The sequence below is a fragment of the Abramis brama genome, assembly GCF_963993115.1.
Source record: "Abramis brama genome assembly, chromosome: 15".
In the NCBI taxonomy this organism is placed as follows: Eukaryota; Metazoa; Chordata; class Actinopteri; order Cypriniformes; family Leuciscidae; genus Abramis; species Abramis brama.
Window position 1 is genome coordinate 34,277,848 of NC_139977.1, and position 72,089 is coordinate 34,349,936.

The window sequence follows — 72,089 nt, forward strand, 5'->3', positions numbered from 1 at the left end:
ACAAAACGGTTGTATGACATGGTTCATGTTAGTTTATCATAGTATGATGATCAATAATTACAATATATTTGATCTTCTTGCTGTTCTTGTTGTCATCCTCTTAAACCTGAAAGAAAAATCAGATTTAGTAGATCTGCAGTCAGTATTAGGGTCTTGATGCCGCAGATTCCTCTTCCTTCACACGTTGGACTCCAGTTGCCCCAGTTTGTGCTGTCACCCTCCAGCACAAAACCTCCACTGCAGGTGAACTTGGAAAAAATTCAGATGTGACAATATTATGATAAAATACGTTATTGCACTGTCGGATTGAATGCCAGTGACATGATCACATGCAGCAATCACAATCAGGAACAGCGAGTGTGATATTAACTAAACTATTGATGGGGGAAAACTGAGTCCTTAAATAGCTAAATAAAACCAAAATGGGTAAGAGATGGTGTAAGAGGTTTACACTGGGTAAGAGATGTTATATCTTATAGCATCACACACTTACTTGATGTTGTTTGCGGCCGTATCATCTCCGTCTCCTTGGGAAGATTCAACTCTCAGCTGGAAAGCTGTCAAGTATCCAGAAGGACACCATTTGACATCTGTCCACAACAGATAACAGGCAACCTTTTGTGTTTTCTTCAGCTGGGGTGAGTGGACAGATGTCAAATGGTGTCATTCTGGATACTTGACAGTTCCCTTTCGAGGGAACTCGCGCTGCGTCGAGAATCGACACATTGGGGAACGCCTTCAGCGTGACGCGTCTGAAGCCTGTATGGAACTAGTCCAATCTTGATTGGTGTAACGTGATGACGTCACTCGTGACGTTGCATGTGACGGTGAAGCGGAAGCTATAAAAAGGAGACCGGAACATAACAGCGCTAGCTTTCTGTTCTTCAGCAAGCGTTATATGTGAAACTGTGTGTCTTATTTGGTGTTGTTTGTCGGTAAAAAGGTATTGATGGAGAAAGAGAAGCAGTTCAGACCGTGTGTGCCTCCTTGCCCACGTTATTTAAGCGAGGGTGACACACATGTGCTCTGTGTTGTTTGTCTGGGAGTGGAGCATGCACGGGCAGCGCTCGAGGGCGCTGTCTGTGCAAACTGTGATCAAATGCCCCTGAGAACGCTCCGCTCCCGGCTTGGTCTGTTCGATGAATCAGGCCAAGCCCGCGCTCCCCATGGATCAGGTCCCGCGGCTGTCGAGGCAGCGCGGCGCTTGCATTCATGGGGTTCGCAAAAGGATCTGGCTGAGAATGTTGAGACGGCCGCGGCCCTTTCTCAACATTCATCGGCCAGTTCCCACGGTCCTGCTCGCGAGGTGGAAGCCCGCCCAGCGGCTTCTTCCGCCCGCGTGGAGGACCCGATGTTTGAATTATCTGGTTCTGAGGGATCAGATAGTTTGAACATCGAGGCAGGAGAAAGTGAAACTCCATCACCACTTTCTCCTGCCTTTGAGGAGTTGCTGGAGGTTGTGACACGGGCTGTGGGTAAATTAAATCTAGAATGGCCCCCAGATAAGCAGGAAGCGACAAAAAAGAGTATGTTGGATGAGCGCTTCCTGCAAGCCCGGCCACAACCTTCACGCCGGTCTCTCCCATTTTTTCCCGATCTCCACACCGAGGTGTCGAGATCGTGGAATAAGCCCTTCTCTTCTCGTATATCAAGCCCCAATGTACATATATATTCTAGCATTGTGGGGGCGAAAGAGAAGGGCTATGGGACGATGCCACGGGTAGAAGAGAATTTTGCATCACATCTCTCGCCCGATGCTGCATCGTCCCTGAGAGCTCCGGCGCTTCCCTCCAAGCCCTGCCGTACCACCTCGGCGCTTGTTGGGAAGGCATATATGGCGGCAGGTCGGGCTGGTGCATGCCTGCACACGATGGGGCTTTTGCAGGCGTACCAGGCCGACCTCCTAAAGGAAGTGGACGAGAGCGGGGAGGTCTCCTTTGATGATATTCGGGAGATGCGTAGAGCGGTCGATTTGTCTCTCCGTGCTACCAAAGAGACGGCCCGTGCCATTGGCCGCTCTATGGCAGCTATGGTAGCCACGGAGAGGCATCTATGGCTAAATCTGTCGGGTATCGGGGAGAAGGACAGGGCTTTCCTCCTCGATGCCCCAATTTCGTCTTCTGGCCTTTTCGGCGACGCAGTCAACACTGTCGTCGAGAGGTTTCAGGAGACGAAACGACAATCGGCCGCTCTGAAACATCTTATCCCCCGCCGTCGTTCCAAGTCTCAGGGGTCTGCTGCCAGGGGGCAGTCCCTTGAGGCAGCCGCCAGCTCCTCACACCTGCAGCAGCAGAAGGAGAGTGTTGCTTCTCGTGCCCCCCCGAGGAAGGTCTGGGTCCGAGGGCAACACTCTCAGCCGAAGTCTTCCGGGCCTAGGGCAGATCTGAGGACTGTCATTCAGGCTAGGAAGGCTTCGGCGAAGAGGCCCTGACGCGTTGCGCAGGCCTCTGAGGGTGGTCTCCCCCGTGATAGAGCTACAACATCAAGCTCCTTCACGGAGCCCTCAGGAAATCGATTTGTGCTTCCCGCCGCTACGTGCGCTTCGGGACACATCGGTTTTCAGCGAACGCAAATCGCAGTGTCCGCCCGAAAACGATGCGGCTCTGTCGGTTGCGTTCCCTCTCACGAGGCCTGCAATAAAATTATGTCGGTTAGTTCCTGCCAAACCAATGCTTCAGGTCACCGATATTTCAATTACAACACCCGAGGTCAGTCCCGAGAGACTGATCCCCCTAGTAGATTATTTAGACACCTGGAAGGGTCTTCAAAATATATCTCAGTGGGTCCTGCGTACAGTGGAAAAGGGGTACAGAATTCAGTTCGAGTATCGTCCACCAAGATTCAGTGGGGTGGTTCACACACTGGTCAGCCCAGAGCAGGGTCAGGTTATGGAGCAAGAGGTTCAGTCCCTCTTAGCAAAGGAGGCCATAGAGGAGGTTCCTCTTCAGGAAAGGGAAGCCGGGTTCTACAGTCGGTACTTTATAGTTCCCAAAAAGGATGGGGGGTTACGGCCCATAATAGATCTAAGGGTATTGAACCGGTCTCTGAGGAGATACAGGTTCAAGATGTTGACTATACCTCTTATCGTGAGTCAGATCAGGTCCGAGGACTGGTTTGTCACAATAGATCTGAAAGATGCTTACTTCCATATTTCCATCCTTCCTCAACACAGGAAGTTCCTAAGATTCGCTTTCGGGGGAAAGGCGTATCAATACAGAGTTCTTCCTTTCGGCCTAGCACTGTCTCCTCGCACCTTCACGAAATGCATGGATGCGGCCCTTGCTCCTCTGAGACTTCAAGGCATTCGCATCCTCAATTATATCGACGACTGGCTCATTTTGGCACAGTCAGTAGAAATGGCGGTTCAACATCGAGATGTTGTTCTGAACCATTTAAGGTGCTTAGGGTTAAGACTCAATGCCAAGAAAAGTTCTTTAATTCCTCTACAGAGAACCACTTTCCTGGGGGTAGTGTGGGATTCTATCACGATGCGGGCACAGTTGTCTCCTGCTCGGATAGATACTATCTTGAACACAGTAACGAGTCTCAAGCTAGGCCAGGCCATCACTGTCAAACACTTTCAGAGGGTGTTGGGCCTTATGGCAGCAGCGTCCAACGTGATCCCTTTTGGCCTGCTGTACATGAGGGCCCTGCAGTGGTGGCTCAGGACCAGAGGGTTTTCCCCGAGGGGCAACCCTTTTCGCACGATCAAGGTAACGCGCAGATGCCTTCGTTCTTTGGTCATGTGGAAGAAACCAGGGTTCCTGTCCCTAGGTCCTGTGTTGGGGGCACCGTGTCAGAGAAAGATTCTAACCACGGATGCCTCCCTCACAGGCTGGGGTGCGGTAATGGAAGGCCGCTACACCAGAGGTATTTGGAAGGAACATCATCTTTCTTGGCACATCAATTGCTTGGAGATGATGGCAGTGTGTCTGGCCCTCAGACATTTCCTTCCGGATCTCAGAGGCCATCATGTTCTAGTACGAACAGACAATATGTCGGTGGTGTCATATATAAATCGTCAGGGGGGCCTGAGATCGCGCCCTCTGTGCAGACTGGCGCATCAGGTTCTTCTATGGGCCCAGGGGAAACTTCTTTCACTCAGGGCGATGTTTATCCCTGGGGACAGCAATGTGGGAGCAGACATCCTGTCGAGGCAGGGGCTGAGGCCCGGGGAATGGAGACTCCACCCCGAGGTGGTGGAGTTGATATGGAGGGAATTTGGTCAGGCGGAAGTGGACCTGTTCGCCTCTCAAGAGAACACCCACTGTCCACTCTGGTACTCCCTCACGCTTCCAGCTCCTCTCGGACTGGATGCCATGGTACAGACGTGGCCGAGGCTTCGTCTGTACGCATTTCCCCCGGTTGCTCTGCTCCCAGGGGTTCTAGAGAGGGTCCGGCGGTACGGGATCAGTCTGCTCCTAGTAGCCCCGTACTGGCCGGCCCGAGTGTGGTTCTCGGACATTATGGTTCTCCTAGCAGGTCGTCCGTGGCAAATTCCGATCAGGAAAGACCTTCTGTCTCAGGCCGAGGGCACGATTTTCCACCCTCAACCAGAGCTATGGAAGCTGTGGGTTTGGCCCCTGAGGGGGACCAACTCTTAAATGCCGGTCTCTCAACCGAGGTTGTCGAGACCATTTTAAACTCTAGAGCCCCCTCCACGAGGAAACTGTATATGTTGAAATGGAATGTTTTCACTTTATGGTGCAGAGAACATCAAGTGGACCCAGTTAACTGCCCGGTGGCTTCAGTGCTGGAGTTCCTTCAGAGTCGTTTCTCGGACGGACTCTCCCCGTCCACGCTTAAGGTCTATGTGGCGGCCTTAGCTGCCTTCCACACGCCTTTAGGGGTGGGCACTTTGGGGAGACACCCACTTATAGTACGTTTCCTTCGTGGAGTTAGGAGGATGAGGCCTGTCATTCAGTCTAGGGTCCCCACGTGGGACCTGACAGTGGTTCTTGAGGGATTATCTGTGGCACCCTTTGAACCTTTGGATGAGGTGTCGGAGAAATTTATGTCTGCTAAAGTAGCGTTCCTGCTCGCCATCACGTCCCTAAAAAGAGTAGGGGACCTGCAGGCTCTATCTGTCGCTCCTTCCTGCCTGGAGTTCGCTCCTGGCAGAGTAAAAGCTATTCTCCACCCTAGATCTGGTTATGTGCCTAAGGTACCGTCTAATGTGGCACGCTCCATTATTCTCCAGGCCTTTCATCCTCCACCGCATGTGTCGGATGAGCAAGCTAAATTACATCTATTATGCCCGATCCGGGCCCTGGAAATCTATGTACAAAGAACTTCGGGTTGGAGGAAGTCGGACCAACTACTTGTGTGCTTTGGGTCCCCAAGGAAGGGATCACCTGCTTCAAAACAAACTATTAGCAGATGGATAGTGGAAACAATTTCTTCAGCTTACGAGGTGCGTGGTTTGCCTTCACCTCTAGCGATAAAAGCCCACTCCACTAGAGGGGTGGCTTCCTCTAAGGCTCTGCTAGCGGGAGTTTCCCTCCAAGAGGTCTGTGATGCTGCAGGCTGGGCTTCCCCTCACACCTTTTTAAAACACTACAGTTTGGATCTGCCCTCTACACCGGGTTCACGGGTTCTCTCGTCTTGAGTATGCCAGATTAATTCATACTAGGGCGTACTCTCTCAGTGTGGCGCAGTGGGCATTTCGTTCCCCAATGTGTCGATTCTCGACGCAGCGCGAGTTCCCTCGAAAGGGAACGTCTCGGGTTACGACTGTAACCCTCGTTCCCTGAGAAGGGAACGAGACGCTGCGTCCCTCGGCCACACTTTCGCGCTCCTGAGAACGACTTGCTTCGACCAATTGAAAGCTAGCGCTGTTATGTTCCGGTCTCCTTTTTATAGCTTCCGCTTCACCGTCACATGCAACGTCACGAGTGACGTCATCACGTTACACCAATCAAGATTGGACTAGTTCCATACAGGCTTCAGACGCGTCACGCTGAAGGCGTTCCCCAATGTGTCGATTCTCGACGCAGCGTCTCGTTCCCTTCTCAGGGAACGAGGGTTACAGTCGTAACCCGAGACGTTTTCCAGCAGAGAGTTGAATCTTCCCAAGGAGACGGAGATGATACAGCCGCAAACAACATCAGGCGAGTGTGTGTGTGTGTGTGGATAAGATGTTATAACATTTAGCACCAGTGTATACTTCTTACACCATCTCTTACCCATCCTGGGTTTATTTAGCTATTTAAGGACTCAGTTTTCCTCAGTCAATAGTTTAGTTAATATCACACTCGCAGTCGTGCTGCTGTTCAAGATTGCAGTGATTAGGCCGTCGGCTGCAGGGGATCATGTGACTGACATTCAATCCAACAGCACAATTACATATTTTATTTATCAAAATATTGTCACATCTGAATTTTTTCCAGGTTCAAATGCAGTTCTACAGGTTCAACTGATTTCCTGGAAGGTGACGGCACAGACTGGGGCAAATGGGGCGACTGGAGCCAAGCCTTTTCGGGAAGAGGAATCTGTGGCATACAGACACTGGTAGAAGCGCCACAGGGAAGTGGAGACGACACCGCTCTCAATGACGTGATCATGTTCTGCTGTGATTAAGGTGACGTGATCGCAATCAAAAACTCAGACTGACACACACTGCAGATCAACTAAATCTGATTTTTCTTTCAGGTGTAAGAGGATGACAACAAGAACAGCAAGAAGATCAAATGTATTGTAATTATTGATCATATTATGATAAACGAACATGAACCATGTCATACAACCGTTTTGTAATGTAAATATGTAAAGTCAGCCGGTCATCACAAAAAAATTAAGCCTAACCAGATGATCAGGACATTTACATCCCACCTATTGGAGTTAAAATCTTATTCTCGTATGTTAGTACTTCTGAAGACTCCTGGGCCCGTATTCATAAAGATTCTAAGAATCCTCTCAGAAAACTCTTAATTTAGCTTAAAAACTTTTATGTAGGAGTCTTAGCTTAAGAGCGATTCGGGACCGATCTGAGAGCAACTCTGAGTAAGGAAAATACAAAAACTTTTATCTTAGTAAGGAGGCAGGGTTGACCCCGTTGCTATGTGTGACACAATCTTTTGAAGACTGTGATTGGTTGGTTGTCCAAGAAGGAAAAAAAAAGTGATTTTAAGTATAGGGTCTATTCTAAGCCTCCACTTTGAACTTACATGCGTAATTTTTCCTATTTGATCGTTCTCTCACACACACACACACACACACACATTATATATGTGTATATAAATCCTTTTTTTATTTACCATGCTGTTGATTTCCTATAAATCGTCTTATTAACTCACTGTCAGTCATTGTCTGCAACACATTTCTTCTCCCTCTTCGTCTTTCTGTCATTTTCTCCTGTGCTAAAGAAACTCTTAAGCCTCTTAAAAGTCCTCGTCCGTGCTCCTAACAATTTTGACCTTAAGACCTCTTTTAAGGGTTAAGATGCTTTCTGAATTACTTTTTTCTTTACTATGAGTTTTTCTGTAATTTTAAGAGTAAACGCCCACATTTCTAAAAATTTTCTTAGAATTTTGTCACTAGGAGCTACTCTTTGCATTAAGATTCTTTATGAATACGGGCCCTGAACTTCTGCTGAAACGGTTGTCAAATATCAGCAATAAAGACTTTCTAAACAGAACCTTGTAGTTTCACATTGTTTTGCACAACACTTTATCAGATCGTTCACTACATTAGTGCATGTGGCAGATGGTGACTTGTATTGCATTCAAAGTAATTGTCTTATCCGTTCATGCATTCAGGCGATAATCACGCTTTGTGTCAAAGGAGTAGTCAACTCTGGGCTTGTTGTCTTTCACTTGAGGTTTCTTTTCCTCAGCTCTAGGCTACTAGGCATCTGGGTTTAATGACATATCTTTATTCAAACATGCAATCAACTCATCAGTTTTTTATACTCCTGTTGTCTCCCACTGAAGTTAGGTTCTAATCTTCACCTTTTCATGTCCTTGAACTCCAGTAAACTCAACCAAGATGGCTGATTTCCTTTTAAGGTTCTAGAAGTAGACCCACAGTCTTTTGTGTCCTTGAACACACACACACAAACACACACACACTTCTGCTCCTCCTTCTCATGGGTATAGGCGCACACACATAAATAACAAACTATTACTGTATATCTCTGCCAATACCGTATAAGGCATTTCTTCTACATATCCATTATCATATTTACTGACATATCGCTTGAGACTTACTGGTATAAATATTATAATTAAACTTCTTTATTGCACAATGAACATTTCTTAATATTAAGCCTAAAATGTGTTTAACCTGAGCCACATCGTTTACTACATAACAATACTGATGAAATTAATTCTGTTTGGTTTGTAAACTAAATCCTGGTCAGTAAAACTGCTTTAAGAATCAACTGTGTCTTCAAATCCAGAACTGGAAGCCTTTCTGAACAATCAGTGATTCCTTTTTCGAGCCGATCAGAACTTCTTAAGACTACATTTATATTTGTATTTATGAGCTGTTTGTGAACACACAAAAATACATTGATCCAATAATATATGTTTATTTAACTGTAGCGCCTTTGAAAACTGTTTTTCTTGGTGAAATGCCTATAAAATATATTCGAATCCCGGCTTGAGGTCCTTTGCCGATCCTATTCCCTTCTCTCCATCCTGTCAGTCTCTACGGTCCTGTCTACAAAAGCATAAAAAGTCCTTTATATATATATATGTGACCCTGGATCACAAAACCAGTCATTTTTTTCACCAGTTCATTTTTTTCCCCACTATATTTGTGGCAATAGCCAACAATACATTGTATGGGTCAAAATTATCAATTTTTCTTTTATGCCAAAAATCATTAAGATATTAAGTAAAGATCATGTTCCATGAAGATATTTTGTAAATTTCCTACCGTAAATAAATAAAACATTTATTCTTGTGAGTGAATGCAGCACAATCGCCAACATAAATGAACAACTTTAAAGGTGATTTTCTCAATGTTTAGATTTTTTTGCACCTCAGATTCCAGGACAAATCTCCTGGAATGTATCTCGGACAAATATGGTCCTATCCTAACAAACCATACATCAATGGAAAGCTTATTTATTCAGCTTTCAGATGCATAAATCTCAATTTCCAAAAAATTGACCCATGTGACTGGTTTTGTGGTCCCGGGTCACATATTTATATGCGTGTGTGTGTGTGTGTATGTATTAAGAATGCATTGCAACACAGAGAATATTAGACCAACTTTAAAACACATGTCAGGCAGTTTCTTACAGGTTTACTTGCATTCACATTTCCCCAACTACATAACAGCGATTGCAAGGAAACCACTGATAAAGGAAACGATCAGTTAGAAGATCATTCTGTCATCATTCATTCACTGACATGTCGTTTCAAACCCATGTCTTTTTCTTTCAGAGAACACAGGCAGTGTTTAAGTGTCATAAATGTATTTTCACACAATTCAACTTCTGAAGTCATAAGGTTAGGAAGAAATAAATACACACAGAACATCCTCGGTTAGCAAAAGAATCAGTGTTTATCCATATTATTGTTCCAGCCAGTGATCAAGACAAAACTAAATGATTGTGCAAGTCATTGACCTGAACATAAACAGTTTAAACACTGATCGGGTTGAAAGCTGCTCATCGCCAGTAAAAGCATTTGCTTTCAAGCAAGTTACAGCTTTGCTTGATAGTTCAATTACTTTTAAACTTTCATGAGGTTTTAGATACTGTGAGGCAGAAATTGAACCTTTAAGTGAATATGATCCATGAAGCATCTGTGTGTGTAGCACAATGACATTATTTGATTTCTGATTCAGAACTGCTTCTTGATATTCGCTGCAGGAGTGTGTTTACAATCTGTCCCATCATCCTCTGCTCCGGCCTTCCTCTCGTTCATGTCGTCCACGAGTGTTTTCAGTCTGTCCAGGTGATGAAGAGCTCTGAGAAAACAGACAAAAGAACAACAATGAACAGCAACAGACGAGAGCAACGCTGCTTCACTGAGATCACATGACTCTCCTGACCTCTGTAACGACTCGTCGCTTCCCATGGCCGTTTCTTCTGTTTCCTCCTGAGGATCCTTATGAAAAATACAATCACAAAACAAAAAGAAATTTAAAAAAATGAGTAAGAGACTGTGAAGGAATAATGCAGGAAAATTCTAAGGTTGCATATATATATAAACTTCACATGTCATGATTGGCTGGTCACATGACTTATGAGAACCAATCGTCTTTGTCCTTCGTCAACAACACCAAAGGTTAGCTTTGTGTGAGGACATTTAATGTAAGACTTAATGCATGACATACTTTAATTATAGTTTTATGGCACTTTTTTGAGTGTAGCGGTATAAAACACACTTATGTTGAAAAGAGTAGCGTGAACATTCTGCATAACATCTAATTTTGTGTTTCACAGAAGGAAAAATAAACCAGAAATTAAACTTGAGGTTCTAATGCTTGCAGTTTCATCTCTGAACTTGCATTGGAGCACTTCAATACAATCGATTCTAGAGTTTTCCCACATTGTAAAAAGGGAACTGTTGAATTTTTTTTTCAATTCATGACAACATGATGCTATTCAGATTTTGTTTTATGAATTTTAATTTGTTCGTTCACTAAATACAAAATGAAACATTCAGCCAATACATTTCCAATAAAGGCAACTACAGATTTTTTGTCCAGTTCGTAACACAATCTTTTATTTTGGCAGCCGTATATACATTATACTTTTATATGACACTTAAATTCACAACGAAAACAAAATTTATCATGGAATAATTTCAGAATAACTGTCATTCTTACAGACGGCACCTTTAAACATCACAACAAATAATGACAAAGCAAGAGCAAAAAGTTAAATGAGGTGATGCTTCTTGTCCTGGTTTACTGTACCGGCTCCGGTGTCTCTCTCCCCAGTGTTCGGGCTTCACTGGACGCGTGTGATTGGCTGGTGTTGTGTTGGACGGCCTGTAGGCGGAACAGCATGTGTTTGAGCGCCTCCACTGGACCAGGGTGTTTTCTGCTGCTGTATCCTGATGAACACGAGCCTGCAGACTAACACACACTATCAGTACAGATGTACACTAAACAGCATTGAGTTTCAATCATAATGCCGTCACATACTGTACCTTGCTCCTCTGAAGCTCTTCAGGCGGTTGCGGTTCATCAGCGCCACCCACTGGTACTGGAGATTTACTACAGATCATGGGACACGCTTTACATTTATGCATTTAGCAGATGCTTTATTTTTAGTCATGCATTCACTGGGAATCGAACCCATGATGACCAACATTGTTGAATTACAGGAACACATTTTTATTTTGGGTTAAAAAAAATCAAAGATAGCTGTTTGAAATGGCATTATATATATATATATATATGAAGAGTTCAGATGCAAAAGCCTCTAAGTGCCATCTTAAATTTTCTTCTAGAATGATCATTTTTATCAAGCTCGTATAATTAAGTTCAATAATTTCACTTAAATGACAATTAATAGGTAATCTTCATTGCCATTTAAGTGAAATTACTGAACTTAAATATACGAGCTTGATAAAAATGATCATTCTAGAAGAAAATTTAAGATGGAACTTAGAGGCTTTTGCATCTGAACTCTTCATATATACACTGTATATATGTGTAGGTGTGAAGAAATATGTGAAACAGAATGCAGTACGTAATAATAATAAACATTTCAAACAATACTATGTTGTTATTGTTGTCACATGACCTCTTTACGTTACATGAAAAATAAGTTTAAACAGTGTACTGTATATTTCATACTATTTTCTTGAAAACCTGTTGTAGTATGCCATACTGAACACACCCTATGATTGATAGGTGTCATTTTCCCCTTTCATTTGAACATGATCTTAGTCAAAGTGTTTTGCTATTAAATGAATAATGCGATTAAACGTGAGAAATCCCTCACAAGGCCACGGGTGGATTGTCCCAGGATCGATCAGCGTCCAGCGTCTCCGTCTCTCCTGAAGTGTTGTGTTCCTTCAGCGGCTCACAGAGACCAAGAGAAGGAGCGCTTAACATCAGAGACACAATCTGATCATCTACACAGAGACAAACACAAGAGGAGAAGTGTTTAACATCAGAGACACAATCTGATCATCTACACAGAGACAAACACAAGAGGAGAAGTGTTTAACATCAGACACACAATCTGATCATCTACACAGAGACAAACACAAGAGGAGAAGTGTTCAGAGACACAATCTGATCATCTACACAGAGAACACAACAGACCAGTCACGGTTTCATCTGGAATGACATGTTATCATTCACTAAAACTAAAAATCATAACAAATATTATTGAAAAACGTAGGCCTACACTTATTTCATCTAGTTACCAAGGCAACATTTCATTTAGTAAGTACTAAAATTACTTGCATTAAACTGAAATAAAATAATAAAAAACAAAATAGAAATAGCTAATAAAAATTACAAAAACAATTCAAGGAAATATAAAGACTAATTAAAAATATTAATAAATACCATATTAGTATCAGTGTTATTTTAGTTTTTATTTGAGTTTTATTAATATTTTGAGCTAGTTTTTTACATTTTACTTTACCGGTAGTTTAATTTTTAGTAATTTCATTATATGCTTTTTAATATTGCTATTTAAATTGACTTTATTTCTATTTTATTTTTTCCCCAGTTAATAATTTTAGTACTTCAACTTATTTCAGTTTATTGCCAAGGCAAAATTTCTAATGTACAAATATTTAGTTTTATTTCAGCTTTATTTCAATTAACAGAAATGTTATTAATAGTTTTAGTTAATTATTAGCTGATTAATATAGTAAAATAACACTGCATGAAGGTGAGTTTTGCACATGAAATATCCCAGTAGTGATATTCTAGTATCATTGAGATAGTATTACAGTTTTTATTAATGTTTTGACTAATTTAATTTTTTTTTTTTTTTTTTTCACTTTCATTTTAATTAAAGTTTATTTTAATATTTAATACTTAAATTTCTTTTTTAATATGTCTATATTGTTTATGTTTTTTTAATTCATTTTTATTTTAGTTGTACTTATTTTAAATGAAAATGAGTGACAGATGCTGCTTTGGCAACTACCTGAAATACAATAAGTTGTTTTTAATAAATTGTTTTCTGATTTCAGTTGTGGTTTGAGTTACCATACGGGTGTCCTTTAGTGCTGGCCTGCGTGTCGCGACTGGACTCTTCCAGTTCTCTGACCCATGAAGGAACAGCGAGAGGTCGATCGCTCTGCTGCCCGTCTGACGGTTCCTCACACTGTCTGAGCCACAGCGGATACTTCAGGTCAGGAACGCTGGTCATCCCAGAAAAATCCATCTCAGATTTCTGGCTGGTCATCCAGCGCGGGAGACACGTGGATCTGGGCGTGTCCAGTGGATGCGTCCGATTGGCTAGCAGGACATTAGGGGGAGGAGCCTGACGATGTGATCGCAAGCCGCCCATCAGTAAATCGTCCACAGGGATAGATTCCCTCTTCGCTGGCGGAGCGGGTCGGCGTGAGGAGCGTTTCTGAGACCGGGAGCTGAAGCTCATTCCTGACGGAAAGCTGGATCCTGACCGGGAGAGGAGGGCGGATGTGCGGGTCACGGGGAGAGAGCCGTCGTTTGGGAGAGCCAAGAGGTCGTCGGTTGTCACACTGAGCCGGTCCGAGTCTCTCTTCCGGACGGGAATGTTCAGGAAGTTCAACTCTCCATCCGTCAAACTCGTCTTCAGTACTGCACATGTCAATCAAAGCAAAGTAAAACACAAGACGTTACGCAAGTAATAAAACAATTAAAATACACTTTTGCTAATAAAAAATAAATAAATAATTAAACCTAACAAATTAGAAATGCTGACAATAAAATTTGTTTAAGTTAAAGTCAAAAATGTACTAAAACTAAAATTTAAATAAAGATTAATAAAAACTAAATAAAAATAAAAATGAATATAATTTTTATATATATATATATATATATATATATATATATATATATATATAAAACTTAAACTAAATGAATTAGAAATGTTGTCTTTCTAAACCACTAAAATAAAGTAGGTTTTTAATACTAAAATTACTAAAATTAACTCAAATTAACAACTAAAATTTAAATAAAAATGTAGAAAAAAATGTTAAAACCAAATAAACAATAAAAAAATAAAAAAAGACAAAAACACAACAAAATTACTAAAACCTAAACTTAAACCTAAAATTACAATAAAAATGGAAAATATAAAAATAAAAAACTACATCAAAATGTTAATAAATAATAATAATATAGTATTAATAATAAATAGTACATTAATGATGAAATACAATTTTGTCACATCTGTCTGTGATGATTGAGCTTATGTTGCATATAAATTATTCATTAAAATATGAATTAGCTTGTGATGTGATGAAATGCTTCTCCTTCACCATCTCTGTTCCTGGGATGAGGTTTTGCGGGTGGTTTGGGCAGCTCCAGCGTCCCGGTTGACGTCCCAGAGTCCCGCAGACTCCTGTGGAAGTCACAGATGTACGCGTCGAGCGCCTCTGAGGCAGAAGTGTAGTGTTTGTCCTTGTATCTGATGGTGGCGACGGGCTCTGGATGGATCGAGCTGCGCAGGCGTCCGGATGCGGCCAGCAGTGACGACACACTCGACTCAGGGGACGCCATCATCACACACTCCACTCATAGCACTCTGCGAAAACACATCAAACATCTGTATTAGAAAACAAACATTCAGTTATGCATTTTATAATTCAGGGCTCTCGCACCTTTTGACCAATGAATGCATGATGTATACAAGTTGCATGACATTTTTAACTACGAAAACACAGTGTAAATATAATGTTAAAAAATAATAGTAGTAAAAATAAGATCAGTCTAAATAAATACATTTATTTAACTGCATTAAAAAGTTAATTAAAATAAATGTAAAAATAATATATAAATAAACATAATTAGTGCCGTCAAATCAATAAATCACACCTAACATAAAAGTTTGTAAATGTGTGTGTGTGTGTATATATATATATATATATATACAAATACATACATATACATACACACACACACAAACATATTTCCATCTAACAGAATAGTACTATAGTAAGTAGAAAAAAACAAGACTTGTTTGACAGGAGTTTCAGGTTTCTTTTTCTTTTTCTTTTGGTTTCTGTTGGATCATTTCTGCTGGAAATAAAACTCATGCGGTTTATTGCTATATTAATACTTAATTACTACATTAATTAGTTAGTTTGACGATCATTGAGTTTGATAAATAAAGACAATCTGATTTTAGAGTCGACTGAGAATGTTTGGAATCCGTTTAAACCGGTTTAAACTTTCACTTTCCTGAATCAGAAAACAGAAACAGAAACTCACCAGACGAATCCACTGCAGATCACGAACAGAAAACGAAAGCAAGAATTAATTGAAGAAAAACTGATCAGAAGAAAACGTCTGAACATGCAACAGAAAACTGAAATCACTCGGACAACCGCCAGCGGCACTGCGCATGCGCACTAGATCACGTGACCTTCCTTTGGAGGTTCTTTGCGCGCTAGCTACTCCACTCAGGCGAGTTCTGAGCGAGCTGCGCATGCGTATTGGGTCATATGACCTTTCCTCGATATGCTCTATCCTCATTAGCTGCTCCACTCGAATAGGATTGATAGGATAGCGATGATAATGGGAAAAGTTGTTGATTTATGTCACACACAGTTCTCCGCATGAATCGGGTTAATATGGAGGTCAATCGAATCACAGGGAGTAATATGTTATAAAAATGCCTGACTCACGAGTGGGCGGCGGTTCTTTCATTTCTCGCTAGAAATATAATAAGGAGGAAGTAATGCAAACTTTAATAAAAGTTTCACGAAATGGGCGACCCGGAAGTTGCCGCTAATTGGTTTAAAATTCACTGGTTCTAAATAGTTTTACTGTTTTAATACACCATAGTCAGTTAACGTATATTATTGAAGTGTTTATTAATGCGGCCGGGTGATACCTGATACATTTCTCAGCGCTGTCAGATTAGACATCATAAAGATTACACGTATTTTTGTAGAGATTTAGCGTTTTCTTTTATATGTTGTATAATAACATTTTCAAGCAATATTCTTAAATCATCATACTTTACAGATTAAATATCTCTAATAAGACAAAAAAAAAAAAGTCGTCGTGACTCGTGAGGATCTGTGTATTGAGCCAGCGAGCGCCCCCTGCAGGAACACAGAGCCGTGTCTCTTTAGAAACTGCGGTTTTCCTCTCAGTGTGTGTGTTCTTGACACATGTAAACACGCTCAGCTCTGTCTCTCTGTCCTTCTCTCCGAACCGAACCGAACCGAGCTGAGCTGATCATGCGGCTCCGGGCCTGCTGTGTTTACAGCACTGGAGTGATCTGTATTCTGCTGTTAATCGCCGGGATCGCGATGGTTTTGTCGCAAGTCTTTCAGAAGCTCTTAAACAACAGAATAAAGGAGGTCAGTGAGTATGTGTGTGTGTGTGTGTTTGTGTGTTGTTCATATGTTTATATCACGTGCATGCTGTTTTTCTTATAGATACTGTGACAAAAAATAAATATAGTATATAATATATGTTTTCTATTAATCAAACAATATGATATATTATGTAATATACATATTATATGAACTAAACATTATTATTATTTTATTATATTATATAAATCAATCATTATTATTATTATTATTATTAGTATTATTAGTAGTATGATTTTCTCCTCACATAATATTATGACAATATATTATAATACTATATATTATATTTTATTACAGTATATAGTACAGTTTATAGTATATTTATAATATTATTATATTATATAAATATTGTAATATAATATGTATTATATTTATAATATACTATGATTATCGTGGAAATATTGAAAAATTGTGATTGTAGTTTTCTCCACATATATTATGAAAACATCTTAAAGTATAATATATAATAAAATAATTTATTATATTATTATATCATAATGTATTGTATAATAATACTATATAATATAAATCAAACATAATATTATGTAATATATATTATAATATAATATATTTTGTTATGTTAGTATTATTAGTATTAGTATTATGATTTTCTCCTCAGTCCTCACATAATATTATGAAAATATGTTATAATATATAATAATTTTATTATATTATAATATCATAGTGTATTGTATAATAATATTATATTATATGAATCAAACATAATATTATGTAATATATATATTATTATTATGTAGTAGTAGTATGATTTTCTCCTCGCATTATAATATTATATCCTAAATTATACTTATTATTATACAATTATACAATTATTTTTTCTAGCATTATTACTATGAAATTTCATTCCATAATATCATGGTATTGAATTAATATCATATGCCATTTGCTGAAGGAGAGAAATGACATAATACCATGTTCAGAATTTTTTTTTATTTACACAACATTTTATAAATGTGCACTTTGAAAGTTTGAGTTGTATATGATATATAAATATATATGATATTATGAAGTTGTCTGTTGGAATTAAGAATTTCATGTGTTTCTCTTCCTTAATGATTCGAGGAACCATGAGTAACTTTGGTTTTGAATAAATTTCTACCCACAATTCAATTTCCCTTACAGCAAATCATTCTGGAAAATGGAACGGAAGCGTTTTCGGTGTGGCAGAACCCGCCGCCGCCGGTTTACATGCAGTTTTACTTCTTTAACCTGACCAATCCAGCAGAGGTTCTGAACGGAGACAAACCCTCGGTCATAGAGATCGGCCCGTACACGTACCGGTGAGCCATAACACATTCTGCCAGTCAAAAGATTATGATTAATTATAATTTTATTAATGCTATTGAAGTCTCTTCTGCTCACCAAGGCTGCGGATGGATGATTGACTGATTGATTGATTGATTGATTGATTGATTGATTGATTGATTGATTTGACAGAACTCTCTTCTGCTCACCAAAGCTGCATTTATTTGATCAAAAATACAGTAAAATGTGAAATATTATTCCAATGTAAAATATGTGAATATATAGTAAAGTGTAATTTATTCCTGTGATCAAAGCTGAATGTTCAGCATCATTACTCCAGTCTTCAGTGTCACATGATCCTTCAGAAATCACATATGATGATTTGATGCTGTGTTTTTTCTTCTTCTTCTTCTTTTTTATTGCTGTGTTTCCAGCTTTTTCTTACACAAGTTTGGTGACACATCAAAAAAGTTCCTAAAAAACGTTAAACGGCCAGCGCCCACATGTCAACAGCTTCAGATCTTATCTGAATCACATGATCTGTTGTTGAAAAGTAGCTCAGCTCCACCACACTGTTGTTTTCATAAGTCAATAAGAGCCAGATCTGAAAACTTGAATTTCCTCTTTCAGGGAGTATCGGCCGAAAGAGGATGTGAAATTTATGGATAACGGAACCAGAGTTGAAGCTGTCAATCCAAAAACGTACGTGTTCGAGCCTGACATGTCACGCGGCTCCGAGGACGACCTCGTCCGGACTGTCAACATCCCCGCTGTGGTGAGATTGTGAACTCTGACATATTAAAACCACAAAAATTAGAGTTTGACGTGTGAATCTCATGACACATTTCAGCCCAAAGTCAAAATAACAGTAATAAATTATATTTTGCATAAAGAAATGACGTCCGAGATGAGCTAATTCTCTGTGTGTGTTTGTGTGTGTGTGTGTGTGTGTGTGTGTGTGTGTGTGTGTGTGTGTGTTTTTGACCTCAGACCGTGATGGAGACATTCAAAGACAGCTTAGTCAGACGAATCATCTTTGACCTGATGATCTCCAATGGCGTGGGTGTGTTCGAGACGTTCAGGGTCGGCGCCCTGCTGTGGGGTTACGAAGACCCGTTTCTCAAAGAGCTCAAAAAGGTTAAGCCTGATCTGGAAGACCACTTCGGACTTTTCTACAAGGTTAGTGGTGTTTGCAGTGTTGTGACCACAGGCTGTAAACAAAATATGACAAGTAGAGTGCGTGACGTCACCCGTATTGTTTCTGAAGAGCATTTTTGAAGCACAAAGTGGGCGTCGCCATCTTAGCCGCGCGTCACTCCCGGATAACCGCAGAAATGTGCAGAGGCGTATTAGCTGAGGTGACGTGATGCTAACAGACAGCAGACAAATGGCTAGCAGTGACATCAGCGGCAATCCACCTGTCAATCAAGTGGCCACGCCCTTAATTATGCAGAACTTCAAGGGTTAATATAATTTAAACGGATGAGTTAAAAAACAAATTCACCCCCCTCACAGTTTTCATGAAGGGCAAAATTATCTATATAGACTAAAACCACTTTTTGCACCAGGCTGTAAACATGTTTTTTTCTGCTGTGAAGTTGGGCATTTTAACATGGGGGTTTATGGGATTGAGTCTCTTCTGCAGCCGGTCTCTAGTGGCCAGTCCATGAACTGCAGTTTAAGTCGCTTCAGTGTTGATTCGAGAGAGAGACCGGAAGGTTGTCGCTTGGTTGTGGCTAGTGCTTGTTGAAAACTCTAATACTAATGCTAAAGTTCAGTCAGTGTCTGAAGGACCGGAATGGTTCCTCAAATCACGTGTTTTGATGATTTGTAAATCGCCAATTGAGGATTTTAGCAGTTTAGTAACTGTCCCTCCTTGGATGATTGTACGCTTTTTTATGCTTGTCTTTCATATGTTTGATTTTAGGTTTAACACTGCTGTTCTAAAGGTCTTTTATTCAGCAAGGACGCATTAAATTGATCAAAAGTGACATTTATTGTGTTACAAAAGATTCTATTTCAATCAAATAAATGCTGTTCTTTTGAACTTTTGTGAATAAAGCATCGTTTCCATCCCTTGTGTTCAAGAGAACAAAATCGTCACTTCCTGGGAAATTGGCACAAAATATCAGTAATAAACTGTATGGTTCTGCAATCGGCTGTTTTTCCCTCCATCATAAACGAGTGTGTCTCAGAGCGTCACACAATGAATGCTGTCATGTTCTCCATACCATCATTTGAGATGCTGCGATGCCATTGGTCCACTGGTTAAAATGTATTAAATCCTAAAAATGTATAATTAAAACAAATAAATAATTTAAAAATAAAAACCCTCAAAGTAAAACACTTACAAAATTAATAAAATCATAGAAGTGTAAAATTAAAATAGATAAATAATTTTAAAACAAAAAACATCAAAATAAAACACTTAGTAAAAATGGATTAAATCATAAAATGCATAATTATACTATAAATCATTTTAAAATAAAAACTATACAAATAAAACACACTAAAAATGTATTAAATCATAAAAATATATTATTAAAACAAATAAATCATTTGAAAATAAAAACCATAAAAATAAAACACTTACAAAATTAATAAAAGTGTAAAATTAAAATAAATAAATAAAATTCACCAAAAATGAAAACACAAAACATTTATGAAATCATAAAAATGCATAAAACCTAAAAAACAAAAATGTAATAAAAAGACAAAAGCACATAATGAATTAACCAAAAATGAAAACCAAAAATATAAAAGCTTCAAAATATGAAAATAACTATGCATCATGACTACAATAAACTATAAACTATAATAAAAACTAATATTACTAACTATTTATTACTAGTTAAATAATAACTAGCTATTTTCCCATTCAAAGTTCAAAATTCACGTGAGTTTCCCAAAAGTGCACATAAAAATAGATGGATGGAAACATAGCTATTGATAATAATCATAAATGTTTATGAGCATCAAATCATCATATCAGAATGATTTGTGAAGGATCATGTGACACTGAAGACTGGAGTAATGATGCTGAAAATTCAGCTTTGATCACAGGAATAAATTACACTTTACTATATATAACTATAAAAAACACTGTATTTTGATCAAGTAAATGCAACCTTGGTGAGCAGAAGAGACTTTTGGAAATCTTACTGACCCCAAACTTTTTTGTGCATTGTGTTGCTCTTATATATTGCCATCTGGATCAGCTATTAAAGTTCCCATATAGGTAGATAGCTAATATTATTAATGCAACTGTACATGTTCCTCGGTTCGTTTAGTGCATCTGTTAACTGGGTTTTTCTTCATGTCTTTCATTCTCATGTCACTGATTGTGTTTCAGAAAAATGGCACAGATGATGGAGATTATGTGTTCTTCACGGGGAGGCAGAATTATCAGGACTTTGCTCGTATAAACGAGTGGAACGGACAGAGGTAAAATCAGCAGAAAACTGAAGATTCATGAATGGATTTCAAACGAGCTGCACGATCAGCATGTGCTCAGAGAAGATTGAGTTATGGATTATTTGCTCTGTTTGTCAGTGCGTTAAAGTGGTGGAGTTCAGACGAGTGTAACATGATCAACGGCACCGACGGAGCCTCTTTCCATCCGATCATCACAAAAACTGAGAAACTGTATATATTCTCCTCTGATCTGTGCAGGTGAGGACACAGACCGTTCATACACACTGATTTGAAAGTTATTAATTACTTTTATTCATCAAGGACGCATTAAATTGATCAAAAGTGACGGTAAAGACATTTATAGTGTTACAAAAATTTCAAATAAATGCTGTTCTTTTGAACTTTCTATTCATCAAAGAATCCTGAAAAATAAAATGTAATCACAGTTTAAACAAAAATATGAACTGTTTTCAACATTGATAATAATCATAAATGATTCTTGAGCATCAATTCATCATATTAGAATGATTTGTGAAGGATCATGTGACACTGAAGACTGGAGTAATGATGCTGAAAATTCAGCTTTGATCACAGGAATAAATCACACTTTACTATATATTCACATAGAAAACAGATGATTTACATTATAACAATATTTCACAATTTTTACTGTATTTTTGATCAAATAAATGTGCAGAAGAGACTTCTTTCATAAACCTTTTAAAAAAAACGATTCCAAACGTTAGGAGTATAATAAATAATAATACTAATAATAAATGTTGTATGTATAATCCTAATATTTGATATATGGTTAATATAATATGATGAATATTAATTCATTTATTGACTTATTAAAACTATTTAATCATATTAATTTGCCAAATCATAAATAAAAACAGACATATGAAATTATTGTAATTTTTGATTGTAAGTTTTCTAGAAGTCATTAATAGTATTTGCTGAGCTACTGATTTAAAGTTTAGTTTAGAAAGGCTCTTATTGATTCGGTATTGATCACATTGGGTCTGAACATGTGACTTGTTACACGGGTTCATCTGAAAAGTCTTTGTATCAGAAAAGGTTTAAGTGTGTTTTCATCGGGTCACGTGTATGTGGCCTGAATCAGAGTCAGCTGATCACATGAAACACTACTCAGCAGTTCTGAAGTGATCTGCAAATATGAAAACGTGATACATCACAGTGAAAGAAACCATGTTAAAGTTTATAGGGAAATTATAGTGACAGACAAAGCCGATAAAAACCTGAAAGTAGGTCACTGAGAAGGACCTACGTTAGTGAGTCAGGCTGAGAAAGTAGTGTTGCCTTTGGCTTGCTCAGTTGGGGATATTTTGGGGATATTAATTTAATTTTATCAATCAATAAATTTACACTAGAAACAACCTTGTTGTGTTATTTTGGTTTAATGCTGTGAAGCTGCTTTGATGCAATCTGTATTGTGAAAAGCGCTATATAAATACACTTGACTTGACTTGACTTGACTCGTAGCTTGTTTGACTCAGATGAACTGTAAAGCAGTTGTAGTGCTAATTAACTGCATGTTTGAGTGTGTGTTTTGTGTTGACAGGTCTCTGTACGCTCTGTACGAGTCCGACGTGAGTGTACACGGGGTTCCTGGTTTCCGTTTCGTTCCTCCCAGCGAGGTTTTCGCTAATGTTACGGTTAACCCAGATAACGCAGGCTTCTGTGTGCCGGAGGGAAACTGTCTCGGCTCCGGCCTCCTCAACGCCAGCGTGTGCAAACAAGGTCCGTGTGAGTTTGACTGTTGTTCGTGACAGAGCGGACGCTGGACGGCCTGCTAACGTCTGTGTGTGTGTGTGTGTGTGTCCTCTCAGGTGCGCCCATCATCATGTCCTCCCCTCATTTCTACCAGGCTGATGACAAGTTTGTCCAGGATGTTTTCGGGATGAATCCCAAGAAGGAGGAGCACGAGACGGTCATTGACATCAACCCGGTACGTGTGTGTGACCGCCCTGAAGACCTCTGTCACGTAGAAACCCGCTGCACGCTCACATGTGGGAAATAAAGGTCTTGATAATTTTGATCAGGAATTTATAGATTTAGTCTTCACTGAAAGCAAAATGCTGCATGGAGCCGCAACATCGCAACCATTCAGGATGCAGTCGATGCTTTATCCATGCAGTTGCACTTTTCCAGGAGAATTTCCAACTGTCTTCTTGGGGGGGAAATTGGATGGGTGGATGGATGGATGGATGGATGACAGAGATGAAAGGATGGATGATTGATGGATGATTGATGGATGGATGGATGGATGGATGGATGGATAGATGACAGAGATGAAAGGATGGATGATTGATGGATGATTGATGGATGGATGATTGATGGATGGATGACAGAGATGAAAGGATGAAAGGATGGATGATTGATGGATGATGGATGGATGATGGATGGATGGATGGATGGATGATGAATGGATAGATGACAGAGATGAAAGGATGGATGGATGGATGGATGGATGGATGGATGGATGGATGATTGATGGATGGATGGATGGGTGGATGGATGGATGATTGATGGGTGGATGGATGGATGGATGGATGGATGGATTGATTCATGGATGATGGATGGATTGATTCATGGATGATGGATGGATAGATGACAGAGATGAAAGGATGGATGGATGGATGGATGATTGATGGATGATTGATGGATGGATGGATGGATGGATAGATGGATGATTGATGGGTGGATGGATGGATAGATGGATGGATGGATGGGTGGATGGATGGATAGATGGATGATTGATGGGTGGATGGATGGATGGATGGATAAATGGATTGATTCATGGATGATGGGTTGGTGAATGGATGGATGATGGATGGATAGATGACAGATGAAAGGATGGATGGATGGATGGATGGATGGAAGATTGATGGATGGATGGATGGATGGATGGATGGATGGATGGATGGATGGATGGATGGAAGATTGATGGATGGATGGGTGGATGGATGGATGGATGGATGATTGATGGATGGATGGATGGATGATTGATGGATGATTGATGGATGATTGATGGATGGATGGATGGATGGATGGATGATTGATGGATGGATGGATGGATGGATGGATGATTGATGGATGGATGGATGGATTGATTCATGGATGATGGGTTGGTGAATGGATGGATGATGGATGGATAGATTGGTGGTATAAATCAGTGACAGTATAAAAGTCAATTATTTAATTGTAGATATAATTAATTTAATTAGTTGTCTTTACAATATCATATTTTATATTCTTCTCACACAATATTTCTTTACGGTGAATGTGATTTCATCAAGGTGCTTCAACATCAGTGTTATTCACCTATCATTTCCCTCTGATTTTAGGGAAAAGTTATGGGTAGGGGTAGGGATAGGGTAAGGACTACATTTTGGGACAGGAATGTTATTCCAGGATCAACAAAATATGCCTTACTTGGCAAAATCAAGATGACAAGTTCTTTACATGAAAATACATAGATGCCTTTTAATATTGCACTTTATATTGCATATATCAGCACTGCCATAAGAGGGCGCCGTCGCTCCACACTCAGACTTCACTGAGACAGACTCTCTTTCATCAGAAAACTCATGTTTTCAACTGATAGATGCTACAGATCCAGAGTGAATGAATGAATGAATGACATCTGTGATTTCATTATTTACTGACAGAACAAACAAACATATATTACTCTTCAGTCTGAGTCACTGGCTGATAAAGCCGATCATGTTGGGATGAGTTTATCTGAGTCCAGAGGCGTCCCACTTCCCGACAGCTAGTTAGTAATTAAACAGGTGGGGTTTTTCTTCTGGTGGGAGTTTGTTTAGTTTGCAATCAAAGAGTCTCTCCAAACCTTTTCTGTACAAAAAAGCCGCAAACATTTTCACATTTATCCAAGCACTAGATCAAGTTAAAAAGTGCTTTTGCTGCAGGATCAACGGGATAAAGTTTGCTGTAGGTGTGTTTTATGGTGTTTGTGTAGGTTCACTTGGAACAGATTCTACCCTATAAAACACTGGCAGTACCATGGTACAGTAACAGTATCAGATGTGTACCGTAGTACTGAATGATTACCATATTCACTGTTATTGTATTTCCTCTTTACTGTAGGATAGAAGTCAGGCTCAGGTTTTTGTTAATGCGTATGCGCCAAGAATCAGTTTTATATCAGGGAAGGCATGTGTGGCTTTATGCAATGTTTTCTCATATCAGTACCCATCATGCCTTTTGCACACGGCACACACGTGTTGGCAGCATCCAGTGTGGGTGAAATGTTTTAAATGGGTCGCAGACAGGGCAAATGTGCGTGTGTTTCAGCAGCGTCGTGTAACACAGTCACTCCTACTAGCCACTTTGGGAGGTTTAATTTGATATATATATCTCCTAAATATACTTTTTTTAATCTTAGACTTTTAAAAAGGCATCTGAAATAATAAACTAAGATAAAAATATTGATTTTTGACACTCACACCCAAAGTGCACATGCATAAAGCCGCCTCTCGGTACTAAATTTAGTTATTTTTCGCTACTTATTGCACTTAAACAGTCAAATACACACAAAATAATGTCAAAATGCCAGTCTTGGCGAGTATTCATGTACATTTTAAGTGAAAGTAAACAGTTGAGAAAGAAAACGCATGTGTAACAGTATATTGGATCCGTGCGTCAGGTCTTAAAGTGACAGCAGATTATGAAATAATATTAAAAATATCTGTATGGCAGTTTTTCCCCATGGTATTGATGTCAGAATTATGACACGCTAAAGTATACTTTGTCAGAAGTATATTTTTTATTTTAAAATGATTTATTTAATTACTTTTTAGTAGGCTAAGTCTTTCATTTTGATGGTTATTTTAAAATAGTTTATTTGTTTTAATAATACATCTTTATGATTTAATTAATTTTTAGTATGTTTTATTTTGATGGTTTTTATTTTAAAATGATTTGTTTTAACTAATTTTTTTATGATTTAATTAATTTTAGTAAGTGTTTTATATTTGTTTTTATTTCAAAATTATTCATTTGTTTTATACATTGTTTTATACTGATTTAATTTTTAGTGTATTTAATGTATTTTAGTTTAAAATATTTTTTTTCAATTTTACACATTTATGATTTGATTTATTTTGTTTTATTTTGATATTTTTTTATTAAAAACTATTTGTTTTAATAATACATTTTATGATTTAATTTATATTGTGTTTTATTTTTTTAATTTTTTAAAAATTATTTATTTTAATTTACAATTTTTATGATTTAATTAATATTTAGTAAGTGTTTTATTTTGATGTTTTTTTTATTTTTAAATTATTTTTTTTATTTACAATCTATTACAAACTAATTAGCTTTTCATAAACTCACAAACGTAGTGTTGAATAATGTTAAGGAGTTGTAGGCGGTATTTGAGGGAACCTGATGTTGATTCGTGTGTGTGTGTGTGTGTGTGTGTTCTCAGCTCACGGGACTCTTGCTTCGAGGTGCGAAGCGTGTTCAGGTGAACGTCTACCTGCATCAGATCCCAGGCTTCAGGTGAGAGTCTGATCACAAAACATCATGATAGTACTGTTCACATTTCCCTTCAGAAAATCTAGACAAATCTAGAAACACAGTGGCTTTACACGCGTTTGGTTTCCGACCAATCAGGGCAGAGCAGGCTCTGAGAGAGGCGGGGTTTAGAGAGACTGAATCTTCCAACGAACTGTTTTAGACACTTTGAGAAATGAGGTGATGTGCAATGGACATTATTAGAAAATTAAAGTGTTTTTGACTTCTGATGCATGTAAAACTATTGTATGAGACTTCAACACAACATTAGGAACCTATGTTCGATGTCATAAATGTAAAACTTTGTTATTGTTTTTAGCTCCAGAACTACTTCGATTGAGTAAGGCATGTTTGTAGGGTTACTCCAGTAAAACGAATACATTACATAAGCCTCTCATGAACCCTGACCTGAAGTAGGTCACTCCGGCTGTAATGATTGACAGCTGCGTGATAAAGCGGATCGGAGTTATTTTAGGACACACATGGTGTTACGGGTCGCTTTCAGAGTCTGTTCGGGGGTCCGATGACGTGACCGAAGACACAACGCTGCCAAATGAGCCGACAGCTTGTTGGCTTGGTTTTGAAATGCGATACACTATCTGAGAGCCAAGCCTCCCAGCGCAGATAAATCATCCTCATGAGTGTGTGAACGGAAAACATGTCTGCATATCTATTATCATCAGCATGACACATGGACGTCGTGAACTGACTTCCTTCAGTCCCGCCGATCTGATAATGCTCATCTGAGAGGAGCCATGAGCCACCTATTCTTATGCACATTTTGGGACATTGCATTATAAAATGCTGGATGAAAACGCTAAGATGCACATAACGTTCAATTCAAAACGTGCATGAAAAACTTGTGTGCTCAATTGAAGCGGATATATTTTTATCTGATAAGAAGACATGCACATAATTATGATCGAAACACTTTTAATTAATAAATCCCTTGATGAGCAACAAGTAACTCATGTGATTGGACAACTGGAGTAACCAGTGGACCAATGGCATCGCAGCATGATGGAAAAATAGCTAGTGTTATTTTAGTTTTTATTATAGTTTTATTAATATTTTTGAATTAGGTTTTATTTTTATACACAAATCCGCCGCGAACTCTATGGGCGCCGCCATCTTGCCTGCCGCCATTACTGCGTGCCTGTGAAGTGTGAAGGTGTGACACTTGCCGGTGTCCTCTACTGACATTTCAATGAAAGCGGATCCTGGGGCTTAAATATTGTCATTGTCAAAACATTTTAGTTACTAAACTGAATTTTATTAGGATGTAGTGACAATATGTTGCAATGTTTATATTATATGGTACAATTTCTGGTATGTTTTTTTTTATTATTATTGCTTGAAACAATTTCAGGATTTCAATTCAGTTCAATTCTTGTGCTTTGTTTTAATACTGAATAATTTGGGTAAATATTAGGTACACAAGATAGGCATTATTTTTTCTCAAGAAAAAAAATTCTCACCTAATGCTGTAAGTTAAACATACAGAGAGCCTTTTCAGCTGGCAGTATTATTTAAGGTTAAAAATAACTCAAATTAAATATAATGCGTTTTTTTTAATTATAGGCTAATAACAACAACTTTATTTAATGATATAAGAAAACATATAATAAATATGTAATATAGTACACATATTTAGCAAAATACTCTCTATAGCTCTTTTTTTCTTTCCTGAGGTAAATGTTATGTGACATAATTGTTCTCCAGCTGTTTTATTGACCCTTTCCGCGTTAAAAAAACACTGATTGATCGATATTATGTATGATGAATATACATTTCGGTAGGTTATGCTACTGTTTCTTTTATCATTGTTCATTCGTGTTTATTTACTATTAAGTTATGATCGGTTCAGGTGCCATAGGGATCTGTCACGTCACATTTACAAACGCCAAAATATTTATTGTTTGAATTTCATAATAAAATTGACAGAATCTGAGAGCTGAGCTTTTTTTTATATCATAACTAACCTGCTCTGTCTAGTCTGTCGGTCTCCGTGTCCTCTTTGCTTCTCCATTTTTATGTGCGTGAGAAAATGGATGTGTGGCGTGAGAGCGTGTGAAAAGTGTCAATTGCGTGTGTCTCACGGTGAAAGCATGAGAGTTGGCAGCTTACAGGTATTCAACATTATTTTATTAATCATCTGGCATGCGAGCTTCAGAACCTAAAGTCCAGGGCATTGATTGAAGGTCAGAATTACATGAGCTCCGGATGGATTGGCCAGATACTGCATACCTTCGCAGATGAGCTCACATTAAAAGGTGTCGTGCGGTTTTCACAGGCAGTGAACTCGTACCATAATGTGTCGGTAACAATATAGAGAGAAAACTGCAAAGTTCTCGAAGTAGTGTGTGACTGCATGGCCGGCCGAGGGAAGTGTTGTAGCCATACAGCAGGGCGACTGTACACAATTAAAGATGAATAGATAAAAATAACATTTCGTACAGCTACATCTGCTACAGCCGCCTACGGGACCAACGCTACTTCCTTAGCAGCAAGGCACGCAGTAATGGCGGCGCTGCTTTACTTCCGTATTTCGCCAGATTTGTCTATATTTTTAGTTTTCATTTACATTTTTGGTCATTTCATTATGTGCTTTTGTCATTTTATTACTTTTTAGTTTTTTAGGTTTGAGGGTTAATTTATTTTGATGGATTTTATTTAAAAATATGCATTTCTTTTTCATTTTATGCATTTTTATGATTTAATCATTTTTTTGTGTTTTATTTTGATGTTTTTAATTTTAAGATGATTTATTTGTTGTAATAATACATTTTTATGATTTAATTTATATTTAGTAAGTGTTTATTTTGATGGTTTTTATTTTAATTTGACATATTTATGATTTAATTCATTTTAATGTTTTATTTTGATGGATTTTATTTTAAAATAATTTATTTATTTTAATTTTACATTTACAATCTTTTTCATAAAATCAAAAACCTATAGTATTAACTAATGTTAGCGAGTTGTCAAATAGCGATTTTATTTTTATTTTTTATTTATTTCCATTTAATAATTTTACTGATTATTTCAGTTTATTCCCAATGCAGCATTTCTAATTTTCATTTAGTTTAAGTATATTTTCATATATTTTTATTTGATTTCATCTTTATTGCAGGTAACAGAAACATTTTTACTAGTTTTAGTGAACAATAATAACCCTGATATGTGTCTGTTATGCATCAAATATTGCATTAATCTCTACATTAGTGGGTCTAAACATCTTCACATATTCTTAACATATTTTCTTCTTTTGGTTTGCAGTCAACCTGGGAAAATCCGGACGGTGGTGTTTCCAGTGATGTACCTTAATGAGGTAAAGTTTGACTAAATCAATATCTCCATCAGGCTTTTCTAGGATGTTGAGGTTGTTTACATGTTAAAACCTGTTTTAGACATGAGAATCTGAGTCGTCCCGCTGGATGATTTTAACAGACGGGTTATCAAGCTTCAGAAGAAACTCTTCCTGGAAGCTTATCTCAGTTTAAACTGTGCTTTGAGCTCGTGTTCGTGTGTGTGTGTGTGTGTGTGTGTGTGTGTCAGAACTGAAGCTGGAGGAATCGGCTTCTCTTCCCAGGAGAACGAGAGACTCTTGAGAGGTTTTCATCACTGTTGCTTTGTTGAGATGCACATTATGAAAGGTGTGATGGACAAACCGTCCAAACATGATGCAAAATAAATATTTACACAAGCCATGGAAGAGTAAAGAGACAGAGAGGGTTGTGGTTGCATCAGTTTCTCATACTTTAACTCATGTGTAGAAATAAAGATATAAACCAGTTGCTCTGAATAAAAGTGCTGATAATGAGAGAAATCTCGATCATGATCATTGTCATACAAATAATTATGATTAATGATTTAATTCTGTTTTATTTGTCTGTTTTCTGTCATAATATAATATAGGGTTATTATTGTTAACTAAAACTATTAAACACATTTCTGTTAATAGAAATAAAGCTTGAATAAAATAAATATTTAACTAAACAAAAATTAGAAATGTTGCCTTGGCAATAAACTGAAATAAGTTTAAGTTGTAGAACAAAAAGTATTAACTGGATATAAATAACTAAATCTGAAAAGATTTATATATATATTTAAAAATCTAAATAGCATTATTAAATAAAAAACAACAACAATACAATGACAAAAGTACATAACAAAATGATTAAAAATTAACATTAAAACTAAAAAGCATAAAAATAAAATTCAAAATATTAATAAAACTATCATAAAACTAAAATAACACTGAATATAATATAATATAATATAATATAATATAATATAATATAATCAGGCTTATTATTGTTAACTAAAACTATTTAAAACATACTCTGTTAATTAAAATAAAGCTGACATAAAATAAAATATAAATATTAGTCTAAAAATCTTAAACTAAACAAAAATTAGAAATGTTGCCTTGGCAATAAACTGAAATAATCAGTAAAATTATTATCTGGAAATAAATAAAAACTAAATTAATTATAAATCTAAATAGCAATATTAAATAAAAACACACAAAGAAATGACAAAAAATAAAATAAAGTAAATAAATAAATAAAAATGACCATGATGAAAAAAAATGACCAAAAATATAAAATATAATATAAAATATTAATGAAACTATAATAAAACTAAAATAAAAATTTCACTGAGTAATATAATATAATATAATATAATATAATATAATATAATATAATATAATATAATATAATATAATATAATATAATATAATTAAACCCAAACAGCCTTCATTTCAAATAAAGGAAGACCTTTGATGACAATCTTTGTGTATTTATTTTATGATCTTTAACATGAAACATGATATTGTGCATATAATGCCATGTCTTTAAGGCAAAATGTGATGGAAATTTAAACAACATAATTGTTGTGGTTATCTCAGATGATCAGACTTCTGCAGATGGAGATCTGAACTCATTGAAGTTATTTTTGAGTTTCAGTGTGTTCACATCACAGGATGAAAGTGTGTGTCTCCTCTGATCTAGTAAACGCTTCCTCCTGTTTTGCAGAGCGTGGTTATTGACGAGGAATCCGCCCAGAAGCTGAGAGTGGTGGTTACCGAGGCTAACGTGATCGTCAACGTCCCCTTCATAGTGATCAGTGTGGGCGTCTTACTGGGCGTGATCTTCATCGTGCTCATGTGCCGGCAGCAGCTGCCACAGGTGATGTCACTTCCTGTGGTGCACTATCACTGAAATAAAGCTGCAATAAAATAAGAAATAAATATTGGAGTAGGTTTTACAAGAAAATACAAAATCAGAATTTCACGTTTATTTCAACGTGTTACTTAAAATTTATTAGCAATCTTTGAGTGAAAATTCTAAGTTTCTACACCAAATTATTTTTAATGTAACTGAAATAAAATTGAGATAAGTACCTAAAAAATAACTTAAAAATTTAACTAAAATGTTAATCTAAAATGTAAAACATTAACATTTATATTATATTATATTATATACACTTAGTTAGTATAATATAATACAATAATATATGGGTTAATCGATTAATTGCATCTAACATAAAAGTTTGTGTATATATAATATATGTGTGTATATTTATATATATATATATATATATATATATATATATATATATATATATATATACAAACACACAGACAGACACACACACACACGTATATATACTGTATATGGGTGATTCTTCAATTGGGGGCTATTTTGCCATCTTACATTTTGATGAATGAAATTTGGTTGAATTTTGTTAGAATTATGTCAAGACAATGTTTACATGCTTTGATGTAAAGATATAATAATGGCCACGACTGAGCTTAAATATAATTTGAGTATTTTATATCTATTTGCCAATTGGCACTGCAAAACGTCATTCCCATCACAACATCAGAAAGTCTCATAATGCAAAGAATGTATCAAGGAGATCATTTAAACTCATTTATCTTGCAAACATTGTTAACCTTCAACAATACGTATAAAAAACAAAATGTTTCCATTCAGCGAATTACATATATTTTCTTGTTCTTACCATCAACATGTGTTTTTCTGTGTTCATCAAAGCACACTTTTGTTTAATTTCTGGAAAATTAATTTTAGATGTTTTTTCTTTGAATAGGTGGATGAGTATTTCATTAGGTTTTTCATGTAGTACCTCAATATTGAACATAAAACAGTTTTAAAGGTATGTTTGCTGTAAATTAAGCAACATGGCAGTAATGACATACTGTTCTGGTAATGACATAGTGTTTTGGTAATGACATAAATGAAAAGTGCACTGATACATAAAGCAAATTTAAAGGCTTAAATAATGACTTCTGGTGAGTGTTGTTGAAAGAAATGGACAGATGTGAGGAGATATATATAAATATGACACAACCATCAGCTTGAACATGTTTATTTCAATCATGAAGAAACACTATGTCATTACCAGAACAGTATGTCATTACCGCCACGTTGCTTAATTTACAGCAAACATACCTTTAAAACGGTTTTATGTTCACTGTTCTGACCTTGTTGCACTGGAGATCTTGGGGAGGTGTTTGAAGCTACATAGTGTTGCACTTCCTGTCGAATTTTGTCATTGGCTCTTTTATTGTTTTGGTTAACTCTCCATCATTTGCGTTTCTGTCTTTGCTCCCGTTTTGAAAGTTGTGAGATTACTTTAAGCTTTCCTGTTTCTTTTCTTCTTTTGTATCTTTCCTTTTCTCTGTCAATGTACTGCTGATATTTTACAGGATCTTCCTTAAATTTTTTTCTATAATCTCTAGACCTTTCAGTTGATTTCTTCGAAGCCATTCTGGTTAAAAAATAAGCACTAAAATATAATATGATATAATATAATAAAATATATAATATAATATAATATAATATGGGCTGTCAAATTGATTAATCGCATCTAACATAAAAGTTTTGTTTATATAATATATATGTGTATATTCATGTATATCACAGACACGCACATATATATACAGTGCAATGCATAAGTTAATACACCCATGCTAAAGTTGACTAAAAAGAGGAATAAAAAATCATATTTTGGAAATTGAACTTAATGCCTTAATTTAAAAAATTAGGAAAAATCCAACCTTTTAGGACACCAATTTTCTTTGTGAATGAATAATGTATCGTAAATAAATAAATGTTCTTCCTTAAAATACATGGTGTATAAGTGTGTACACCCCTATGTTAAATTCCCATAGAGGCAGGCAGATTTTTATTTTTAAGTATTTTTTTTAAATTAATTTTTAGGATACTATGCATCCTGATAAAGTTCCCTTGGCCTTTGGAATTAAAATAGCCCCACATCATCACATAGCCTTCACCATACCTAGAGATTGGCATGGGGTACTTTCCATAAGATCATCTCTCAATGCAAATCAAACTAGCTTTTAGGCTAACTGAAATAAAATCATGCCAATCTCTAGGTATGGTGAAGGCTGTGTGATGATGTGGGGCTATTTTAATTCCAAAGGCCAAGGGAACTTTATCAGGATGCATAGTATCCTAAAAATTAATTTAAAAAAAATACTTAAAAATAAAAATCTGCCTGCCTCTATGGGAATTTAACATAGGGGTGTACACACTTATACACCATGTATTTTAAGGAAGAACATTTATTTATTTACGATACATTATTCATTCACAAAGAAAATTGGTGTCCTAAAAGGTTGGATTTTTCCTAATTTTTTAAATTAAGGCATTAAGTTCAATTTCCAAAATATGATTTTTTATTCCTCTTTTTAGTCAACTTTAGCATGGGTGTATTAACTTATGCATTGCACTGTATATATATATATATATATATATATATATATATATATATATATATATATGTATGATGTAGTAATAATATAGTGTATATATTATTATGATATATAATTATAATAATATACATATATACACACACATTATATAAACAAACTTTTATGTTAGATGCGATTAATATGCAATATAATATAATATAACACGGGTCAAAATTCATAAACGGATGCAGTAAAAATTGGGTAAAAAGTGGACAAGTGAGTAGTTTGGAGTGCTTACATAAACAGCATTAATGCTTCATAGATATTGCACATTTCATTTGAAACTTAGGGAAACTCCAGTCACATTTCATTATAATAGAGTTTGATTTTAGAATTGGCGTAAATGAATGCCAGGTTGAGGCTACACAATATTTGTGTCTGTTATGACCGTCACTGACTGATAGTGACTGGAGTGTAGTCTGAACCCGTCATCACAGTGATATTCTAATACAGACAGATATTGGGTCATTTTAATTAGATCCATTCGTTGAACTGCCTTTGTTGTTTATTAAAGTCTTTGTGTTTGATGTGATCTTCTAGAGCACTGTGGCCGAGCGCCAGCCCCTGCTTTCATCATAACTCCCAGACGTGGCCATAAACCAGACGATATCAGGATGAACTAACATTCGCTTAGACTTCGAGGAGGATTTGGTTTTCACACGGCGAGGGTCAAAGGTTGAAGGAGCAGAGACTGACGGCTCAAAGTGTGAAGTGTGTGTTGGGTCAGCCTGGCTGTCGGATCCATCGCCCGGGTCGTGTTTTTAATGCCATTTCATTTTAGATGATTGAGGATCATAGAGCCAAAAAGTGCAGGTGCCTCCAGTTTATGAGTTTTATGTTATGAAAATAAATCAGAAAACACTAATTGAGTGACAGTGATGCAACACATTACACATCACAGGTACTGATATGAGATATCGTACACATCACCACAGACAACAACTAGTATTATTAATACGCTTATGCAATTCTTTACCATGAGCTCATCTGCCAAATAAACTGACAGTGGTGCCGATTTCAGTGCTAATGTAAGTTATAGTCTGTGTATTTACAGCCAATAACGTTCAGGATCATTGTGTGTTTTAAAATTCTGCTGCTGACCAAATTGTCTCTATCTTTGATTTGGTGCAGTGATGTATTTGCACTAAGTCTGTTTTCACGTCTGCCATATTAAGTGATTTTCTTTGATGCAAACCAAGATTTTGATGGTGCAGAATGTTTTTAGAGTCGATTAATAACATGAATATACAGTAAACCAGGACAGTTAACAGGCTGAATGTTTCTGACTTGCCACTAAAAGAAATGATGACCTTGATCACTGATTTGAACTCTATACGCAACTTGTTTTCAGTGTTTCATAGTTTCAACAGCACAGTATTACTGCAGCTTCGAGACGTTTCAGCTTGAACTCAGTAACCGTCTCAATATTCATTTAGTTCATTTACATGCACTGATCAGTTTTAATCTGATGTTTATTAAGCCTCATGTCCACTAGGTTCACTTTCTCTATTATTGTAATGCATAATGTTCAGTTGTTTGGTGGCTGGAGTGTTTTTTAGGTTTGAAAAGGGACGAGGGTTTACTAGTTGTTTAGTTTTGCTGAATTTAACAATATTACAACATGATCTGAAACTGTGGTCTGATTTCAGTTTTACTTTACCTGAAACGACCTTCAGTCTACTAGCATCTATCCCGGACGAGCCCCCAGATCCGTTAGATTAATTTTCAGGTGACGTACATGCAACAGTGACCGTCGTTTACTTTATGTAAATATTAATTAAAGCTCGTAATTATAATTGTGAAATAATCATGTCAAATGTGCTTATGAATTAAGACCCAGTGATGATGACAACAACAGCTGTTTTAGGTTTATAACAGGAATGTTAATGATTCAAGTTTTTTAAATAATTGTTTTATCAATTTATTTCATCATGTGAGCATTTTAGTTTGTTTTTCTTTAAAAAAACGTATTGCACTATCAATGTAACAAGATAATGAGACAAACAATAAAACATTTTAACAAAATAAAAGGCATGTCACACTATCTCACTTTATGTGTCTGATATTTACAAAATAAATAAAATCCTAATTCTTCTGGAAGATGCAGCTGAAAATAAAATACATTTGCTACAGATTATTTTGCTATATATGATTGTATTTTATCAGATCAAACATGGGCCTCATTGAATCTGAATCAGAAACTAAGCATGCAAAGTTAATATTTTACATGTTATCAAGATATGCACAACGCTGTTAATGGTGGCTGATGATGAAACTGGAGTTCTTGGCATGTTCCTGAGTTTCTGAAGGATTGAATCTGTCAAGAATATTGTCATATTTCACTCCAAAATCAAAATAAAGAAATGAGAAGTAATATTTTTTTTTTAATCATTTTTTGATTTTGGAGTTTAATATGACATGTACATTTCTTGGAGAGATTCACCTGAATACAGTTCATGTAGGTCTGACAGTCTTTACATGTTGGATGTAGGTCCTGAGGTCTGAGAAATCGAGGGATGCGCAATTTTCGCCATTTTGTTTTCCATAATTTGAATTTGGCGCCAGGATCATCACGTCACTCACGCCAGTTGAGCTTTATTAAAGGAGCATGTGTGTTTCCTGGAAGAGAGGAAAGGATTCGTAAGTTAAACTTAAAAACTCACACAAAAATATGATGACAATCATAAAAAAGCAAATATGAAATGCGTGTGAAAAATTCCCACTAATGCTGAAGTGTAGCATAATGTTAATTGCTCCGGAGTTGCTGATTCACGCAGCGGTTAAAGTTTTCTCTGATAAACTCTTAGTCTTATCTGTATTTTAAAAGGTTGAGGTTGAGGTTTCTGTGTGAAAGTGTGTTTTTTTGTGATTAGGGCTGTGTGTCGATACAACTAAAAAGCATTATTTCGCGATTAATTCGCGTTTCTCAAAGCGCCGACAATTCCTCGTGAGGCGCCGTACACGCATGACGAGGCGAATTTCTGAAAGCGCGCGCTTATCTAGTCACAATCTACATTATTTTATGTCCCTTTAGTAAATATGAACACCTCTTTTTAAAAAGAAAATCTATCACAGTAAAGTGAAAATATAGGTGAATTTCAAATCATTTATCTTCTTTGGTTTGAATGGATAATACATAATTTATTGGAGGATTTGTGAACTTTATGTTGACGTCCTCATGTCAACAAACTGTCAATTGTTCATTGAGCAATTACTTAAACCGTTTACAAAAATCATGTCTGCCAAAGCTAGAAATACTTTAAACTACAGCAAGCATATTCGGCAACACTTTATAATAGGCCCAAGTTCTTATTTGATAATGCATTAGTTTAGCTAACATTAACTAACAATGAGCAATATAAGTCTAGTTATACAGCATTTATTCATAATATTAGTTATTAATATTTGTTCATAGTATTTCACAGTGCATTAACTAATATTATGAGTTTTAGAAATGTTAGTAAATGTTGAAATGAACATTAAGATTAATGATCTAAATGCTGCAGAAGTTTTGTTTAGGCTATTGTTAGTTCATGTTTACTAATGTAGTCAACTAATGTTAACAAATCGACCCTTAATGCAAAGCGTTATTGCATATTAGTATGAATTTTTTGGTAACACTTTACAATCATTTTCTGTTTGTTAATAGTTAACTGTATGAAAAAGCATTTATTAATCTTAGTTAATATACATTTTCTAATTAAAAATGATTAAAATCAAGTTGCTCATATTATTTAATGTATCTGATCTAAAATGAACTACCAATAAACAGTTATGTTTTTATTGACTAACATTAACAAAGAAGAATAAATATAGATAGTCAATGCATTAACTAATGGGACCTTATTGTAGTGTTACCATTTATATTACTAATTTCAAGCATTTAATAAGTATTTTAAAGGGATTAAATGAACAATAAACAACAACAATTTTAAGAACAATAGAAACGTGCATATAGTCAAACTTTTAATGCATTTTTGGGCCCTTTTAATGCTTCACCTGCAGTAGTTTGTTCCACACTCATAATGATCTCTGCATCCAGAACCCACGGGTTTCAGAGTGTTCCATCGCCATAGTAACGAGCGTTTGGCCCGATGGATCAGTCCAGTTGCCCAGTCAGAATCTACGGGTGCCGACTGGACCTGCGGACAGAGAGAGGCAACCTGTCAATCACATGAGGTCAGCCAATAGCAAACCACAACCATCCAATCAAGTCCACACAGACAAAACCAAGCCCCGCCCCCTACATTTGTTCTTGTTTGAGAAGCGTTTCATTCGTATATGGCGCTATAGGGAAGAAAAGACGAGCGCAACTTCCTTTTCCTCATGGCACTTTCAGTTCACTGATATCCAGAGATGAAGGTTATTTATTAAACATCACAATATCACGGCGCTTTGAATGATAAATGCTAAATGATAATGATGATAAATGTCCCGAATTGATAAATTTAGACTTTTGAGCAACTATAGGCCTAAATTTAGAAAGTCAACAAGGTCATTCCAAATATTGTGCAACTGCTGACAATGATTGACCGAAGCCTTCGGATCCTCATCGGCGTGTGTTTTACTGTACAGAACAAACCAAGCCTTTTAGTTCTCATGCACAATCACAAGAAACCGATGAGAACAGATCCGTGTTTTTCCAGCTGGAGGAAACATTCACGTGCAGATAACGAGATGATCCGGTTACATTTGCAACTAACATCTCGACTGATATGTTTTATGACGGATGTGAAGAACATTTGAATAATTGTTCCACTATAAAGAACCTTTTATGGATTGAAAAGGTTGTTAAAGGTTCTTAATGGGACCATCGCTGCCCATTAATAACCTTTATAATCAGCAGTAAAACATTTAATTTATGCATTTATCAGTAGGTCAAATGTTGCAAACTTAAAACCAACTACAGAGAAACAAATGAATGACAGTAAAAAATATAACGATCGAAATGATTATCAGTCTGTCCCTAGTACTAACTACAGCTAACTATTGACTAGTTGAGTAGTTGCTATTTAATTCATATTTTAGTTATTTGTTTGATTTAATTAAATACAATTTTAGAAAATAAGCATTCCAAACGATAAAACTATGAAAAGGAACTTTAAGTTGACGTCAACAAACTGTGAAAATAATTTTTTGTTGAGCAATAACTTTAACTCTTGTTACAGTTCTTGTCATTGTCTAAATTGATCACGTTTGGTAAAGTTTCTTTTCAGCGCTTAATTGAAGCTTGTCACAAATTATGGCTATAAAATAACATGATAAAGGTAAATTACCGTAAGTACGGAATCCCTAAAGGGACATGGTGATAAAAAAAAAAAAAATAGATGGGAGGAAAAATGATATGTTGTTGCGTTCTCTCGCAAATGCATTGAAATATGTTTTTTCCTCCCATTACATTTTTTTCCCCCACCAATTATAAACCATTATACCATCATGTCCCTTTAGGGGCTCCGTAGCTTTACATTCTGTGCCCAAAAAATTAGCAAATTTTAGATGATGCCTTAATAATTTCTGATTTAAACATTCCCCCAGTTGATAGTGAAGCGCTGTACCTGCAAGGCCAAGAGAGAGAGCAGCAGGAGGACGAGCAGACGCTGGTTTGCTGTGATCATGTTCAAGGTCTTCCAGTGAGACCGTGATTGAGCCGGACGCTGTTTATATCAACGGCTGATAACAGTATCAGAGATCAATGATCAGTGGACACTTTAATCACAGGAATTAGGGCGACTCCACGTCTACAAGGGTAACGGGACCTTTTATCAAGCCAAAACTACAGTAAGTGAGGTGGAAGAGCAGATTAAAAATGAGCCCTGCTGAGATCAGACTAATCAAATATACGACTGAGTTTCCTGATATTCTTGTGTTCATTCGTGTGTTTACCTGGTCAATGTCCAAGCTGAGCTCTTCCCAAGGATTCCCAATCCCTATAAAGAATCCGCATTTACAGGAACACACAAATATAATGTAAGTCTGGAATGAGGCTGTGATCAAAATGCGACACAAATTAAACCTTCTTGTCCTGGGATGCTAATTATAGCCTATATATTAAAATTGAAGTTTTGTAAAGTAATTAATATGGCAGTTTATTTAGTAACACTTTACGATAAGGTTCAGCTTGTTAACATTATGAACTAACAATGAAAAATGTTTCTAAAGCATTTATTTATCTTGATAAATGTTAATTTCAACATTTACTAATACAAAAGTTGTATCTTTTAATAATATTTCATTGACTTGAGCTGATATATTTTTATTGACTGACATTAACAAATATTAATAGATACTGTAACAAATGTGTTTCTCATTGTTAGTTTATTAAAGGTATTAACGAATGGGACCTTATTGTAAAGTTTGTATTTTCAGTATTTAAGAAGCCTTTCAAAATGATTAAATGTTTTTAAGATCACATTAGAAACATATTTAGCCCAAACTTTTATCAAATATGTCTTATCATAATAGAGTAATTTATACATAGAAGAATTTAAAGTACGGAAAAAGTAATTTTCACTTTCTTTTACTCCATTACTGAGTCATATTGAAAGACATAAACAAGAGCCAATAATAAGTCACAACTAGCATTAAAATGTGTTTTTGTTGCTGATGTTTGAGCGTTTGCTTCACCTGTCCAGCAGAGGGCAGTGTTCTCCAGCTCATTCCCTGCCCTCTTCATTCCTGATCATGATGATATTCACTCATATTCTCTTCATTCCTGATCATGATGATATTCACTCATATTCTCTTCATTCCTGATCATGATGATATTCACTCATATTCTCTTCATTCCTGATCATGATGATATTATTCACTCATATTCTCTTCATTCCTGATCATGATGATATTAACTCATATTCTCTTCATTCCTGATCATGATGATATTCACTCATATTCTCTTCATTCCTGATCATGATGATATTCACTCATATTCTCTTCATTCCTGATCATGATGATATTCACACATATTCTCTTCATTCCTGATCATGATGATATTATTCACTCATATTCTCTTCATTCCTGATCATGATGATATTAACTCATATTCTCTTCATTCCTGATCATGATGATATTCACACATATTCTCTTCATTCCTGATCATGATGATATTCACTCATATTCTCTTCATTCCTGATCATGATGATATTCACACATATTCTTTTCATTCCTGATCATGATGATATTCACTCATATTCTCTTCATTCCTGATCATGATGATATTCACACATATTCTCTTCATTCCTGATCATGATGATATTCACTCATATTCTCTTCATTCCTGATCATGATGATATTCACACATATTCTCTTCATTCCTGATCATGATGATATTCACACATATTCTCTTCATTCCTGATCATGATGATATTCACACATATTCTCTTCATTCCTGATCATGATGATATTCACTCATATTCTCTTCATTCCTGATCATGATGATATTCACACATATTCTCTTCATTCCTGATCATGATGATATTCACACATATTCTCTTCATTCCTGATCATGATGATATTCACTCATATTCTCTTCATTCCTGATCATGATGATATTCACACATATTCTTTTCATTCCTGATCATGATGATATTCACTCATATTCTCTTCATTCCTGATCATGATGATATTCACACATATTCTCTTCATTCCTGATCATGATGATATTCACTCATATTCTCTTCATTCCTGATCATGATGATATTCACACATATTCTTTTCATTCCTGATCATGATGATATTCACACATATTCTCTTCATTCCTGATCATGATGATATTCACACATATTCTCTTCATTCCTGATCATTCCTGTTCATGATGATATTCACACATATTCTCTTCATTCCTGATCATGATGATATTTACTCATATTCTCTTCATTCCTGATCATGATGATATTTACTCATATTCTCTTCATTCCTGATCATGATGATATTCACACATATTCTCTTCATTCCTGATCATGATGATATTCACACATATTCTCTTCATTCCTGATCATGATGATATTCACACATATTCTCTTCATTCCTGATCATGATGATATTCACACATATTCTCTTCATTCCTGATCATGATGATATTCACACATATTCTCTTCATTCCTGATCATTCCTGTTCATGATGATATTCACACATATTCTCTTCATTCCTGATCATGATGATATTTACTCATATTCTCTTCATTCCTGATCATGATGATATTCACACATATTCTCTTCATTCCTGATCATGATGATATTCACACATATTCTCTTCATTCCTGATCATGATGATATTCACACATATTCTCTTCATTCCTGATCATTCCTGTTCATGATGATATTCACACATATTCTCTTCATTCCTGTTCATGATGATATTTACTCATATTCTCTTCATTCCTGATCATGATGATATTCACACATATTCTCTTCATTCCTGATCATGATGATATTCACACATATTCTCTTCATTCCTGTTCATGATGATATTTACTCATATTCTCTTCATTCCTGATCATGATGATATTTACTCATATTCTCTTCATTCCTGATCATGATGATATTTACTCATATTCTCTTCATTCCTGATCATGATGATATTCACACATATTCTCTTCATTCCTGATCATTCCTGATCATGATGATATTCACTCATATTCTCTTCATTCCTGATCATGATGATATTCACACATATTCTTTTCATTCCTGATCATGATGATATTCACACATATTCTCTTCATTCCTGATCATGATGATATTCACACATATTCTCTTCATTCCTGATCATGATGATATTCACACATATTCTCTTCATTCCTGATCATGATGATATTTACACATATTCTCTTCATTCCTGATCATGATGATATTCACACATATTCTCTTCATTCCTGATCATGATGATATTCACATATTCTCTTCATTCCTGATCATGATGATATTCACACACATTCTCTGGAGTGACAGAACTGCATCACTGTGGTTTTGCTTTAATCTTTTGTCTTTGTTTAACAGATTCTGACCAAGACAAGTCTTACTGCTGCTTTTTATTTAAAATCCAAGTAACAAGGAACTGCATGTTTTCACATAAATATTTTTTTAAATACATACATTTTTTATGTTATCGTTATCGGCCTGATTAGAAAATTTCTCCGATATATTAAAGCCGATAAATAATGGCTTCCTTCAGCTGAGACACTTCAGATGTTCACTGTTCGACATGATATGTTTGAATTGATCGAAATATGATTGGAATTGGAAAAATACAATTCAGTGCAAAATGTGCAGCACAATCTGTCATATCGGCTACATAAAATCATAATGAGAACATTGTAATTGTGTGCTTGGGACATGGATTTTAATCTTTTTTGTAATCAAGCTCTCAAAAATTATATAAAAATTTGGATTTATATTTACCGGCCGATATATGGTCTCACCATTAAAATCCTTCTCCAAAGCACACAATTATAATGTTCTCATTATGATTGTATGTAGCCGATATGACAGATTGCGCTGCACATGTTGCACTGAATTGTACTTTCCTTTTTTGAAATGATTTCAATCATATTTCAAGCAGTTCAAAACCATCATGTTGAACAGTAAGCATCTGAAGGAAATAATACACTATTTATCAGCTATATCGGGCAAATATTCTTATTGGGCCGATAATGATAACATTATTAATGAACATATATCGGCTGATACCGATATATCTTGCATCCCTAGTGAAAGTGGGTCATTGAATGTCAGCATTAAAGACACTGGTAAATAAAGTGAGATTAAATGCATAAAGTATATTTGTGTTATTTTTAACATGTTTAATTATTGCAGGTTAATCTGAGGTTGCCAGATATCTGTCATCATGGGGAAAGGTGAGCCGTCAGTCAATACATGGGTAACTTGCATTACTTATTTGAAAAATAAGTATATTTTATTGTAAATGTAACTTTGTGCTGTTATTAATGAAGTAGGGTGAATTGCCCTAGAGTGGGACACTGCCTAATGTGGGACACTTAAGGTCTAGAGTTTGTAGGTCCCCCATTAATACATGCATGACAGTGAAACTATGGGTTAGACAAAGCTGTGGTGTCATGTGATCAAAATCACATGACCTATCAAATGTCCAATCATATTTGAGGGTGGAGCAATCATCAAACATGAGGCACCTTGTGTGAAGACCATCCGAAGGCCATTGACATAGAGTTTTAACAAGTTTGATATTAAGGAGTTAAATACATTTTAAACAATGCAATCCTGCTACTTTTTAGCCTAATATGCTTATGAAATGTTTGTCCATCAAAAAATAGTCTAACTTTGTGTGTATAAACTATATATTTTATATTTTTATCAAATTTTTTAGTGTCCCACATTAGGAAGTATGGTTTCGAAATCTGGGACAGCATGATCAGCCTAATGTGGGACAGTACTTCAATGAGTCCAAAATGTGTGGTGGGTCATGGTTTGTGGGACAAACATGGTTATTTACATGGTTTTAGTCTTGTAATGCAATATTACAATACTTTTAATGCAGATTTTCACAGTAACGTGAATTTTTTATTCTTGAAGGGCGGTTTGAAGGCTCTTTTTTTGTATGTGTGCATGCCTACATATGTGTGTCTCTCTCTCTCTCTCTTTCTCTCTCCGTGTGTGTGTGTGTGTGTGTGTGTCATGTATGTGCCATGTATGTGTAAAAGGTATAGTTGACTTAAAATGAAAAATAACTCTGAATTTAAAAATGCAGTAGAAAACCAATAAAGCAATTCCACTTTATTTTATGCATCTGATTAATTCAATGAAATGTATTTTAGATCATAATGGCAAAGGTGAGAAAGACAGGGACAGATTGTCACAGAAAGAGAGGCAGAAACAGGGAAAGGATAAGAGAAAGAAACTCGATCAGTGGAGGCAGGACAGGATGAAAAGAGCCATAGAGGAGTATTGTTGAGGATGGTGGGGTCCCTCAGCTGAGACTGTTGGCGAGGGCATGGAATGTCCCTATCTACTCTCCAGTGAATCTAAAATAAAAGATTTTACTATTCTACATGTATCAATGTGATTTTTGGTCTTTTATCATAGATTTTTCAGTGTCCCACATTGGGGAGACGTTCTGTCCCACATTAGGAAGCTGCAGATTTTCTCAGACGACTTGCAATAAGATCACTAATATGTCTATAATTTATCTTATGAATGGGTTATCTGAATTTTCTCTTTTGATTTGATTAGGACACATCCTGGGGTTTTTAAAATGGTATTGGGTGTGGATATAATGTTTTGGTTACACATTGCAACATGTCACAGAAGTCTTAAGTGCAAAAAATGTCCCACATTAGGGCAATTCACCCTACTGTCTGTACTTTAGATGCTGCTGGTCCAGACACGCCCTTCACTGAGAGCTCAGTGCTATTATGGGCTGCATGGAGGAACTGGGTAACCATGGTAACGGGTTTCCTGGCGCTCTGGACTGTTTTGACTCTGATAACCCATGAAGAGGAAGTTCTCAGTTCTGCTGCATCACATGATCTCAGAGAGTTCAGGTAAAGGGGAACCGTGTCGTTTGTGTGTGTGTGTAGATGGTAAACCTCATTCTGTGAAACACTGAGATTCATTCTGGCAGATTTATTTATAGTGCACTTTTCACAATATACATTGTTTCAAAGCAGCTTTACATAAAATCATGATGTTGATATTTGTAATATCTTAATGTCTTTATAACATCTTACAGTATCAGTGTATTGTACACAGGAAAAATAGGATATATGTGTGTGTGTATATGTGTGTGCAGGGCTCGACATTAAGGCTTGTCCGCTTGTCCGGGACAAGTGGATTTTTTTGTAGGACAAGTGGAAAAGAACATTAGTTGTCCCACTGGACAAGTTAAATTTCAAACAAAATAAAATGCCATGTTACTTCACGTTATGTGCCACTCATTACGTCTATAATTTTACAGATTTAATTTTACCGATTTGAGACGTCGTATAACTGCCAGATTCAAACTGTGCTTTCGCGCGTTGGCTGGCGCTGAGCCAGAGTCGGACGCGTTCAGCGCTGTCACATATGACAACTAAGCAGTGTTTTCAACCTCATAATGTTTATTTTAGGTTTCAGATATTTAAATACACATAAGCACGAGTAAAACAATAAATTTGTAGTTTGTAAAATACACACTGATGTCTGTGGAAGCAGCAATAACAATCTATTCAAATATAATTTGCCGACATGTGTTATTCATATCAGACAAACATAGTGGAAGTAACGTTAACTATAAAGTTTACTCTATTCTTCTCAGTTCACCGGCCGCTTTCTTGCATTTATTTCGGGAGAAACTGATGAATTCACGTGCTGTAATCCGACTGACAAGACAACATTGTGGCGCCCTGCCCATCTCATGTTATAGATCAAGATTATTTATAAAGGTTTTTAAACGACCAAACACACTCACTTACACGTATTTGAGAATCGGAATATCAGACAGGCTAGTTGATGACATGGTTATTGTGGCTGCGGTGTATTGCGTGACGCGTCGCCAGGGAAACATTAAAGGGAACGTTCGCCTTGAAAAAACTCATTCTGGGGGTGGGGGTGTCAGTTAGAATATTTTAAACTTATGCGTGAAAGGGTTAAAGAAAAGATCAAAAATAAATATTTGTGTGTGCTGTAAAGTAGTTAGAAAAAAAATAAATCGGAATCGGCAGGTCAAACTCAATGAAAAATCGGAATCGGCCTAGAAAATTGTAATCGGTGCATCTCTATGTCTACAAAATTATTTTAGATATAGTATACAGTAAGTCTAGGTAGCTTGCAAATACTGAGGATACCTACACCACTTCCTCTGGTGATACACTGCACACCAGCATGCAAAGTATTACTTTGTATTATGGAGATCTGGAGTCTGGAGATCCTTATTTCTTGTTGAAGGGGAACTCTATTCTTGGGACACGTTCCTTTCTACTGTTTCAACTGAATTTTATTAATATTGATAGTGTTTGGATGCTTTCAATGGTTTGTTCGAATTCTGCATTAGCAAAACACACACACACACAAAAAAAGATAAAATTATAAATCTTTACCCGGACAAGTGACTTTTGTGCATGGACAAGTAAAACATAAATTTACTTGTCCGAAGGACAAGTGCCTCAAAAAGTTAATGTCAAGCCCTGGTGTGTGTATATATATACAGTGAGGAAAATAAGTATTTGAACACCCTGCTATTTTGCAAGTTCTCCCACTTAGAAATCATGGAGGGGTCTGAAATTGTCATCGTAGGTGCATGTCCACTGTGAGAGACATAATCTAAAAAAAAAAAAATCCAGAAATCACAATGTATGATTTTTTAACTATTTATTTGTATGATACAGCTGCAAATAAGTATTTGAACACCTGAGAAAATCAATGTTAATATTTGGTACAGTAGCCTTTGTTTGCAATTACAGAGGTCAAACGTTTCCTGTAGTTTTTCACCAGGTTTGCACACACTGCAGGAGGGATTTTGGCCCACTCCTCCACACAGATCTTCTCTAGATCAGTCAGGTTTCTGGGCTGTCGCTGAGAAACACGGAGTTTGAGCTCCCTCCAAAGATTCTCTATTGGGTTTAGGTCTGGAGACTGGCTAGGCCACGCCAGAACCTTGATATGCTTCTTACAGAGCCACTCCTTGGTTATCCTGGCTGTGGAATCTGTGGCTCTGTTATCCTCATTGTCATGTTGGAAGACCCAGCCTCGACCCATCTTCAATGCTCTAACTGAGGGAAGGAGGTTGTTCCCCAAAATCTCGCAATACATGGCCCCGGTCATCCTCTCCTTAATACAGTGCAGTCGCCCTGTCCCATGTGCAGAAAAACACCCCCAAAGCATGATGCTACCACCCCCATGCTTCACAGTAGGGATGGTGTTCTTGGGATGGTACTCATCATTCTTCTTCCTCCAAACACGTTTAGTGGAATTATGACCAAAAAGTTCTATTTTGGTCTCATCTGACCACATGACTTTCTCCCATGACTCCTCTGGATCATCCAAATGGTCATTGGCAAACTTAAGACGGGCCTTGACATGTGCTGGTTTAAGCAGGGGAACCTTCCGTGCCATGCATGATTTCAAACCATGACGTCTTAGTGTATTACCAACAGTAACCTTGGAAACGGTGGTCCCAGCTCTTTTCAGGTCATTGACCAGCTCCTCCCGTGTAGTTCTGGGCTTATTTCTCACCTTTCTTAGGATCATTGAGACCCCACGAGGTGAGATCTTGCATGGAGCCCCAGTCCGAGGGAGATTGACAGTCATGTTTAGCTTCTTCCATTTTCTAATGATTGCTCCAACAGTGGACCTTTTTTCACCAAGCTGCTTGGCAATTTCCCCATAGCCCTTTCCAGCCTTGTGGAGGTGTACAATTTTGTCTCTAGTGTCTTTGGACAGCTCTTTGGTCTTGGCCATGTTAGTAGTTGGATTCTTACTGATTGTATGGGGTGGACAGGTGTCTTTATGCAGCTAACGACCTCAAACAGGTGCATCTAATTTAGGATAATAAATGGAGTGAAGGTGGACATTTTAAAGGCAGACTAACAGGTCTTTGAGGGTCAGAATTCTAGCTGATAGACAGGTGTTCAAATACTTATTTACTTACGTATCATACAAATAAATAGTTAAAAAATCATATATTGTGATTTCTGGATTTTTTTTTTTAGATTATGTCTCTCACAGTGGACATGCACCTACGATGACAATTTCAGACCCCTCCATGATTTCCAAGTGGGAGAACTTGCAAAATAGCAGGGTGTTCAAATACTTATTTTCCTCACTGTATATATATATATATATATATGCTTTACATGAGTGTACTATATGTATGTACACATGAAAAGTAGGAAATATGCTACTATACTGTATATCTGACTTTTAATATTAGCATATCATATAGTTTTTGTCAATTTAACAGTTAAGCAGTTAAGATTTGCTATATAGTATAACGCTTAACATGAGTATATCCAGGTAAGGTTGGATATACTGACAGTGTTCGATATCAATTAATTTGTTAATTAATTTAAGTTATTAATTCATTATCTGGTAATATTGAGAATAGTGAAACCTGTGAGGTTTTGTTCAATTATGGGAATATAATGAATGTTCGTTTTTGCTCTTCCAGTAACATTAATATAATGTTTTCTGGTCTTTATTAATGTTCTCAAAACGTTCAAACAAAAACGTTATTTATACATCATTCATGGAGCGTTTTATTTTTTTCTGAAACGTTTAGTTGGATGTTTATCTAACGTTTTTTTAAATGTTACTTGTTTCAGAACTTTTAGAGATACATTAAAAAACTATGTTTTCAAAACTTAATAATAACATTAAAGCTGCAAGCAGCATTTATCGGGGTTCAAGCTATTAAGGCCTTTAAGGGTTTTTAAGCACAAAAGCATCAAAAGTTATCAGGTTTTATTTAGCAAGCATGTAACCACTGACATAATAGATGGAAAAGACCATTTACAGCCAATACAGGCAATGTACCATAGGAAATATATGGTTTTAAAGCTTTTTAACAGTTATAGCGCCACCTATAGTCCGATCTCCATAAAATTTGGCATGCTTGTTAATGATGTTATGTCACATATGCTCACCAATTTTTGTGAGGTTCTGAGTTTTCATTTAGGATTTATAGGCTTTTTAGTGTATTTTGCTACGCCCATTTTATAAATGACCCTATTACAGCCATCCAAATGCAAAAGTTCAACTTTTTTTTGATAGTTTTTGATCTAGAGAGTCCAGAGAATTGTCCTAGACTGGTCTGGTTCCAATCGTGCGAAAAACCTAGGACTAGTTCGCAAAAGTAGGTTTTTAACATGTTTGCGAATATTTAATGAACGGTTTGATTGACAGCAATGGTCCTTGAGGCAAAGTTGTTCAGGATGAGGAGATCTATCAAATGATATGCATATTGTGTGGATATTTGTAACACCACGTGATTACAGAGCTGTAAAACTCGTTAGCGCCAACTAGTGGCCGATTTCTTTCAAAATTGTTACAGACCTCTATGGCCTTGAGTCGAACATGCCCATCGAGTTTCGTTCCGATCGGCCTCCGTTAACCTTGTCTAATAGGTGCTCAAACTTCATTGGCCGATGGCGGCCATGTTTTTCGAGATACGCCAATGTCCTCATACACATACATGGCACCTTGGACCAAGACACTGCATGCCAATTTTCAAGTCAATCGGACTAATGGTCAGGTGGTTATAGCCTGTTTTATGTTTTTTTCATGTTATAGCGCCACCATGTGGCCAATTGCCGCGGTTTTTTTACTGTGACCTCAGATTGACCTCTTACACATGTGTACCAAGTTTGGTGAAGATACCTCATTTATTTCTGGAGTTATAGCCATTTTAGTAAAATAGGCCCCTCCCACAACGTACGTTTTGGCGCCCCTTACCGTCCGTGAGTCGAAATTTCAACTTTTTTTCGATAGTTTTTGATAAACAGACTCTAGAGAACATTTCTGCACTGGTTTGGTTCCGATCGGGCGAAAAACCTAGGACTAGTTCGCAAAAGTATGTTTTTGACAAAATTCAAAATGGCGGAAAATCTATCATGGCGGAAATGAAATCGGAGATATACGTTTTGTTCGTCAGGCATCCAGCTTTCCAATGATATAACACACTTGAGTCTACGTCATACGGTCTAGTAGTTATGAGCAGTTTCGCGCTTTTGGTTGCTATAGCGCCACCTATGGGCCAATCGGGGTCATACTTTGATAGGTTCTCCCCAAATTGAGGACTACCATTTGGCCAAGTTTCAAGGTTCCAGCTCTTACGGTTTGGTCTGCACGATGCGTTTTAGGGGAAAATAATAATAATAATAATAATAATTAAAGCTGCAAGCAGCATTTATCGGGGTTCAAGCATTTAAGGCCTTTAAGCACATAAGCATTTAAGACATTAAGATTTGTTTAGAAAGCTTTTAACCACTGAAATAATAGATGGAAAAGTCCATTTACAGCCAATACAGGCAAGCTTTTTAACAGTTATAGCGCCACCTATAGTCCGATCTCCATGATATTTTGCATGCTTGTTAATGATGTTGTGGCACATATGCTCACCAATTTTCGTGAAGTTCTGAGTTTTCGTTTAGGATTTATAGGCTTTTGAGTGCATTTTGCCACGCCCATTTTCTTTATGACCCAATTATACCCATGCGAAAAATGCAAAAGTTCAACTTTTTTTCGATAATTATTGATCTAGAGAGTCCAGAGAATTGTCCTAGACTGGTCTGGTTCTGATCGGGCGAAAAACCAGGGACTAGTTCGCAAAAGTAGGTTTTTAACATATTCATGAATATTTAATGAACAGTTTGATTGACAGTGATGGTTCTTGAGGCAAAGTTGTTCAGCATGAGCAGATCTATCAAATGATATGCATTTTGTGATGATAAGTGTAACACCACGTGATTACAGAGCCTTAAAACTCGTTAGCGCCAACTAGTGGCCGATTTCTTTCAAAATTCTTACAGACCTCTAGGGGCTTGAGCCGAACATGCCCATCGAGTTTCGCTCCGATCGGACTTCGTTAACGATGCTCAAACCTCATTGGCCAATGGCAGCCATGTTTTTCGAGATACGCCAATATCCTTTTAGACATACATGGCCCCTTGGGCCAAGACACTGCATACCAAATTTCAAGTCATTCGGAAAAACGGTCAGTTGTCTATATGTTTTTATTTGTTTTATAGCGCCACCATGTGGCCAATCGACGCAATTTTTTTACTGTGACCTCAGATTGACCTCTTACACATGTGTTCCAAGTTTGGTGAAGTTTACTTAATTACTTCTTGAGTTATAGCCATTTTAGTAAAATAGGCTCCTCCCACAACGTTAATTTTGCACCCCCTAGCGACCATTAATCGAAATTTCAACTTTTTTTCGATAATTATTGATCTTCAGACTCCAGAGAACAATTCCGCACTGGTTTGGTTCCGATCGGGTGAAAAACCAGGGACTAGTTCGCAAAAGTAGGTTTTTGACAAAATTCAAAATGGCGAAAAATCTATCATGGCGGAAATGAAATCGGAGATATACGTTTTTTTCTTCAGGAGCTCTGGATTTCAATGATATAAGACACTTGAAGCTACGCCTTACGGTCTGGGAGTTCTGAGCAGTTTTGCGCTTTTGATTGCTATAGCGCCACCTATGGGCCGATTGGGCTGAGTCCGTGTATCTGAGTAGCGAGCAATAGTACTACCATCTGGCAAAGTTTCAAGTCTCTAGGTCTTACGGTTTGGGCTGCACGATGCGTTTTATGGCGGAAAAATAATAATAATTAAAGCTGCAAGCAGCATTTAGCGGGGTTCAAGCATTTAGGGTCTTTAAGCACATAAGGCAGTTTAGTGAGTTGTCTGAGTTTTTGTTTAGGATTTACAGGCTTTTGAGTGTTTTTTGCCATAACCATTTTCTAAATGATCCTGTTATGGCTACCCAATGGGTAAAGTTTAAGTTTTTTATATAATTATTGATCTAGAGCTTCCAGAAAATTGTACTGCACTGGTATATTTCCGATCGGGCTAAAAACCGATGGCGGCATAGACATACATGGCACCTTGGACCAAGACACTGCATGCCAATTTTAAAGTCAATCGAACTAATGGTCAGGTGGTTATAGCCCTTTTCCTGTTTTTGTGATTATATGGCCTGATCTCCATTTTAAATAATTATTTTAAAGGTGCTGTAGAATGCATTGATATATTTTAAATTGTTCTCTGATATCTCTGAAACAGAAATGTCTTCAACAGTCAAGTAGTGGATAAAATCACTAATGTTACTTTCTGCTTGCGGTAGGGGTTGTAATGGAAATATAACATTAGTTGGAACTGCCCCCTTCTTCAGTATCAAACAATGAGCGAAACCTGCTTGATATTGTCCCACTCCCAGGTTAGAAAAACTGTCTGTGGTAAAATGGGCAGAGCAAACTAACAGCTTTGAATTAAAATGGTGAGGTATCCTGTTGTAAACATCAACCATGCCTGTTGACAGTTTTGTGGGAAGGGAATGAAAAGTTCTCAAATCTGCAGCACAGCCTCGAACATAACATTTATATCCATGATCTGCCATTTTCACTATTGTCCTTGCTTGCTTCTTCACAATACCTGCAGATCTTCTGATGATTCAGCTGTGCAGGTCCACGTTAACACTGCCTGGCCTAGAACATGGGCTGGTATATGCAAATTTGGGGGGTATAAATATTAATGATCCTGACTCCAACGTCACAGTCAGTGTTATGCTGGGATTCACTCATTTTTCAGCGGTCTTTTGCAAACAGGAGATTTACACATGAAGGAGGAAACAATGGTGTTTGAGGCTCACGGTATGTCAGTTCCATGTCCAGAACTCTTATCATTCAACTATGCCAAGATAAATACAGTTTTCAATTGTATGGCACCTTTAAAATAGATGATTAGTAATATAATGCTTACTTGTAGTCTGAAATGGCTTTAACAAAAGAAGAAAAATAGTCTTAGATTTCTGTTCACTCTAATCATGTACAAATAAAGTAGCACATTAAGATTACATTTATTTGAGTGCATTAGTGAGTGTGTGATTGTGCTGTGTGTGCAGCGTATCAATACTAAAAGTGAAGGTGTAGTTGATATCTTTGGTGATAATATCTGTAGTAATCATAAAAAAATCAATTAAGAAATAAAGAATTAAAATTACAAATAATATTCTATTAAGATATGAGTTACAATAACATGATTTGCAATAGTAATAATATCAATAATATATGCACAATACACACAGATTAGACTATCAGGTCTGTGTCTTACAAAAACATTAGTATTGCAGCCAATGTGAGTCTGTGGGATTTATAAACAGACAAAATATGATTTGAAATGTTATTTTAATGATTTTATTAAGTTTAAACAATATTTCAAATGGAAAAAAAATGAAAAATAATATTTTAGTGAGCAGAATGAACCAATGAGTGGTCTTCATCTGGTGGTTAAAATGTAAATGAAAACAATAATACTTAAACAATAATACTTAATACACTAACCATGCTTGAACACACACATGCACACACATTTTGTTGTAGATGTAGATATTTAAAATAAAAGATAGGTAACAAAATGATAATTGCAAATCTCCTCTGTATAACACCATTTTCAGATTGAGGGGCAGAATTGTTCAAACTGAGAGCTCAGTACAAATGAAGTGATAAACTTTGACAAAACATGATTGTGTTATAATAGGTGATTTTCATGCAAGTAATTATATACTTTTTACAAAAATTAATGCAAAAGCACAGGTGAAAATATTTTATTAAGTAGAATGTCCTGCAGAGGGCAGTAGAAGACCACTAATTGACTCACTTTCATTTGAAAGACTTTTTTATCCACCAGTAAAACAAAGCAGTTTCTCCATGTTCTTTCCATTAAGCATGCTTACACACACAGACACACACAAACACAAACACATCCACACACACATCCACACACACACACACACACACACACACACACACACAAAGATAAATATGTTTTCCATGTTTTTAGGATGTGATATTGTGAAAATATATTTTAATGGTCTAACCATTTCACATATTTCTTTGTGATCTGTATTACCAGTCCGTAATAATAATAATAATAATAATATTTAATTGTCTATAGGCATTTCTTTATCTAATAATATAAAACTTCATAATAATCATAATAAAAAATTTAAAAATAAAATATATACAAATATCATAATAAAATAAAAAACATCATAATAAAAAAGATTGCTTTTTAAAGCATTTGTTTGTTTCCCAATACTGAAAGCGAATAAAAAGATCATGTGTAATCCTGCTGCTCCCTCCAGTGGACAACAGTGGTGTGTTTCTAGTGGTGCAACAGTTGAAGTGATTGATTGAATTAATGAATGAATGAATGGGAATTTGGTTTATCACTTATATCTCCGGAACCAAAAGGCGAAAAATTCTGAAACTCAGAGCATAGATAGTGCTTGAGGAGTCTTGTTGAATGAGACCATCGCGGTGTTTTTGGGCGATTGGGACCGGGAGTTCTGATCGTTCAAAGGCATATATTTCAGGGCTTTTATCTCTGGAAGGCCCGAGGCCCGCGACGATACGTTTCGATCAAGAGAGGTCCTTACCATCAAAATTTGAGCGTGCAGCGTCTTTCCGTTTTCGAGTTATGAGTGAATTTGTACTGGGGGGGCGTGGCCTAAATGGCGGCCTCCGTTTTTACTTTCGTTTCAGGATTCCATTCCTTAATTTGACAGAATTGTCAATAGTAATACTTCAATAGATGAGTTTTGACAAAATGTGATTGTAAATGTTAAAATAATGATTTTATAAAGTCTAAATATGAATTATATAACAATATTAGGGAGTAGTATGATGAAATGACAGCAGGGGGCAGTACAATACCACTTATTGACTTAATATGCCATGTTATATCATTTTTACCTTTTTAACTGTTATAGAGGCAAATTTTGTCCGATCTGTCTGAAATTTTTCATGCTTCTTAAGAGCAGAACTTCTTAAGTTCTGACTTGTTTTTATTAAAGAGATATAGGCTTTCGGGGACACTTGGTAAAGGCCACATTTTGAAGTGAACCTATTATAGCTAACCAAATGAAGTAGTTCAACTTTTTCTGACAATTATTGATCTAGTGAGTACAGAGAATTGTATTGCACTAGTTTTGAACATTATGATATGAAAATTATATGATCAGAGATTTACAGACCATTTTACAGATCAGACCATTTACAGCCAATACAGGCAGTTTACCATAGGAAACATATGGTTTTAAAGCCTTTTAACTGTTATAGCGCCACATTTGGTCCGATCTCCAAAAATTTTTGCATGCTTGTTAATGATGATATGTCACATATGCTCACCAATTTTTGTGAAGTTCTGAGTTTTCATTTAGGATTTATAGGCTTTTGAGTGTATTTTGCAACGCCCATTTTATAAATGACCCTATTACAGCCACTCAAATGCAAAAGTTCAACTTTTTTTTGATAATTATTGATCTAGAGAGTCCAGAGAATTGTCCTAGACTGGTCTGGTTCAGATCGGGCGAAAAACCTAGGACTAGTTCGCAAAAGTAGGTTTTTAACATGTTTGCGAATATTTAATGAACGGTTTGATTGACAGCAATGGTTATAGAGGCAAAGTTGTTCAGCATGAGCAGATCTATCAAATGATATGCATTTTGTGACAATAAGTGTAACACCATGTGATTACAGAGCCATAAAACTCGTTAGCGCCAACTAGTGGCCGATTTCTTTCAAAATTTTTACAGACCTCTAGGGCCATGAGTCGAACATGCCCATCGAGTTTCGTTCCGATCGGCCTCCGTTAACCTTGTCTAATAGGTGCTCGACTTCATTGGCCAATGGCGGCCATGTTTTTTGAGATACGTCAATGTCCTCATAGACATACATGGCACCTTGGACCAAGACACTGCATACCAATTTTCAAGTCAATCAGACTAACGGTCAGGTGGTTATAGCCCTTTTCATGTTTTTTTCATGTTATAGCGCCACCTAGTGTTCAATCGTCGCTATTTTGTTACTGTGACCCCAGATTGAAATCCTACATATGTGTACCCAGTTTGGTGAAGATATCTCATTTACTTTTTGAGTTATAGCCATTTTAGTAAAATAGGCTCCTCCCACAACGTTCATTTTGAGCCCCCTAGCGAATTTGAATCGAAATATCGACGTTATTTCGATAATTATTGATCTTCAGACTCCAGAGAACATTTCTGCACTGGTTTGGTTCCGATCGGACGAAAAACCACGGACTAGTTTGCAAAAGTAGATTTTTGACAAAATTCAAAATGGCGGAAAATCTATCATGACGGAAATGAAATCGGAGATATACGTTTTGTTCGTCAGGCGTCCAGCTTTCCAATGATATAAGACACTTGAGTCTACGACATACGGTCTAGGAGTTATGAGTAGTTTCGCGCTTTTGGTTGCTATAGCGCCACCTATAGGCCAATCGGGGTCATACTCTCTGACCCTTTCCTCGATTTTTGTACTACCATCTGACAAAGTTTCAAGTCTCCAGCACTTACGGTTTGGGCTGCACGATGCGTTTTAGCGGAGAAGAATAATAATAATAATAATAATAAAAATCAGTACAATTACAATAGGTGTTCAGCACTTCGTGCTTGAACCCCTAATAAAAATCAGGACGATTACAATAGGGTTTCAGCACTTCGTGCTTGAACCCCTAATAATTAAAGCTGCAAGCAGCATTTAGCGGGGTTCAAGCATTTAGGGTCTTTAAGCACATAAGGCAGTTTAGTGAGTTGTCTGAGTTTTTGTTTAGGATTTACAGGCTTTTGAGTGTTTTTTGCCATAACCATTTTCTAAATGATCCTGTTATGGCTACCCAATGGGTAAAGTTTAAGTTTTTTATATAATTATTGATCTAGAGCTTCCAGAAAATTGTACTGCACTGGTATATTTCCGGTCGGGCTAAAAACCGATGGCGGCATAGACATACATGGCACCTTGGACCAAGACACTGCATGCCAATTTTAAAGTCAATCGAACTAACGGTCAGGTGGTTATAGCCCTTTTCCTGTTTTTGTGATTATATGGCCTGATCTCCATTTTAAATAATTATTTTAAAGGTGCTGTAGAATGCATTGATATATTTTAAATTGTTCTCTGATATCTCTGAAACAGAAATGTCTTCAACAGTCAAGTAGTGGATAAAATCACTAATGTTACTTTCTGCTTGCGGTAGGGGTTGTAATGGAAATATAACATTAGTTGGAACTGCCCCCTTCTTCAGTATCAAACGATGAGCGAAACCTGCTTGATATTGTCCCACTCCCAGGTTAGAAAAACTGTCTGTGGTAAAATGGGCAGAGCAAACTAACAGCTTTGAATTAAAATGGTGAGGTATCCTGTTGTAAACATCAACCATGCCTGTTGACAGTTTTGTGGGAAGGGAATGAAAAGTTCTCAAATCTGCAGCACAGCCTCGAACATAACATTTATATCCATGATCTGCCATTTTCACTATTGTCCTTGCTTGCTTCTTCACAATACCTGCAGATCTTCTGATGATTCAGCTGTGCAGGTCCACGTTAACACTGCCTGGCCTAGAACATGGGCTGGTATATGCAAATTTGGGGGGTATAAATATTAATGATCCTGACTCCAACGTCACAGTCAGTGTTATGCTGGGATTCACTCATTTTTCAGCGGTCTTTTGCAAACAGGAGATTTACACATGAAGGAGGAAACAATGGTGTTTGAGGCTCACGGTATGTCAGTTCCATGTCCAGAACTCTTATCATTCAACTATGCCAAGATAAATACAGTTTTCAATTGTATGGCACCTTTAAAATAGATGATTAGTAATATAATGCTTACTTGTAGTCTGAAATGGCTTTAACAAAAGAAGAAAAATAGTCTTAGATTTCTGTTCACTCTAATCATGTACAAATAAAGTAGCACATTAAGATTACATTTATTTGAATGCATTAGTGAGTGTGTGATTGTGCTGTGTGTGCAGCGTATCAATACTAAAAGTGAAGGTGTAGTTGATATCTTTGGTGATAATATCTGTAGTAATCATAAAAAAATCAATTAAGAAATAAAGAATTAAAATTACAATTAAAGCTGCAAGCAGCATTTATCGGGGTTCAAGCATTTAAGGCCTTTAAGCACATAAGCATTTAAGACATTAAGTTTTATTTAGAAAGCTTTTAACCACTGAAATAATAGATGGAAAAGTCCATTTACAGCCAATACAGGCAATTTACCATAGGAAATATATGGTTTTCAAACCTTTTTAACAGTTATAGCGCCACCTATGGTCCGATCAACATGAAATTTGGCATGCTTGTTTAGAATATTATGGCACATATGCTCACCAATTTTCGTGAAGTTCTGAGTTTTCGTTTAGGATTTATAAGCTTTTGAGTGCATTTTGCCACACCCATTTTCTTTATGACCCAATTATAGCCATACGAAAAATTCAAAAGTTCAACTTTTTTTCGATAATTATTGATCAGGAGAGTCCAGAGAATTGTCCTAGACTGGTCTGGTTCCGATCGGGCGAAAAACCAGGGACTAGTTCGCAAAAGTAGGTTTTTAACATATTCGCGAATAATTAATGAACGATTTGATTGACAGCAATGGTTCTTGAGGCAATGTTGTTCAGCATGAGCAGGTCTATCAAATGATATGCATTTTGTGACAATAAGTGTAACACCACGTGATTACAGAGCCGTAAAACTCGTTAGCGCCAACTAGTGGCCGATTTCTTTCAAAATTCTTACAGACCTCTAGGGCTATGAGTTGAACATGCCCATCGAGTTTCGTTCCGATCGGCCTCCGTTAACCTTGTCTAATAGGTGCTCAAACTTCATTGGTCGATGGCGGCCATGTTTTTTGAGATACACCAATGTCCTCATAGACATACATGACACCTTGGGCCAAGACACTGCATACCAATTTTCAAGTCAATCGGACTAACGGTCAGGTGGTTAAAGCCTGTTTTATGTTTTTTTCATGTTATAGCGCCACCATGTGGCCAATCGCCGCGATTTTTTTACTGTGACCTCAGATTGACCTCTTACACATGTGTACCGAGTTTGGTGAAGATACCTCATTTACTTCTGGAGTTATAGCCATTTTAGTAAAAAAGGCCCCTCCCACAACGTACGTTTTGGCGCCCCTTAGCGTCCGTGAATCGAAATTTCAACTTTTTTTCGATAATTATTGATATTCAGACTCCAGAGAACATTTCTGTACTGGTTTGGTTCCGATCGGGCGAAAAACCTAGGACTAGTTTGCAAAAGTAGGTTTTTGGCAAAATTCAAAATGGCGGAAAATCTATCATGGCGGAAATGAAATCGGAGATATACGTTTTGTTCGTCAGGCATCCAGCTTTCCAATGATATAAGACACTTGAGTCTACGACATACGGTCTAGGAGTTCTGAGCAGTTTCGCGCTTTTGGTCGCTGTAGCGCCACCTATGGGCCGATTTGGCTAAGTCCGTGTATCTGAGTAGCGAGCAATACTACTACCATTTGACCAAGTATCACGTCTCTAGGCCTTACGGTTTTGGCTGCACGATGCGTTTTAGGGAAGAATAATAATAATAATAATTAAAGCTGCAAGCAGCATTTATCGGGGTTCAAGCAGTTAAGGCCTTTAAGGCATTTAAGCACAAAAGCATCAAAAGTTATTAAGATTTATTTAGCAAGCATGTAACCACTGACATAATAGATGGAAAAGACCATTTACAGCCAATACAGGCAATTTGCCATGGGATATATATGGTTTTAAAGCTTTTTAACAGTTATAGCGCCACCTATGGTCCGATCTCCATAAAATTGTTTACTGTGACCTCAAATTGAACCCATACACATGTGTACTGAGTTTGGTGAAGATATCTCATTTACTTCTTGAGTTATAGCCATTTGAGTAAAATAGGCTCCTCCCACAACGATTTGCCACATTCTAGAATTATTTAATATGATTCTAGCATGATTTACTATCATATACCATGTTCCAGAATGATTTATTAGGATTCTAGCATGATTTACCTTGATACACCTCATTTCAGTATTATTTACTATGATTTACAATGTTTCTAGCATGATTAACCACATTACTAGCAATTATGTGAAGTGTCAGTGCAAATGAGGTGATGAACACTGACAAAATATTATTGTGTTATAATAGTTAGTTATATACGTCATTTTTAGTGTGTGTCCAAGTATGAATGCAAAAGCACATGTAAAAGCTCCAAAACTCTGGAATAGCCTTCCTGATACTGTTCGTTGCTCAGACTCGCTCTCCCAGTTTAAAACTAGATTAAAGTCGCATCTCTTCAGCCAGGCATTCATATAATATTTTTAATCTTACAGTTCAAATTACAATCCGGCCTCTAGTTAATAAACGCCAGAGGAGAACTGGCCCCCGACTGAGCCTGGGTTCTCCCAAGGTTTTTTTTTTCTCCATTGGGTCACCTGATGGAGTTTTAGGACACTATTAGGTCACTTGATGGAGTTTTTCGGTTCCTTGCCACTGTTGCCTTTGGCTTGCTCAGTTGGGGATATTCTGGGGATATCTAATTTGATTTTATCAATAAATTCCACTAGAAACAAACCTTGTTGTATTATTTTAATTTAATACTGTAAAGCTGCTTTGATACAATCTGTATTGTGAAAAGCGCTATACAAATATACTTGACTTGACTTGACTTGACTTAAAATATTTCATTATTGAGTAGAATGGCCAGCAGAGGGCACTAGAAGACCACTTATTGGCTCACTTTCACTTTAAACCAGTTTTCTGCACTAAAGCAAACCAGTTTTTCCATGTTAACTCAATGCATGCTTACACACACACACACACACACACACACACACACACACACACACACACACACACACACACACACACACACACACATACACACACAGTTTAGTTAACCATGATTTACCATGATATACCACGTTCTAGTATTATTTACCAGGAGATAAACGACAATCTAGTATTATTTACTTTGATTTACCATGTTTCTAGCCTGATTTATCACATTACTAGCAATTATTTGAAGTGTCAGTGCAAATAAAGTGATTAACACTGACAAAATATGATTGTGTTATAAAAGTTATTGCTATATAAGTGATTTTTTTAGTGTGTATTCAAGTATGAATGCAAGCACATGTTGAAATATTTAATTAATAAGTAGAATGGCCAGCAGAGGGCAGTAGAAGACCACTTATTGGCTCACTTTCACTTTAAACCAGTTTTCTGCACTAAAGCAAACCAGTTTATCCATGTTAACTCAATGCATGCTTACACACACACACACACACACACACACACACACACACACACACACACACACAGACACACACACACAGCATAGTTAACCATGATTTACCATGATTTACCACATTACTAGCAATTATTTGAAGTGTCAGTGCAAATAAAGTGATTAACACTGACAAAATATGATTGTGTTATAATAGTTATTGCTATATAAGTGATTTTTAGTGTGTATTCAAGTATAAATGCAAGCACATGTGGAAAAATTTAATTAATAAGTAGAATGGCCAGCAGAGGGCAGTAGAAGACCACTTATTGGCTCACTTTCACTTTAAACCTCATGATTTTGACCAGTTTTCTGCACTAAAGCAAACCAGTGTTTCCATGTTAACTCAATAATGCATACTTGCTACATATGCTACACACAATAATGCTACACACACACACACACACACACACACACACACACACACACACAAATGTTTTAGTGATATTGGTGTCACATTCACCTTCATCACATTCACCTTCTGTCTTCATCACATTCACTATCTGTCGTCATCACCTGCACCTGCTCCTCATCACCCTCCTCATCATCACCTGCTCCTCATCATCATAACCGTCACCTGTTGTCCTTGTCTTGATCTGTGTATTTAAGTTCCCCTCTCATCCATTATCATTGTCGGTTATTGTTTGTGCACTAGCACTCTGTTATGTTTGTTTTCATGTTGGAAAATAAAACCTTTGTTATATTTGTACCACACACACACACACACACACACACACACACACACACACACACACACACACACACACACACACCATCATTTATCATGATTTACCATGGCTGATACCAATACCAATATGAGAAAATGACTATTTTAAACAGCGGGGGGCAGTAAAATACCACTTATTGGCTTAACATGCCATTAATTCATATCATTTTCACCTTTTTAACTGTTATAGAGGCAAATTTTGTCCGATCTGTCTGAAAATTTTCATGCTTGTTCAGGGTGATATTTCACACGTTCTGACTTGTTTTTAAGAAGGTCTGAGCATTGATTAAAGAGATATAGGCTTTCGGGGACACTTGGTAAAGGCCAGATTTTGAAGTGAACCTATTATAGCTATCCAAATGAAGTAGTTCAACTTTTTCTGACAATTATTGATCTAGTGAGTCCAGAGAATTGTATTGCACTAGTTTTGAACATTATGATATGAAAATTATATGATCAGAGATGGAAAAGACCATTTACAGCCAATACAGGCAGTTTACCATAGGAAATATATGATTTTAAAGCTTTTTAACAGTTATAGCGCCACCTATCGTCCGATCTCCATAGAATTTTTCATGCTTGTTAATGATGTTATGTCACATATGCTGACCACTTTTTGTGAAGTTCTGAGTTTTTATTTAGGATTTATAGGCTTTTTAATGTATTTTGACACGCCCATTTTATAAATGACCCTATTAGAGCCATCCAAATGCAAAAGTTCAACTTTTTTTTGATAGTTTTTGATCTAGAGAGTCCAGAGAATTGTCCTAGACTGGTCTGGTTCCGATCGGGCGAAAAACCTAGGACTAGTTCGCAAAAGTAGGTTTTTAACATGTTTGCGAATATTTAATGAACGGTTTGATTGACAGCAATGGTTCTTGAGGCAAAGTTGTTCAGGATGAGGAGATCTATCAAATGATATGCATATTGTGTGGATATTTGTAACACCACGTGATTACAGAGCCATAAAACTCGTTAGCGCCAACTAGTGGCCGATTTCTTTCAAAATTCTTACAGACCTCTAGGGCCTTGAGTCGAACATGCCCATCGAGTTTCGTTCCGATCGGCCTCCGTTAACCTTGTCTAATAGGTGCTCAAATTTCATTGGCCGATGGCGGCCATGTTTTTTGAGATACGCCAATGTCCTCATACACATACATGGCACCTTGGACCAAGACACTGCATACCAATTTTCAAGTCAATCGGACTAACGGTCAGGTGGTTATAGCCTGTTTTATGTTTTTTTCATGTTATAGCGCCACCATGTGGCCAATCGCCGCGGTTTTTTTACTGTGACCTCAGATTGACCTCTTACACATGTGTACCAAGTTTGGTGAAGATACCTCATTTACTTCTGGAGTTATAGCCATTTTAGTAAAATAGGCCCTGCCCACGACGTACGTTTTGGCGCCCCTTAGCGTCCGTGAATCGAAATTTCAACTTTTTTTCGATAGTTTTTGATATTCAGACTCAAGAGAACATTTCTGCACTGGATTGGTTCCGATCGGGCGAAAAACCTAGGACTAGTTCGCAAAAGTAGGTTTTTGACAAAATTCAAAATGGCGGAAAATCTATCATGGCGGAAATGAAATCGGAGATATACGTTTTGTTCGTCAGGCGTCCAGCTTTCCAATGATATAAGACACTTGAGTCTACGACATACGGTCTAGTAGTTATGAGCAGTTTTGCGCTTTTGGTTGCTATAGCGCCACCTATGGGCCAATCGGGGTCATACTTTTATAGGTTCTCCCCAAATTGAGGACTACCATTTGGCCAAGTTTCAAGGTTCCAGCTCTTACGGTTTGGTCTGCACGATGCGTTTAAGGGGAAAATAATAATAATAATAATAATAATTAAAGCTGCAAGCAGCATTTATCGGGGTTCAAGCTATTAAGGCCTTTAAGGGTTTTTAAGCACAAAAGCATCAAAAGTTATCAGGTTTTATTTAGCAAGCATGTAACCACTGACATAATAGATGGAAAAGACCATTTACAGCCAATACAGGCAATGTACCATAGGAAATATATGGTTTTAAAGCTTTTTAACAGTTATAGCGCCACCTATAGTCCGATCTCCATAAAATTTGGCATGCTTGTTAATGATGTTATGTCACATATGCTCACCAATTTTTGTGAAGTTCTGAGTTTTCATTTAGGATTTATAGGCTTTTTAGTGTATTTTGCCACACCCATTTTATAAATGACCCTATTACAGCCATCCAAATGCAAAAGTTCAACTTTTTTTTGATAGTTTTTGATCTAGAGAGTCCAGAGAATTGTCCTAGACTGGTCTGGTTCCAATCGTGCGAAAAACCTAGGACTAGTTCGCAAAAGTAGGTTTTTAACATGTTTGCGAATATTTAATGAACGGTTTGATTGACAGCAATGGTCCTTGAGGCAAAGTTGTTCAGGATGAGGAGATCTATCAAATGATATGCATATTGTGTGGATATTTGTAACACCACGTGATTACAGAGCTGTAAAACTCGTTAGCACCAACTAGTGGCCGATTTCTTTCAAAATTGTTACAGACCTCTATGGCCTTGAGTCGAACATGCCCATCGAGTTTCGTTCCGATCGGCCTCCGTTAACCTTGTCTAATAGGTGCTCAAACTTCATTGGCCGATGGCGGCCATGTTTTTCGAGATACGCCAATGTCCTCATACACATACATGGCACCTTGGACCAAGACACTGCATGCCAATTTTCAAGTCAATCGGACTAATGGTCAGGTGGTTATAGCCTGTTTTATGTTTTTTTCATGTTATAGCGCCACCATGTGGCCAATTGCCGCGGTTTTTTTACTGTGACCTCAGATTGACCTCTTACACATGTGTACCAAGTTTGGTGAAGATACCTCATTTACTTCTGGAGTTATAGCCATTTTAGTAAAATAGGCCCTTCCCACAACGTACGTTTTGGCGCCCCTTACCGTCCGTGAGTCGAAATTTCAACTTTTTTTCGATAGTTTTTGATAATCAGACTCTAGAGAACATTTCTGCACTGGTTTGGTTCCGATCGGGCGAAAAACCTAGGACTAGTTCGCAAAAGTATGTTTTTGACAAAATTCAAAATGGCGGAAAATCTATCATGGCGGAAATGAAATCGGAGATATACGTTTTGTTCGTCAGGCGTCCAGCTTTCCAATGATATAACACACTTGAGTCTACGTCATACGGTCTAGTAGTTATGAGCAGTTTCGCGCTTTTGGTTGCTATAGCGCCACCTATGGGCCAATCGGGGTCATACTTTGATAGGTTCTCCCCAAATTGAGGACTACCATTTGGCCAAGTTTCAAGGTTCCAGCTCTTACGGTTTGGTCTGCACGATGCGTTTTAGGGGAAAATAATAATAATAATAATAATAATAATTAAAGCTGCAAGCAGCATTTAGCGGGGTTCAAGCATTTAGGGTCTTTAAGCACATAAGGCAGTTTAGTGAGTTGTCTGAGTTTTTGTTTAGGATTTACAGGCTTTTGAGTGTTTTTTGCCATAACCATTTTCTAAATGATCCTGTTATGGCTACCCAATGGGTAAAGTTTAAGTTTTTTATATAATTATTGATCTAGAGCTTCCAGAAAATTGTACTGCACTGGTATATTTCCGATCGGGCTAAAAACCGATGGCGGCATAGACATACATGGCACCTTGGACCAAGACACTGCATGCCAATTTTAAAGTCAATCGAACTAATGGTCAGGTGGTTATAACCCTTTTCCTGTTTTTGTGATTATATGGCCTGATCTCCATTTTAAATAATTATTTTAAAGGTGCTGTAGAATGCATTGATATATTTTAAATTGTTCTCTGATATCTCTGAAACAGAAATGTCTTCAACAGTCAAGTAGTGGATAAAATCACTAATGTTACTTTCTGCTTGCGGTAGGGGTTGTAATGGAAATATAACATTAGTTGGAACTGCCCCCTTCTTCAGTATCAAACGATGAGCGAAACCTGCTTGATATTGTCCCACTCCCAGGTTAGAAAAACTGTCTGTGGTAAAATGGGCAGAGCAAACTAACAGCTTTGAATTAAAATGGTGAGGTATCCTGTTGTAAACATCAACCATGCCTGTTGACAGTTTTGTGGGAAGGGAATGAAAAGTTCTCAAATCTGCAGCACAGCCTCGAACATAACATTTATATCCATGATCTGCCATTTTCACTATTGTCCTTGCTTGCTTCTTCACAATACCTGCAGATCTTCTGATGATTCAGCTGTGCAGGTCCACGTTAACACTGCCTGGCCTAGAACATGGGCTGGTATATGCAAATTTGGGGGGTATAAATATTAATGATCCTGACTCCAACGTCACAGTCAGTGTTATGCTGGGATTCACTCATTTTTCAGCGGTCTTTTGCAAACAGGAGATTTACACATGAAGGAGGAAACAATGGTGTTTGAGGCTCACGGTATGTCAGTTCCTTGTCCAGAACTCTTACCATTCAACTATGCCAAGATAAATACAGTTTTCAATTGTATGGCACCTTTAAAATAGTTGATTAGTAATATAATGCTTACTTGTAGTCTGAAATGGCTTTAACAAAAGAAGAAAAATATTCTTAGATGTCTGTTCATTCTAATCATGTACAAATAAAGTAGCACAGTAAGATTACATTTATTTGAATGCATTAGTGGGTGTGTGATTGCGCTGTGTGTGCAGCTTATCAATATTAAAAGTGAAGGTGTAGTTGATATCTTTGTTGATAATATCTGTAGTAATCAGAAAAAAACAATTAAGAAATAAAGAATTAAAATTACAAATAATATTCTGTTAAGATATGAGTTACAATAACATGATTTGCAATAGTAATAATATCAATACTATATGCACAATACACAAAGATTAGACTCTCAGGTCTGTGTCTTTCAAAAACATTAGTATTGCAGCCAATGTGAGTCTGTGGGATTTATAAACAGACAAAATATGATTTGAAATGTTATTTTAATGATTTTATAAAGTTTAAACAATATTTCAAATGGAAACTAACTGGAAAATAATATTTTAGTAAGCAGAATGAAGCAATGAGTGGTCTTCTGGTGGTTAAAATGTAAATGAAAACAATAATACTTAAACAATAATACTTAATACAGTAACCATGCTTCAACACACACATGCAAACACATTTGGTTGTAGATGTAGATATTTTAAATTAAAGATAGGTAACAAAATGATAATTGCAAATCTCCTCCGTATAACACCATTTTCAGATTTCAAATTAATCACTGAGAGGCAGAATTGTTCAAACTGAGAGCTCAGTACAAATGAAGTGATAAACTGACAAAACATGATTGTGTTATAATAGGTGATTTTCATGCAAGCAATTTTATATAGTCTAAAAATGTATGCAAAAGCACAGGTAAAAATATTTTTATAAGTAGAATGTCCTGCAGAGGGCAGTAGAAGACCACTAATTGACTCACTTTCATTTGAAAGACTTTTTTATCCACCAGTAAAACAAAGCAGTTTCTCCATGTTCTTTCCATTAAGCATGCTTACACACACAGACACACACACACAAAGACAAATATGTTTTCAATGTTTTTGGGATGTTATTGTGAAAATATCTTTAAATGGTCTTAACCATTTTCACATATTTCTTTGTGATCTGTATTATCAGTAATAATAATAATAAATAGCTTTAAGCATTTGCTTGTTGGCCAAAGCTGAAAGCTGATAAAAAGATTAATACTATGTCTAATACTGCTGCTCCCTCTAGTTGACAACAGTGGAATTACAGCCTCCATCTTACAATTGAAGTGAATGAATGGGAATTAGTTTTTTCACTTATATCTCGGGAACCAGATGGCGAAAAATTCTTAACCTCAGAGCATAGATAGTGCTTGAGGAGCCCTGTTGAATGAGACCATCACAGTGTTTTTGGGCGATTGGGGCCGGGAGCTATGACCATTCAAAGGCATGTCTTTTGGAGCAGTTTTCTCTGGAATGCCGAGGGCAAATTACACCACATTTGAATCGAAGCTAGCCAAGGATGGGCCCTTTCCAATGAGCCCTCACACAAGGTTCGGGGTGATCTGGTTCGGGAGTTACGGCCGTTCAAAGTCGGGGGTCCCGCGGACTAGCGTTCCGTGGGGGGGGCGCGCTCCCGAGGCCCGCGACGCTACGTTTCGATCAAGAGCCCGGAGAGGTCCTTACCATCAAAATTTGAGCGCGCGGCGACTTTCCGTTTTCGAGTTATGAGTGAATTTGTACTGGGGGGGCGTGGCCTAAATGGCGGACAAGGTTTTACTTTCGTTTTCTAAATGTAAAACAATTGTCAATAGTAACACTCCAATAGATGCATTTTGACAAAATGTGATTGTAAATGTTAAAATAATGATTTTATAAAGTATAAATATGAATTATATAACAATATTAGGGAGTAGTATGATGAAATGACAGCAGGGGGCAGTACAATACCACTTATTGGCTTAATATGCCATGTTATATCATTTTTACCTTTTTAACTGTTATAGAGGCAAATTTTGTCCGATCTGTCTGAAATTTTTCATGCTTGTTAAGAGTAACATGTTCTGACTAGATCTGAAAGATATTTAAAAGATATAGGCTTTTGGGGACACTTGGTCAAGGCTACATATTAAAGTGACCCTATTATAGCCATCCAAATGAAGAAGTTATACTTTTTCTGATAATTATTGATCTAGAGAGTCCAGAGAATTGTACTGCACTAGATTTGAATATTATGATTTGAAAATTATAAGATCATAAATGGAAAACACCATTTACAGCCAATACAGGCAATTTACCATAGAATATATATTGTTTTAAAGCTTTTTAACAGTTATAGCGCCACCTATGGTCCAATCTCCATAAAAATTCCCATGCTTCTTTAGCATGTTATGTCACATGTGCTCATCAATTTTTGTAAAGTTCTGAGTTTTTATTTATGATTTATAAACGTTTGAGTGTATTTTGACACGCCCATTTTCTAAATGATCATGTTATAGCCAAACAAAAGCAAAATTTTCTTCTTTTTTTCGATAATTATTGATCTAGAGAGTCCAGAGAATTGCCCTAGACTGGTCTGGTTCCGATCGGGCGAAAAACCTAGGACTAGTTCGCAAAAGTAGGTTTTTAACATGTTCACGAATATTTAATGAACGGTTTGATTGACAGCAATGTTTCTTGAGGCAAAGTTGTTCAGCATGAGTAGATCTATCAAATGATATGCATAATGTGACTATAAGTGTAACACCACGTGATTACAGAGCCATAAAACTCGTTAGCGCCAACTAGTGGCCGATTTCTTTCAAAAATTTTACAGACCTCTAGGGCCATGAGTCGAACATGCCCACCGAGTTTCGTTCCAATCGGCCTCCGTTAACCTTGTCTAATAGGTGCTCAAACTTCATTGGCCGATGGCGGCCATGTTTTTTTAGATACGTCAATGTCCTCATAGGCATACATGGCACCTTGGACCAAGACACTGCATACCAATTTTCAAGTCAATCGGACAAACGGTCAGGTGGTTATAGCCCTTTTCATGTTTTTTTTCAAGTTATAGCGCCACCTACTGTTCAATCGTCGCGATTTTTTTACTGTGACCTCAAATTGAACTATTACACATGTGTACCGAGTTTGGTGAAGATACCTCATTTATTTCTCGAGTTATAGCCGTTTTAGTAAAATAGGCTCCTCCCACAACGTACGTTTTGGCGCCCCCTAGCGACCGTGAATCGAAATTTCAACTTTTTTTCGATAATTATTGATATTCAGACTCCAGAGAACATTTCTGCACTGGTTTGGTTCCAATCGGACGAAAAACCTAGGACTAGTTCGCAAAAGTAGGTTTTTGAGAAAATTCAAAATGGCGGAAAATTTTCCCAGGCGGAAATGAAATCGGAGATATACGTTTTGACCGTCTTGAGCCAAGGATTACAGTGATATAAGACACTTGATTCTATGACAAACCGTCTAGGAGTTATGGCTGATTTCATACTTTTGCTTGCTATAGCGCCACCTATTGACCAATCGGGGTCATACTTTGATAGGTTCTCCCCAAATTGAGGACTACCATTTGGCTGAGTTTCAAGTCTCCAGCATTTACGGTTTGGGCTGCACGATGCGTTTTAGGGGAAAATAATAATAATAAAAATCAGAGCAATTACAATAGGGTTTCAGCACTTCGTGCTTGAACCCCTAATAATAAAAATCAGTACAATTACAATAGGGTTTCAGCACTTCGTGCTTGAACCCCTAAAAATCAGGGCAATTACAATAGGGTTTCAGCACTTCGTGCTTGAACCCCTAAATAATATTCTATTAAGATATGAGTTACAATAACATGATTTGCAATAGTAATAATATCAATAATATATGCACAATACACACAGATTAGACTATCAGGTCTGTGTCTTACAAAAACATTAGTATTGCAGCCAATGTGAGTCTGTGGGATTTATAAACAGACAAAATATGATTTGAAATGTTATTTTAATGATTTTATTAAGTTTAAACAATATTTCAAATGGAAAAAAAATGAAAAATAATATTTTAGTGAGCAGAATGAACCAATGAGTGGTCTTCATCTGGTGGTTAAAATGTAAATGAAAACAATAATACTTAAACAATAATACTTAATACACTAACCATGCTTGAACACACACATGCACACACATTTTGTTGTAGATGTAGATATTTAAAATAAAAGATAGGTAACAAAATGATAATTGCAAATCTCCTCTGTATAACACCATTTTCAGATTGAGGGGCAGAATTGTTCAAACTGAGAGCTCAGTACAAATGAAGTGATAAACTTTGACAAAACATGATTGTGTTATAATAGGTGATTTTCATGCAAGTAATTATATACTTTATACAAAAATTAATGCAAAAGCACAGGTGAAAATATTTTATTAAGTAGAATGTCCTGCAGAGGGCAGTAGAAGACCACTAATTGACTCACTTTCATTTGAAAGACTTTTTTATCCACCAGTAAAACAAAGCAGTTTCTCCATGTTCTTTCCATTAAGCATGCTTACACACACAGACACACACAA

The 72,089-nt window shown here is 36.8% G+C and overlaps 3 protein-coding genes and 1 long non-coding RNA gene across 5 annotated transcripts in view; 1 reads left to right on the forward strand and 3 right to left on the reverse strand.

Moving 5' to 3' along the window:
• LOC311097588 overlaps positions 1-143 on the reverse strand; it is a 346-nt gene extending 203 nt beyond the window's left edge. Inside the window, exon 1 of the long non-coding RNA XR_014609285.1 lies at positions 62-143. This is a non-coding gene — a long non-coding RNA (uncharacterized lncRNA). The remainder of the gene's footprint in view (positions 1-61) is intronic.
• Positions 144-9,494: 9,351 nt separating this feature from the next.
• Positions 9,495-15,490, reverse strand: cUnh18orf54 (chromosome Un C18orf54 homolog). The gene is made up of 8 exons (XM_084136446.1): positions 15,352-15,490; positions 14,400-14,665; positions 13,141-13,716; positions 11,912-12,044; positions 11,112-11,178; positions 10,876-11,037; positions 10,006-10,061; positions 9,495-9,921 (listed from the first exon to the last, which is right to left on the reverse strand). The coding sequence occupies exons 2-8, from the start codon at positions 14,641-14,643 to the stop codon at positions 9,795-9,797; spliced, it is 1,365 nt and encodes a 454-aa protein (XP_083992572.1). The 5' UTR covers positions 14,644-14,665; positions 15,352-15,490; the 3' UTR covers positions 9,495-9,794.
• Positions 15,491-15,653: 163 nt separating this feature from the next.
• scarb2c (scavenger receptor class B, member 2c) lies at positions 15,654-36,565 on the forward strand. The gene is made up of 12 exons (XM_084136445.1): positions 15,654-16,451; positions 17,610-17,767; positions 18,363-18,507; positions 18,723-18,911; positions 21,085-21,176; positions 21,285-21,404; positions 22,732-22,910; positions 23,000-23,118; positions 26,626-26,699; positions 29,994-30,045; positions 31,757-31,909; positions 35,062-36,565. Exons 1-12 carry the CDS (start codon positions 16,329-16,331, stop codon positions 35,098-35,100), a joined length of 1,443 nt encoding a protein of 480 aa, XP_083992571.1. The 5' UTR covers positions 15,654-16,328; the 3' UTR covers positions 35,101-36,565.
• Positions 31,506-40,366, reverse strand: LOC311096971 (liver-expressed antimicrobial peptide 2). Of its 2 annotated transcripts, XR_014609174.1 has the most exons (4): positions 40,077-40,261; positions 38,521-38,663; positions 36,965-37,140; positions 31,506-31,949 (listed from the first exon to the last, which is right to left on the reverse strand). XR_014609174.1 is itself a non-coding variant. In XM_084136447.1 (3 exons), the coding sequence occupies exons 1-3, from the start codon at positions 40,134-40,136 to the stop codon at positions 37,101-37,103; spliced, it is 243 nt and encodes an 80-aa protein (XP_083992573.1). In that variant the 5' UTR covers positions 40,137-40,366; the 3' UTR covers positions 36,690-37,100. The 2 variants fall into 2 exon arrangements, 1 of the variants encoding a protein (XP_083992573.1); XM_084136447.1 differs by lacking the exon at positions 31,506-31,949 and having other exon boundaries at positions 36,690-37,140; positions 40,077-40,366.
• Between the last annotated feature and the right edge of the window lie 31,723 nt (positions 40,367-72,089).

Excerpts from the sequence above, each read along its gene's own strand:
- cUnh18orf54 (XM_084136446.1), bottom strand. The coding sequence starts at position 14,643 with ATGATGGCGTCCCCTGAGTCGAGTGTGTCGTCACTGCTGGCCGCATCC. Across the intron at positions 11,038-11,111 it reads AAGAGCTTCAGAGGAGCAAG|TCTGCAGGCTCGTGTTCATC; the intron begins GTACAGTATGTG and ends AGTGTGTGTTAG. Across the intron at positions 9,922-10,005 it reads AGCGACGAGTCGTTACAGAG|AGCTCTTCATCACCTGGACA; the intron begins GTCAGGAGAGTC and ends CTGTTTTCTCAG.
- LOC311096971 (XM_084136447.1), bottom strand. The coding sequence starts at position 40,136 with ATGATCACAGCAAACCAGCGTCTGCTCGTCCTCCTGCTGCTCTCTCTC. Across the intron at positions 38,664-40,076 it reads TCTCTCTCTTGGCCTTGCAG|GTCCAGTCGGCACCCGTAGA; the intron begins GTACAGCGCTTC and ends CTCTGTCCGCAG. Across the intron at positions 37,141-38,520 it reads TGTGGAACAAACTACTGCAG|GAAACACACATGCTCCTTTA; the intron begins GTGAAGCATTAA and ends CCTCTCTTCCAG.
- scarb2c (XM_084136445.1), top strand. The coding sequence starts at position 16,329 with ATGCGGCTCCGGGCCTGCTGTGTTTACAGCACTGGAGTGATCTGTATT. Across the intron at positions 18,912-21,084 it reads ACTTCGGACTTTTCTACAAG|AAAAATGGCACAGATGATGG; the intron begins GTTAGTGGTGTT and ends ATTGTGTTTCAG. Across the intron at positions 21,177-21,284 it reads AACGAGTGGAACGGACAGAG|TGCGTTAAAGTGGTGGAGTT; the intron begins GTAAAATCAGCA and ends TCTGTTTGTCAG.